General features: G+C 42.4%; 2 protein-coding genes across 4 annotated transcripts; one reads left to right on the top strand and one right to left on the bottom strand.

Annotated features, from left to right (window-relative positions):
* Positions 1-40,150: 40,150 nt before the first annotated feature.
* On the bottom strand, positions 40,151-48,675 carry wtap (WT1 associated protein). 3 transcript variants are annotated; one of them, XM_076272986.1, is made up of 8 exons: positions 48,613-48,675; positions 47,114-47,151; positions 46,962-47,017; positions 46,809-46,867; positions 46,502-46,629; positions 44,702-44,880; positions 41,813-41,967; positions 40,151-41,432 (listed from the first exon to the last, which is right to left on the bottom strand). In XM_076272986.1, exons 2-8 carry the CDS (start codon positions 47,141-47,143, stop codon positions 40,693-40,695), a joined length of 1,347 nt encoding a protein of 448 aa, XP_076129101.1. In that variant the 5' UTR covers positions 47,144-47,151; positions 48,613-48,675; the 3' UTR covers positions 40,151-40,692. The 3 variants fall into 3 exon arrangements, with proteins under 3 accessions (XP_076129101.1, XP_076129099.1, XP_076129100.1); XM_076272984.1 differs by lacking the exon at positions 48,613-48,675 and adding an exon at positions 48,200-48,367; XM_076272985.1 differs by lacking the exon at positions 48,613-48,675 and adding an exon at positions 48,024-48,150.
* Positions 48,676-48,991: 316 nt separating this feature from the next.
* On the top strand, positions 48,992-54,352 carry sod2 (superoxide dismutase 2, mitochondrial). The gene is made up of 5 exons (XM_076272987.1): positions 48,992-49,135; positions 50,464-50,666; positions 51,103-51,219; positions 51,584-51,763; positions 53,915-54,352. The coding sequence occupies exons 1-5, from the start codon at positions 49,101-49,103 to the stop codon at positions 54,058-54,060; spliced, it is 681 nt and encodes a 226-aa protein (XP_076129102.1). The 5' UTR covers positions 48,992-49,100; the 3' UTR covers positions 54,061-54,352.
* Positions 54,353-72,089: the final 17,737 nt, after the last annotated feature.

Genomic DNA, 72,089 nt, shown 5'->3' with positions numbered 1-72,089 from the left:
TATTCATAGCCTACATTCATATCCACAGTACATGGCTATGCCATACTACATTACATATAAGATGTACATTAGCCTACTGTTTCATGGAATTTTATGGAAAAAAGTGCAGCATTGAGATGTTCAGAATTATATCAATTTGTTTCACTTACCTTCATCTTTGATTAAACTAGTTTTTGACTTCTGTTTAAAGTGCCACGGTTGCCAGAAAGCTGCTCAGAGATATATTTAAACCATTCTCAGGCTTTTGTTACCTTTGTTAAAGACACAATTTCAGTGCATTTTTTTTACACCCAGTAACTATGCATGTGACAAACTTTCCTAGTATCCTTAACAAGTAAAACTGACAAAGAATTGGCATAAACTCTGTTGGTTTATTCAACAACCCAACCCATACTCTACCATATCTCGGTATTGCACATAACATTCTACTATATAAAACAGAAGCAACAAATACTAAACCATTTGGGTCCTTTGATAACCAATCTGCATAACATTCCTTGGCAAGCCAAACATCTTGGAATTTACATTTTCCGGGCATGACATTACGCGACGACTTGCAACTCTCCTCTGACTCAACGTGAATGTAGCCTATTGGACGCACGTAGGCCTAAACCGTAGCCTACCAACGAACGAAGAAGAGCGAACGTACTTTTGCAAATTAAAAGTCTGCGGAATCAACATAATTTTAAAAGATTGTGTGGTAGTAAAATAATGACACATGAGTCGTCATCCGTGTGAAATTTCAACCCCACAAAAAAATTCAAGGACTTTCAAGGACAAGGTGTTTTTTTGGCTGTTTTCAAGAACTTTCAAGGGCCTTGAATTTATTTTTTCAGATTCACAAACTTTCAAGGATTTCAAGGACCCGTGGGAACCCTGGCCAAAATACCGATGCATTTATTTGACATATCGCGCTTTGCGCCGTTAAAGGGAATAACAGATGTCATTCTCATTGGTTTAAATGATGTTACGCCCCAAACACACCCATATGACTGATTAAAAAACCTAGGAACACCATGTTGCGCCATGCGCTCTACGTTTGATAACGAAACCCCTCTCAATGTGGACTGGACATCCTACTAAATTTGAATAAGCTTTTGACGAGTGACAATGCGCTTTGGAAATGTCATGATAGGGCCCTAAGAGTGAGTCTTCGTTGCTATGGATGACGTCATTACTCATGCACAAGCTTGACTGAAGTGACCACCTTGATTGGCTAATGATTGTAACGCGGGAATGATTGCAAACACCTCCCTTACGATGATGAGTGACAGGTCTGAGAATGTGTGTGCTACACAAGGACGGAAGAGGATGATATATAGATAGATAGATAGATAGATAGATATACTTTATTGATCCCCAAGGGGAAATTCAAGGGTCTCAGTAGCATACGGACATCACACACAACATGCACTTACAGCAGAAATGGTAAACATAAGTATAAGTATAAACATATAACTAAAATCCACTGTACAATAAAGACAGTAGAAGATAAGACAGATAAGAAAACTAACAAAACTAAATACTAAATATACTATATAAATTCAATTTAAAAAGTCCAATGTGCTTGAGGGTGATCAAGCATAAGACGCTTGTAGTGACAGGGCCGGCACTGGTAAGGTGCTCAAGGGAGTGAGTGTCATGGTGAAGGTGCAAAAAGTAGTCCAACCATAGTCCTTTAGTTATGTGTGCATGGCAAGGTGCTCAAGAGAGTGAGTGTCATGGTGAAGGTGCAAAAAGTAGTCCAACATTAGTCCAACAGTGCAACAGTGCAGGAATAAGGTCTAGAGACCAGCATAAATAATATGGACAAAAAGGAGAGTAAAGTATAATGTAGACAAGGTAATATAAAAAAACTATGTCAGTGCAAGAACAGGTTGAGGTAATAGGGTTATAGCCATTCATTCATTCAGTATTGTAGCAGAAGCCAAACCGCAGCCATTGATCATGTGTGCTTATATAGCATGAAAAACAGTGTAGCAGTAAAACAGTAGTGAAAACATTAGGCTGTGGACATTAGTAAAACAGTAGTAAAACAGTAGTAAAGCAGTAGTGGGCAGTCAGTACTCAAACATGGAGAGGGTGGAGAGGAAGACAGACTAAGCAGAGAAGTCTATCTCTCCTCTTCCCTTTAGTGAGGCATTGAACAGTTCAATGGCCCTGGGGACAAATGACTTCCTCAGCCTTTCAGTTGTGCATGGCAGTGAGCGAAGTCTCCAGCTGATCAAGCTCTTTTGCTTTTTAATAGTGCTGTAGAGTGGATGAAATTCATTGTCCAAGATGTTGATCAGTTTGTTCAGGGTCCTTTTGTCAGATATTGAAGTGATGCACTCCAGTTCAGCTCCCACTGCAGAACCAGCTTTCCTTACCAGCCTGTCAATTCGCCCCGCATCCTTCTTCTTTGTGCTTCCTCCCCAGCATACCACTGCATAGAGGAGGACGCTGGCAACAACAGACTGGTAGAACATCCTGAGGAGCTTGCTGCACACATTGAAGGACCGCAGCCTCCTCAGGAAATACAGCCTGCTCTGTCCTTTCTTGTAGAGTGCATCAGTGTTGGCTGACCAGTCCAGTTTATATTCCAGGTGGAGACCCAGATACTTGTAGGTGCTTACCACCTCCACATTGACCCCATCAATGGAGACTGCAGAGCGGGCTTAGACCTGCGGAAATCCACCACCATCTCCTTGGTCTTTGAAGTGTTGAGTTGAAGGTGATTGAGTTTGCACCAATGCACAAAGTCCTCCACCAGGCTCCTGTACTCCTCCTCTTGCTCGTCCCTGATACACCCCACAATTGCAGTATCATCAGAAAACTTTTGCATGTGGCATGACTCGGTGTTGTAGCAGAAGTCAGATGTGTACAGGGTGAACAGGACTGGAGAGAGCACAGTTCCCTGTGGCGCTCCGGTGCTGCTGATCACAGTGTCAGAGAGACAGTTCTTCAGTCTGAGGTTACCAGGTGAGCGCCACACGAAAATTGTTTCCTCGCGATTGGAAGCTCCTAGCCGCATAGGATTTCAAAACATCGCGATGTGAAATGTGAATAGGTCTTAGTGAGTTAGGAGTCCTCTCGACTTCTTTTAAGCTGTCCCAGACTTAGGTGCTACTTTTAGGTCTAAAATGCTTCGTGGAATACTTTTAGTGAAAAAAAATAGTCCTAAAGTTAGGAGTGACACGCCCATTATTTTTAGGAGTTGCTCCTAAATTCGCCAGTTAGGAGCTACTTTTAGCCTTAAAATTCTTTGTCAATACGGCCCCTGACCAGGTGTACAATAGCGATTTTTAGACAATGCGCCAGGCTGCATTGTTTAAACACTCAAACTTTTCAGGTAGCTGACAGGCTGACCTTTAGCATTTCCGACATTGCATGTCATTATGCTGCTAACATTAGCCTACATGCTGCAACACAGGTATGAAATAATATTATGTTTTAGTGACCTTGTTGTTTCTATGAACATGAATTGTTGTTTATAGGCAACATCAACTTAGTCGAGGCATAAAGAGCCCTATATCCTCATTAAGTACTTATACTTTTGAACTAGCTGATAGCTCGTTGCCACCACCGCCTAGACACTGCAGTGAAATGGTTAGCGGTTTGGCCGTCCACGCCCCCGTGGCAATATTTTGCTGTTTCAAGGACGAGAACAAGTGTCCAAAGGGGTGAAAACCACTTTAAATCGGGTCACATTATTGACTGTTGTGTGTCCAAGAGTCAGCTTGTGGGTTTTGTATAGAGCCAGCATGAGGGACAATACCTACAAAGTTGTGGTGAGTTTTGCAGGGAGGTTGGTAATGCTAGTTAACATTAGCTAGGCTACTGTAGCCTTCATACTATGAGTCATACCAATCATTAACTCATTGAGTGCCAAAAACGTAATATTACGTTTTTCCTTCCCATGCGTTGAGTGCCAAAAACGTAATATTCTATATATCACTAGGTGGCAGTCTCGCCAGGTCTCGCTGATGACTTCTCCGGAAAGAGCCCGACCGATAAAGGATTTTGAAGGCCGATACCGATACAAATATTTGTTGATTTAAAAATCCGATATTCCGATATATCGGCCGATATATATATATTTTTTCAGAAACGCGCAACAAAACATTAACAGATTTCCCTAACATTAGTTATTTGTAGTTATTTATGAGTATTGACTAAAATAATATGATAATGCATTTCAAAAACAAACTTGTTTATTTTTAAATAATATTGTCACAGTGGAACATCGAAATATATTAAGGTTCTGATAAATAAAATGTATAAAAATAGAAACTTAAGATATGAAACTTAGTCTTTTGAACAAAAACATAATAACAACAACAACCAAATCAAAGTTACCCGTATTCAAAGACTTAGTAAGCTTCATAAATATAACTTTGAACTAAGACTTAATAATTACAAAAAATAATGATGACATTATTACTATCATCATCATTTGTATTATCATTAAACAAGATAAAGGTCACTCTTAAATGTTTATGTGTGAGTGTGTAATAATTAGTCCCTATTGCCTTATAATTACAATGTCAGCTTGCTTATCCCTTTACCTGCACTTTAAAAAAAAATTCCATCAATCTACATCAAACCATTTTCAATCATCTGTCACGCTATTAAAGAAATACATCTTCAGTCACATTGTCAAAAGTTAAAAGGACAGACAGTCAACACTGTAACAACGTAACGTAATTAGGCCTACTAGCTAATTCCGCTTCACTCTCGGCTTATTTAACAGCAGCAAAACTGGACATTGTTTTCACGAATTTTGTCATGCTTATTTGAGTTAAGAGAACTGATGGGGATGTTCTTTTAATTGTTATTTCAAGCAATGTATGTCTCGTGACCAAATCACCATGAACACACTTCACTGATGATCTCGCAGATAACTGGTTCTCTCTGCCCGACTCTGGCTGGATCAGCAGGTTGCAGGATGTGTGGCGCGTTATACACGAGTGTTGCCAGTAGGGACGGTGTAGAGTTCCCTCTGGTGGACAAACTATACAACGCCAACACTCATGACATTTATCGGCCATTATAAATGCCGATACCGATAGTTTGGAAAATGCCTAATATCGGCCGATAATATCGGCCCGCCGATAAATCGGTCGGGCTCTAGTTTACAGGCAACACTTCATATTTCATGAAAGACGTTATATCTCCAGTTCTAGAAAAAAACAGCGAAAACTAGCCACTGTTTAGCTTGGGATCTCTCAGGAACAGAGGCGTGTAGAAATACACGGTTTGCACCCACTGAGAGCTTAAAGTCTCACCTTTTAAACGAGCCATTGTATGTGTTCATAGCTATAACACAGAATATGCTGTGGCTGTACAAATATCATCAACAATGGTCTAGATTGCTGGCACTCTAGGACAAAGCTTCCGAAAACAGCTTGGCATTCAATGAGTTAACCTAGGAATACTTCTTTGTGCATTTAATGAACATTTTGTGTAATAAATCACGGCAAGTTAATAAACTGAATATGGTGGTCCAAGAGCAGACCATGCACCGATCCATGCATCAGCCCGACTGAGCGGTGATGGCAGTTAGGTACCAAGCACTGCACCATGTTGCTAATATTAACGTTAACTGCTTTCACACACACACACACACAAACAATATAAAATACACAATGATAAATCTAAAATTCAATACCAAAACACTATTATTTACATGATTAGTCCTGAAATAACTGCTATTAACTGCACATTCACTATATAAAAATTACTGTTTGGAGGAAAAGGTTTGTGTGCTGTCCTCAGTTGGAAGTTGTTCAAATGGCTTTAGCGGTTTTACCTTTATATTATTATATTATGGGATGAGTAGTTCCTTCACTCGGAAATGAAAATATGTACACAGTCATGTACACACAGTACATGTACCTTTTGGGATTTTTTCTTTGTTTTTTCCACTCAAAATGATATGTTGTATGCATATGAGTTACGCCGTAGCTGGTTAGCCTAAGACATGCTTTAAAACTCTTCTATACAGATTTTTCCAAAATGTTAATGGGAGAAATCAATGGGAAACTTACTTCCAGAAACTAAGCTCTCTTGGAGGAGGGGCGGGACTGTGAAGCTCTATTCCCTTGAGTAGCCTAAAGTGTTCACATATGCCGACTTGGGAAAAGAACTCAGAAAGGTTCATCTCTGATGAATATTCTAATTTGAATAGACCTTGGCTAGACCTATTTGATTTGATGGACCTACTTCATGGAGACCTACTTGATGGAGATCATAGCCTACTGTTTCTGGGTCTATCTTCTGTAACATTGGCTCTTTGTCCTGCTTATTTGAATCCAACTGATCTCCTAATAAAGCACAGGTACACTGACCTGAATGCAGTCTCATAGAAACATGATGTTGCTGTCAATATCCAGTCTTCATAAATGATGGCTCCTGAGCAGTGTTGCTTAAATGAATCCAAGCCATTGTGGCTGTATTGTAAAGAAACAATCCATGGCCAAATACTGATGTTTACAGGATAACCAAATAAAGGCATGTAATGCAATGGTGGCAGCATTTCCTTGTTTTCTGGTCTGTTGCCACAATCAGCTGCAGAAAGGATGGAAAACAGACACAACAACGATGAAACTTTACCCAAATCAAACTGAAGGTTAAGTTTAGTCGACGTTAGCTAGGCTATATGTATAACGTTAACCTTAGCATGTCTGCATGTTAACAAACATTAGTAGCCCAACTTTGTGCAAATTATGCTATAGTCACTCACTTAATATTAATTTCTATACAAACCAAGACGGCGGATTTTGAAAGAAACGCAAGCACACAAGATATGATCGACGGAAGCGTATTGCTGCCACACTAAAATAAATAAAAAGGCTCAGTATTATTTAATTACGTGAAAAGTTTCTTGTTATAACAATATCTTTTTCACGTTTTAACAAGATATGCATCACGTTATTATATGACAGGGCTCCAGAGTGCGACCAATTTGGTCGCATATGCGACCTAATTTTTCAAAAGTGCGACTAAAAAAAATCGGAGGTCGCACCGGTGCGACCAGCTATTCGAGAGAGGAAAAAGTGTCCGCATTGAAACTCTACCTTTGGTTCAATAACAAGACACATATTTGGCCAATATCGTGGTTTAAACAAATCACAGATAGTGAAGGGCGGGACCTCCCCTCTGATTGGCCATGGCCCAGTGCCTGTGTGTAAATTTGAAAATGCGTGTGGTGCAGAGAGAGAAAGAGAGAAAGAGAGAGAGAGAGAGAGGTCAGAGACCCGTTAGATAAACAGAGTGGATGTAGTTGCATCACAGTGTGGTCACATAGGCCGAGGTAAATGTACCCTCTCCCCACTGCCTTTCGGCGGCTGGCAGCAGCAAACCGATCAGACAAGCCCGAGATGATGATCAAGTTTATCGTTGCCTACGATAGGCCTAGTGAAACTTCCCTTCACCAAGTTCAGTCCGAAATAATTATTCACCAGAAAAATAGTTTGAACGTAAACCCGACGTACAGGAATGCCTTCGCGAATGACAGAGATACAGATATCGCCGAAAAGGAGTGCGTCATTGGCCACAGTTACATGCAGGGAGTAACCCGGTTTTCAACAGCAATATTCGTTTTACGCGCGAGTTGTGTAAACTCATTCTGATGGCATCAATCAATTTAATCCGGTATTTGGCGCAAACCGAATATCGCTGCTACATTTAAAGGAACCATATGTAAGATTGTGGCCAAAAATGGTACTGCAATCACTTTCAAATTACTGTAGAGCGGTGTATCCCCTCCCCCTCCCCCCTGACTCGAGGTTGCCAACCCGGATGGCGAAACACTACTGACTTTGTGATTAGTAGATAGGTGGAGGGTGGCGCATCAGGCCAAAACACAACATGACATGACAAAACACAACATCAACATCAGTTGAGGGCTGCAACTTCACTTTTTAAATGACAATATCCTGGCCGGACTACTGTTGTCAGTCATATAAATATTTGAAATGAACATGATTTCTTAATGTCTAGTGACATATCAGGGCCATTTTATGATTAATTGAAATACATTTCTTACATACGGTTCCTTTAAAGCCCAAATATTCCCTGCATGTATAACTGTGGTCATTGTGTACGGTGAATTGAATGGACACATTTAGATCGAGCATGGCAAGTCATTGCAATAGCCTATAATAATAGGCCTACCATTTCGTTACTGCATTAACCATAGTGATGTTCTTATTATAAATTTAAAAATACTAAAATTAAAAAGTAAATTGCATTGTGGGACTGTCAAATGATTATTGCAATCATCATTGCAAAATCACATAAAAATCCCCCAGGCTACTTGGAACATCTCTTTAAATTCTCAAAATTGCTCAAATACATTTCTATGGAAGATGCTAGCATGGCAAGCTGGTTTAGCCAAGGCCTAAAGATCATGAAGGATAGTATGTAAGACATTGAGCCATGAGATGTGCAGTTTGAAGCCCTTAAAAGACGTGCACTGTTAATTTACTCACTGTTATTTTTATTTAATTCATCTTGAGATGTTTTAAGTTTAAATTTCAGCTCAGTGAAGCACTTAAAGCACCAATACTTCATTAAGTTACTTTTCTTGTAGAATTGTAAATCACAAGTCATAGGACAACCTATATAGGACAGTAATTAAGGAAGAAAAGCGAACCTGCTGCGGTGTTAAATGCGATGTGGTTGAAAATTTGGGGAAAAAAGTTAGGCGCACCAGTACAAAAAGTTACTCTGGAGCCCTGACATGAAATTATCACGTTATGTCATGATAATGATAAATATCATGTTATTTCAAGATATGATTTTTCACGTTTTTACAAGATATTTATCATGTTTTTACATGAAATTATCATGTTATTTCAAGATAACGAAACTAAATGAAACGAGGCCACGAGAGCTCATGGCTGGCATAAATGATAACTAGTCGTGTCTATGAACTTGCACCCTGACTGCTATTACACAGTGCTGCTTGATGAGTGTTTGTTTTTGTGCATGTGTGTGTAGGCTACGTGTGTGTAGTCAATTCCCAGCTGACTGAGGAGCAGCGAAGAGGGATGTGTGTGTAGGTAGAGAGGTTCTGTGCAGGATAGCCTGCTCACACAGCCTGATAGTTCTGCTTCATCTTCTTATCAACACAATAAATAAAACTTTCGCTAACTTGATGCGCTTTTTGAGATCACACTACAGTAATCAGCCCACCGGGAATCCTCCCGACTCTCCTGATTGCCACTCCGCTAGGCTGGCCTACTGCACACAGGTGCAGAATATTCTGGACAATAGGCTACTTGGGTGTTCGCATAGGCTAGGCCTATAACAATATCATCCCCGTGTTCAATAATGAGAATGTCTTAAACCGAGCTTAAAATAGAATTTGATTGAGTCATGTAAACGAGCATAGCCTATAAAAGCCTATAAAATATCATATCTTGAAATATCAGTATCATGAAATAACGTGATAATTTCATGTAATAACGTGATACATATCTTGTTAAAACGTGAAAAAGATATTGTTATAACAAGAAACTTTTCACTTAATTACATAATACTGAGCCTTTTTATTTATTTTAGTGTGGCAGCAATACGTTTCCGTATGTATCTAAATTAGCTATGTACCAAAAATAACATTTTACCGTGACTCGAAGAGCTGTAAACAGTGTTGTAATAGTCCAGCAGCCAAATGCCATACTTTAGGTGAACCTTGTTTTGTGGGTTAAAGTTTTTTTTTTTTTTGCTGTTTCTTGTTGCCAAGGGGTAACTTAATAAGATTAGAGAGGGTGCCCGGTGATATCCCTTGAGCAATTCTCGATATCAAGCCTTTCTTGTTCAATGTGTTGAATATAAGGCGAGGCACTACAGGTGAATAGGGTAAAAAAAAAAATATAGCAGATATCACTATGAAACTTCCCCAGTTGATTACTTTAATATGGGGGAAAAATGTATTACAAGTTTTCTGTAATTTAATGTTTAAATATACAAATTAGGCATGATCTAATTAAATATGTGCTGATTTGCATAAACTTTAAAAAAGCTAAATCTGAACATTGGATAAAGCCAGGTTCAAAATTACTTTTTCATTGTGTTGACATATTAGATGAAAAGTCTTTGACACAGGGAATTATGGATATCTCTTTTAGTTATTCAGTAAATCAGAAAATACTGCCAATAGCCTTAAAAACTATTTTTGCCATGTTCTTAGGAATAAAATGTCATAAATCTGGCTAGGAATAATATATCAACAAACCCCTCAGTAAAAGCCATCTATATAGTTAGGTATAAGACTGGAAAGTTTGGTGTATGTAAGTGCTTCTGAAGTGCAGATTTCATTCTCAGAGTGGGACAGGAAACTCATCCAGGTGCTAGAATCTCTCACTAGCACGTCTCTTGTTGGGAGGGAGGTTTACTTACTGCACAGCTATGTAATAACAGTGCATGAAAATGCACTGTGCTGTTCTTCCTAGGCTTTTTATAGTGCATGAAAATGCACTGTACTGTTCTTCCTAGGCTTCTTCTTATTCTTCTTCTAATGCAGTTAATGCAGCTTCAACCGTTTAACATAGAAACTTCATTTAAACTATGTTACGTAGGTCTTACTTAGGACATCTGGGCTTTGTATTTTTCATCTTTGTAACTTTTATACTTTTTAAACTATTAAGTAAAAACTACTCAAAATTTCCTCTGTCCACAACATAATTTAACCATTTAAACTATCCACCTATTTAACTGTTCAGTCATTCCAACTATATTAAACCTCATCTACCTAGTTCAGTCATTCCAACTATATTAAACCTCATCTACCTAGCAAATAATTTAACCATTTAAACTATCCACCTATTTAACGGTTCAGTCATTCCAACTATATTAAACCTTATCTACCTAGCAAATAATTTAACCTTTTAAACTATCCACGTATTTAACTGTTCAGTCATTCCAACTATATTAAACCTCATCTACCTAGTTCAGTCATTCCAACTATATTAAACCTCATCTACCTAGCAAATAATTTAACCATTTAAACTATCCACCTATTTAACTGTTCAGTCATTCCAACTATATTAAACCTCATCTACCAAGCAAACAAATTAACCATTTAAACTATCCACCTATTTAACTGTTCAGTCATTCCAACTATATTAAACCTCATCTACCTAGTTCAGTCATTCCAACTATATTAAACCTCATCTACCTAGCAAATAATTTAACCATTTAAACTATCCACCTATTTAACTGTTCAGTCATTCCAACTATATTAAACCTTATCTACCTAGCAAATAATTTAACCTTTTAAACTATCCACGTATTTAACTGTTCAGTCATTCCAACTATATTAAACCTCATCTACCTAGTTCAGTCATTCCAACTATATTAAACCTCATCTACCTAGCAAATAATTTAACCATTTAAACTAGCCACCTATTTAACTGTTCAGTCATTCCAACTATATCAAACCCCATCTACCAAGCAAATAAGTTAACCATTTAAACTATCCACCTATTTAACAGTCATTCCAAGTCATTCAACCCCAATGACATGCCGCATACTATATACTGCTGTTGGATGGGCCATTTGTATTGTGTTTGTGACCATTTGTTGGCGGATTTGTGGGTAGTGTGCTTTTTAAAGTTAAACTTGAGCAGGGGCTTCTGAATGTGTTTTTACCTTGGATTTTGGCACAAGGGATTTTAACATCTAATCCTGTGTATTAATGTAATATTAAACCTCATCTACCTCGCAAATAATTTAACCATTTAAACTATCCACCTATTTAACTGTTCAGTCATTCCAACTATATTAAACCTCATCTACCTAGCAACCAATATAGCAACCATGTCAAATACCCTACCAACAACCTAGCAACCACTTCCACCGTTACAATCTAGCAACCAATATAGCAAACAATGAGTTTAATCTAGCAACCAGCATAGCAACCACCACAACTAACCTAGCAACAGCCTAGCTACAACCTCAAGTAACCTAGCAACAGCCTAGCAATCACTTACACAGTTACAACCTAGCAACCTACATAACCAATGAGTTTAACCTAGCAACCAGCATAGCAACCACCACAACTAACCTAGGAACAGCCTAGCAACCACCTCAAGTACCCTAGCACCTACATAGCAACCATGTCAAATACCCTAGCAACAGCCTAGCAACCACGTCAAATACCCAGGCCTAGCAACCTGCCTAGCAACCACTTACACAGTTACAACCTAGCAACCCATATAGCAACCAATAAGTTTAACCGAGCAACCAGCATAGCAACCACCACAACTAACCTAGCAACAGCCTAGCAACCACCTCAAGTACCCTAGCAACAGCCTAGCAACCATTTCAAACACCCTAGCAACAGCCTAGCAACCACTTCCACAGTTACAACCTAGCAACCAACATAGCAACCAATGAGTTTAACCTAGCAACCACCACAACTAACCTAGCAACAGCCTAGAAACCACCTCAAGTACCATAGCAACTGCCTAGCAACAGCCTAGCAACCACCTCAAGTACCTTAGCAACAGCCTAGTAACCACTTCCACAGTTACAACATAGCAACCAACATAGCAACCAATGAGTTTAACCTGGCAACCAGCATAGCAACTACCACAACTAACCTAGCAACCACCTCACATACCCTAGCAACAGCATAGCAACCACCATAACTACCATAGCAACAGCCTAGCAACCACCTCAAGTACCCTAGCAACAGCCTAGCCACCATGTCAAATACCCTACAGAGCTGTACGTTAACTTTTTTTGCAAGTAGCACTGGTGCTACAGAGGTTAAAAGTTGTGTAGCACCAGCCACAAATTCTGTAGCATCGATATAAAACCTCTATAATCTCTAAAAACATTCACAAGTAGGGCAGTTCATCAATTGTGGTTGGGATCTAGGCCTACTGCAACTGGATTGATAAAAGGTCATGCAGTTGCAAACATCTCACCTGGTTACATTGTGTTTGAGATTAACAAAAGCTATCAGCATGATGTGTTATTTGGTTGTTGTGATTTTGTAAAAACAAAAAAAAACAATCCCTGACAGTTCCATGCAGTTCGACTTTTCAACAGGTAGGCCTATCAGGAAAACAGGTCATGCCATGGATTTTTTGTTATTTTTTTATACATATGCATTGGAAGTCAGTTCATTTATTTTTAAATACTGTAAGTAGAAGATATGCTGAAGATTTTATTCCACTAAGATTTAATTCACGTTTAGTTCATATGTCTAAGTTTTTAGATTAGAGTAGGCCTACATTCAACCTTATTGTCATTGCACGAGTGAAATATCGTTTTACATCTAACCAGTGGTGCAAATGAGTAGGCTAACTGACATGTCAAACAGTGCACCCATGAAATGCATCCCTAGACTGTTCCATACACATAGGCTACAGTAGCCTACTGAATATAGCTGAAGGTCTGTGGCTAACGCAGTCGTAATTAAAGTGTCGTGAAGGTTTTTTTCCGAACCGATCATGTTCTTGTGTTATTAAGCACTACTAAGCGAGACTATGTTACGCATAAAGCATGAAGTGGGCTCATATTGACAGATATAAGCGAACATCCCGGTGGACTTTTTTCTTCGAAGTTTTAGATCTGAATGGTGTTGTTTGGATACTAAGTTGTTCGTTTTAAACTGAAATAAAAGTGCAAAGCAACAAGGCGATTGCCACAAACTTCTATCTGCTTGCCTAATCTGAATTTACCTCAGCCCGGTCGGAAGATACTTTCGCTCTAGGCTTCTCCGATTCGCGAGGACAATTTGCAAGGTATTGTTTGATTTGGAGTTGGATTGTTTGGATACTAGGCCTACAAACAAGTAGACATGCTTTTTAATCGCGTAGACTGCAACTACCAAGTTGAAATCAAAGTAGCCTACTGTACATCGATTCCCCTCTCACAGAAGCAGCCTATACATACGCACTTCAAACAAACGAACAAGTGTTTCACATGGATCCTACACCGGGCGCGTAGCCTAACTGAAGCGCTCCGTTCGCAACGCGCAAAAACAGAAGACGGGTCTTTTTTTTTTTACGTAGCCTATGCGCCGCTATCACATCTGGTGTAGCCAGCTGCACTGATCACAGTAGAAGGTAATTGCTATAGTTATATAGTATATAATTTTTTTGTAGCATGTGCGACATATATGTCGCACTGTACAGCCCTGCCCTAGCAACAGCCTAGCAACCACATCCAAAGTTACAACCTAGCAACCAACATAGCAACCACTTAATTTAGCATAACAACCAACATATGTACCCTAGCAACACTATTGCAACTATATCTGCATTATTTGTTTTTACTCTATATGATATTTTACATCATATTTTTTGCATTTTCATGCACTGTATTTCCTTCAGGAAATGCTTTTCTAGTTACAGTGCATGAAAAGCGTCAACATTATGGCTTAGCGGGGGGCTAGTGCATTGTCACGTAACTTTAGCTAGCTGTATAATTCTGAACTGCTTGCAATATTCTCGTTTACTTTTGATGTCAGTTATTTTCATTTGACAGTTTCATTTAAAAACCTGTAACCTGTAGGTAAGTTTGTTTTCTAGTACCAATTTGCTTGTTAGGTAAGCATTATATTGGCAAGACAGTATAGCAAAAAAGTCCGCACACTAGAGCTCCATTAATTTTTTTCTTTTTATTCACCACATCATTTTATCGTCATTTTATTGTCGCTTTTTGAATCCAGCACCTACTTTTCAACATTCAGATGTGCGCACCCTCTTCTATATTATAAGACAGTATAGCAAACCAAAGCTGAATAAATCAATGGGCACCGCATTTCAAGTTGCGTTACGTTCTGACATGAAATAAGTTTAGCAATATTTTTACTCCTCTCAATATGTAGTTGTAGAAAATCACATATTCACAGTCAGAAATATGTGGACATTGGACTTTCTGACCATATCACTGTTATGCTAATGCCCGCATACAGACAAAGAGTAAAAGCAAACAAACTGGTTCGTAAGCAGGTAAAAGTGTGGCCTGAGGGAGCCTCCGATGCTCTTCAAGACTGCTTTGACACAACAAACTGGGAAATGTTTAGCAGACAGCCACTTACAACAACCAGACAGACATTAAGGAGTATACAGACACTGTAACCTCTTACATCACCAAGTGCATTGATGATGTGACCCACACAAAAGACATCATCACTCGGGCTAACTGGAAGCCATGGCTGACAGGGGATGTCCTCAGGCTGCTGAGGGCCAGAGACAAAGCCTACAGAGCTGGGGATGAAGCTGGTATGAGAACAGCGAGAGCCAACCTTTCCCGTGGCATCAAGGAAGCAAAAAAGGAATACACTCACAAGATAACCACCCACTTCAAAGACAGCAGGAACGCACAAAGCCTATGGCAGGGCATTCAGGCCCTCACGGACTACAAGCTCGCGCCACAGAGCTGTGAGAGCAACATCCCTCTGCTCAACAATCTGAACCGCTTCTTTGCTCGCTTTGAAGCACAAAACAGCACTTGCCCACAGAAGACCCCTCCCCCTCTACACGAGCAGCCCCTGTGCCTCTCTGCTGACAGCATGAAGAGGACACTTGCTGCTATCAACACCCGTAAGGCAACAGGCCCAGACAACATCCCAGGTCGTGCACTGAAGGACTGCGCAGAGGAGCTTAAAGATGTCTTCACAGACATCTTTAACACTTCCCTGAAGCAAGCCATCGTCCCATCATGTTTCAAAGCTGCCACCATCATACCTGTGCCGAAGAAAACTGCTCCATCCTGCTTCAATGACTACCGCCCTGTGGCACTGACACCCATCATCATGAAGTGCTTTGAGCGGCTTGTCATGTCACACATCAAATCCATTCTCCCCCCCACCAGGGCGACGAGACTCAATACAGGTTGGAGGTCGACCTTCTGACCACATGGTGCAGGGACAACAACCTCCTGCTGAACGTCAGCAAGACCAAGGAGATTGTTGTTGACTTCCGGAGAGGTCACACCCAACACCTGCCACTGACCATCGACGGTGCTGTGGTGGAGAGAGTGAGCAGCACCAAATTCCTGGGGGTGCACATCAGTGAAGACCTCTCCTGGACCACCAACACTGCATCACTGGCGAAGAATGCTCAGCGCCGCCTCTACTTCCTGCGGAAACTCAGGCGAGCAAGTGCTCCACCAGCCATCATGACCACATTCTACCGAGGCACCATTGAGAGCATCCTCTCCAGCTGTATCGCTGTGTGGGGCGGAAGCTGCACTGAATACAACAGGAAAGCCCTGCAGTGCATAGTGAACACAGCTGGAAGGATTATTGGTGCTTCACTCCCCTCATTGAAGAACATTTACACCACCCACCTCACCCGCAAGGCGACCAAAATTGTGAGTGACGCAAGTCACCCCGCTCACAATTTGTTTGATCTACTGCCCTCTGGGAAGAGGTACAGAAGCCTGCGCTCCCGCACCACCAGACTCACCAACAGCTTCATACACCAGGCTGTTAGGATGTTGAACTCTCTCCCCCCTCCACCCTCAGCTACATAACATCCTGGACTTTGGACCCACAATGGCTGCCTTGCACTACTCCACTTGCACTACTCCACTTGTGCACTTGCACACTTTGCAACTTGTTGTTGTTGTCCTGTTGTCCTGAAAACACAACACTTCTGCTGCTCTTACATAACTTGCACCACTATGCCACTTGCTTACTTAGGTCAAACAGAACTAACTCAGCCATTTATTGTCCTGACTTTGCACTATTATATTGACTGTCTATGCACAATTTCAACCCATTTTTGCTGCTCTTATTTCTTCATTGTATGCAAGGGCGTAGGTTTGGTCTGAGCTTTGGTTGGGACACTACCCACTAACACCCCCCCCCCGGAAAAAAAAAACAAAAAAACTCAACTCTTTCACCAGCCTAGCCTAGAAATCTAGACGCGCCCCTAGCGGCAGCAAATTACATTCTGCCAGGGCTAGTCTAGCAACTCTCCGTTGGCTTGTGAGCTCCAGAAATCGAAACTAAATCAGGCCAATGAAATCGTGTATAGAGTCGTTAGGTGGGCTTAACATAATGATTGATGTCAGAGTTGCAACGGTTTGGCTTGAATTCACTGCTACTTGAAAACAAATAAGATGGATGTTGCTGTTGGCGAACAGTGTGACACGAGTTAAGCTTTTATTAAGTTGGCAAACGTTTGAACTAGCCAACTAGCTCCGCTGGTGGGAAACGCATGGGACTCATAGCGCTGCCGCTGTCCTATTGCGTGCAGAGGGAATTTGAAAGACAACTGATTATCCCGCCCCTCGGACTGAGCACTGCGAACGGTGAGTGTCCAGACCCTACATTTTAATGTGGGTCTGGCTCGTCAGGCTATCACCAGCCACTATAGATATATAAAATTATTAAATGTGCTACTGTCCAACTACTATCCATGATTAAAATGTGCTACTGTCCAACTTGATCTAACTACACTGTGTAGCCTACCTAATCTGATTTTAATATGTAGGCTACAGATATGTAGGCTATATTTAACATTTATTTTCTATTTGGTCTGTTATGAAATCATGCCCATTTAAGCACAGCTCAGTTTTAAGACACTTAAATACATGCATGCTTAGCATTTTGTGAAAAGAAATCATCATTAAGGCTACATTGACAAACTCTTAACCGTGAGCTGCCTGTATATTCTTCTAATATTTACAGATATCTAGGCGATGTAAGCACAGCTCAGTTTTAAGAAATGCAGCCGAAAGACCATGTTGAATTTTGCTATAATTTATTTCAAAACCGGATTACTCTGGAACAGCTAACGATACACGGGAATGCATTACACCTTTGTGTTCGGTAAGGTATGCTGTTTATATGATATATGGTTGATATATGGTTTGTCATGTGTTGCGTGAAGAGTGTGTAGGCCTACGATATTCCACCGAGACGAATGGATGTGGAGATGGGCGCAGAGAATAATTATTAAATCTCTTGAAGTTATTTTTCTCGCAAACTGTTTATCACAGCAAACAGTGGCTAGCTAGCACCGTTTAAAAGCTGAGAAAAGGCTCTTTCATGTGACACATGTCTGATGAGTAGCGTACTTCTCGAGGAGTTCAACAGAGAGGAATGGGTGAATTTGGACGCACTTCATGCTTGTAGTGAAGTAAAGCTGAAGCGCTGCATGCTGCGCAGGAGACTGCGGCACTAGTTATAGGTAACTTCAAATCAGCGCGATTTACCCTTATAGGCTACTGCACATTACAAGATCTGTACGAGATAATCCGCAGCACTGAAGTGAGAAATGATTTAGCGCATGTGAGCGCTTTTTTCCCCATTTCAACCTGAATATTGGTCGGGACATTTCAGTCGTAATTTGACATTGGTGTGGACACGTCCTTCGGTCCCCACACAAATCTACGCCCCTGATTGTATGTGCCTTCTTATTTACTCATTTATTGTTTACTTGAATGTTATGTTTGTCTGTGGACTTAATTGGTCAAATATGTCTTGTCTTCACCGTGGGATAGTGAGAAACGTAATTTCGATCTCTTTGTATGTCTGGGCATATGAAGAAATTGACAATAAAGCAGACTTTGACTTTGAGAAATGTAATTAACTTATTGCCTTTCCTCGGGTTGTTACCTGTAGTGCAGTCTGTAGTGTGAACTATTTTAGCTTGCTAACTTCTAAATGACAAACATCAGACGTGCTTGTCTCAACATTTTCTAAGATGGCATGACTTGAAATAGATGAAGCACAACTCCTCTCAATATGTAGTTATAGAAAACATGATGTGAAATCACATATTCTGTCAGAAATATCATTATTGCATTTCAGCAGTTTGTTACCAGGTAAAATGTAATCTGTCTTTATCTTGATGCCAGCCAGGCAATCAGATTTAGGGTAGCTAAACCCATGTGTAATAAAATTACTTTTCATGCTTAGAAATATTTTGAGTATATTCTGAGGATACTTCAATAGTTTAGGCTACCTCTTCTTTTGTGTGCATACATGCACATATCTGTAGTTTTGTGATTTTATTTTTTACATTAATAAAGGTATTTGTATGATTTCGCTGTTGTTTCAGATAGAAGATGACAAGACCTACACAGACCTACTCGCAAGTCTGAAGAGGTAGCTGACTGCTCATGAGCTTGCGCTCACAATGCTGAAGACAATGAGGGGATGGAGGAAGAAGGTATAGATTTATGTGCCGTGTGTAGGATGGTGCAGACTTCCACTAAAACACTGTGTGAAATAGACTTGTTATGTTCTTTTTTATTCACATTGTTGTCCCAGGCATATGTGGTTTTACCAACCGGAAGGAATGGGAGCTTGTGCTTAGTAGGCCTTCTTATGCAAACAGTGCAGGGGCATGGGACAAAGACCTCAGAAGAGTTTCACAGGTTTCTGGGATTGATCATTTACATGGGGTTCACTTCCCTCCCTAATATCTATTGCTACTGGGGAACCAAGTCTTGGCAGGGATCAGGGGACGTTGACCAAATGATAAATACATATCGTGTATTCCAAAAAACGCAGAATACCAGAAAGCACTTCTTCTCCATTGACATTGCCGTTGTCAGTTACTTCTTGTTATTTCAAGTTTGACAATGCAAATGCAGAATCTGGTGTTGAACTTAGGTTTGGTAGCTATAGCCCAAGACTTTGGAGGAAATCTATCAACAGGCATTTCCGTTGAAATTTCAGCCTCACCTTCAGCTGCTCCAACTACTACTCTGTCGTCTTTCCATCAAGTACATATTCCTGTACAGCAGGAGCTTGTTATAAAAAACGTACATAATAAAACTAAAGTAGCTTGTATGGCCCTGGAGTGTAACGGTAGGCGAATTTGTTTTATTGATAAACAAATTGCTGTCAGATTTGGCATTCTGCAAAAGGGGATGCGTTTAGTAATGAGTCATAGCTCTTCTGTGTTCAACCTTCAGGTTCCCCACCCCACCTTTCCCTATCCTCCTCTGTAAGTGTGTCTGTGTGGGTATGAGTTTGTGTGTATATGTGTGTATGTGTTTATTCTCCACAGGCTTGTTCTAAGTATGTAATCCACTTTCAAATGTTTAGAACACATTGACTTTTGAGTGATGTTGATTGTATTCCTAGCTTTTGATAAATAATAATACATTTTATATATGTATATAATTTTCATATTATACTGATTTATATAAGGAAGTTGTATTTGTTGAATCAAATGTATTTTATGTCTCTTTTCCGAAATACAGTACACTTACAGTATACTTACTTCCTGTATTACTGGTAAGGTACAGTATGTTTTTTTTTATGTCATTCTTATTGACTGTAGCATTTCCTTATACAAATGAATGGTTTATTCTTATAGACCAAATAAATCTAAACCATTGTTTCTGACTTGATTATTAGTTTTTATGCATATTTTTATGTTGTTTAAAGTGAATGTAAATTCTGTCAACATTCTAAATCCCGTTTCCTGCATTTTTTTACACTGATCACTAAATTTGTCATAACTTTTGAAAGGTTAATGATATTCCAATACAGTCTTTTTTTGTTAAATAGCCCACAATTCGCTGAACATTTCATACACTCTATATTATCTTGTAGAGAAATATGATGAAAATTAATTTTTATGTGAATGAAATTCAATTTTGACAAATTCCGGGTATACATTTGGAGAGGAGGGTTAACGTAGAAACTTCATTCAAACTATGTTACGTACATCTTTGTAACTTTTATACTTTTTAAACTATTAATTCAAAACTACTCAAAATTTCCCCATAGACTTAACATTGGGCTGATGACATCACAATAGAGCCGTTAAGCAATTAGAATCCTATGCCAGGTGGTCAGGCCATCTGGATCAACTGCCAGTCTCAGGCTTTAAACATACAAACTGGCTGCTATTAAAGGAATTATCCAGAGTAAAATGCACTTAAGCCAAGTGTGGAGTAACAACAGCAACGCCTCACGAGACATCACGTCACGTGACATTTCAAAATTCCAACCTGTTAGTAAGCTAGGGTTTGCTGTTGCATACAACTTCATTTCAATTTCGAAAGAAATACTGGACTATGTTTAAAAAAAAAAAAAAAAAATTGTGAATTTCCAGAGCGTGTTACTCCACACTCGGCAATCGACTCCTACGGACCTTCCCCTAAAGATGGCAGCTGCAGCAGCAACATTTCCGGAAAGGTACTGGCTTGATGAAATTCATTCTGGACTTTCTATCCGACCACATAAAGACCTTGGGATACTTCGGTTTGGCTTTAAGGACCCTCTACTCACTACCACGTATGTGTAATGTTGTTTGGAACTAGGGATGTTAACCGGTAGCCGTTTAACCGGTGGTTGACCGAATCAACGTTGACCGGTTACATTTTTCTGCCGCCGGTTAAAAAAAACAAACAAAAAAAACACTATTTTTAAAGCTCCTGAATGCCAGCCAGCGTCTGTTATTACACTGCGCACACACGTGTTATTGGTGTTGTATTGTATGGGGCGATATGAAAATCTTGAATCTTGAATATCTTGAAAATAAAAATAAATGTAAAAATGTAGAAATGGTTCTGATCGTTATTACACCATTCTCACCCATTCTCACAATCATTTTGACGGGAGAAGTTAAGTGTTGCGTGTAGCCTATTGCAATCCTGACTGCAATATTGTGACAAACTTCACTGCTTGTTAGTGGCTGCATGTTGACTATGGCATGATGATAATTGTAACAATGTAATGGCAAAAGAAGACACGAAAGACTAACTTAGCATATGCCTACTTGTTGTGTTTTATTATTTATCTGTACTTAAATGGCATGACGACAGGAACTTATTGCAAAGGATTTTGTGCAGCACGCTACAGAGGCTGTTGGCAATCGGTAAGTTTTATTCCTTATTCCTCCACAAATAGTGGACAATGATTGGGGAAAATGTATAATACAAAGGGCACAAACTAACATTGTGTGACGGGAGCCTAACCATTCTAAAATGGGGGGATAACTTGTTTCACGGGCAGAGAAAGACGCGCGACAGGACACGGGTATCCAATTGGTATAAATGGCAGTTATAGAATTTTCGGTGACCGACTTTAACCGGTTAATGAGGCTCAGTGGCCGGTTAAGATTTTTTTTTTTATTTCGCCATCCCTATTTGGAACTGTAGAAGAAGTATAAAAATAGCGTTTTGTAGCGGCGAAATGACATGCCCGGGTCACTTCCAGGCTAACGAGTTTTGACTAAAAACGGTAAAATCGAACTTTCTCAAACCCTAACCCTAACCCAACTCAACGTATGTACTCCCAATCATCCGTAAATTATCTACCTACCTGTAAAAATCATCTACCTATACACAGCCATTAAAGTTTTTTAATAGCAAAATTCATTAAACTTTCAGTCTGTCAACAACTTTTAAACTCTTTACATTCAACTTTTTAACGGTCTACTTTTAAACTATCATTAAACTATCTATCTATTAAACTAGCCGTCTATCAACAACTTTTAAACTATCTACATTCAACTTTCAAACAGTCTACATGTAAACTATCTATCTATTAAACTAGCTGTCTATCAACAACTTTTAAACTATACATTTAACTTTTAAACTTTTAAAAATCAACTTTTATTAAGCTATGCAACCAGCATATCTATCCTAGCATCACCGTAGTAACCATCTCTGTATTATCTATTTGAACTATACATGATATTTTACGTCACAACTTTTGCATTTTCATGCACTGGTAATTCCTTGGAATTGCATTTCTAGTTCCTATTTTTCTTCTTCTAACGCAGCTAATGCAGCTTCAACAATTTAACATAGAAATTCATTCAAACTATGTTACGTAGGTCTTAATTAGGACATGTGGGTTTTGTATTTTTTAATCTTTGTAACTTTTATACTTTTTAAACTATTAATTAAAAACTATAAAAATGTCCCCATTGACTTAACATTGTGATTATGACATCACAATTCGGCCATTAAGCTTTTTCATTTTTGGAATTACATGGATTTTCAATAAACCTGAAATTCAAGTAGTTTCACTGGAAAATAACATGTCGATAACGACTTTTGCAACTAGGGTGCGGCCATATTTTAAAAATGAAGGCGCTTCGTCATCAGAATGGTTAGCGTTTGTTTGTGGATGTTTTAGCCATTAGCGGATGTTCACTTTATTTCAATATGCCTACGCAAATTCTGTTGATGTTTGTTTTTGTGTTTGTACAAGAACAAGGGCCGCTGTAATGTAGCCTGTAGGCCTATCAGAGACAGTACTTGATTAGATTTAACTTCAGTCGCAATAATGTGTTTGGATGTTCTCGCACAACTTGTGGATTACGGCGACCTGAAAATGCACACACACACACACTCAAGCCTCCCAGGACACACTCCCAGGAAAATGCATCCCACACACACAGCTTGAATGAATTGGTGAATAAACTCGGGGGAGCGAACTTCTAATGTGTGACTAAGAGGTTTCTTTTTGTGATTGAGTAGTATCGATGACTGCATTTGTTTCGCTCAAGAGGTAGTGGAAACTATTTGCATAGACTTGCCAACCTGGGGCCTATTGCACAAAACTAGGAGAAGGGATTAAGCCGGGATATCTTGGTTATCCTGGCTCAATTTATCCGTGATCCAGTTGCACAAAAGCAGGATAGGGGGCAGCAGCAGGCCCGGAGCGAGTAATCGGGAGAATTCCCGGTGGGCCGCTTCACTTTTGGGCCGGTCGAGGGAAAAATATTGGCATTTGTCACGTTAATCTATCTTCTCTTAAAGTTGGCTACACACGTTCGCATTCTATGCCTAACACCACAGCCTCTGCATGGGTTGTTCTCCCCTCCCAAGAAGAGTTAATTGGTTGTGTCCATATAGCCCGTCTTTCCTAAAAAGTTTTCTCAGATACCAGCCGGGCCGGCCCTACCGTAGTGATAAGCGTCAGGGAGGATGGATGGTAGAAAGATGCCATGAGGGACTGAAAAGGCCAGGTAAAAAAGACGAAAAGTATTGGAGGGAAATGCTGCCAAATGTGCCATGCTTCCAATTTTTTTTGAAGAGGAAAGACATAAGTGGCAACTGGTAAAGAGAGATAGCCATGATTATAACAGCGTAATTGGGCTAATAACCTACTGGACGTTGTAGCGTTGTCAACCTATTCGCAAGTAACATATTAAATGAATTAAAATATTAGCATTTTGGTATCATCCAATATGGCTATTCATAGACTTTGCAAATATTATGCAAATATTGATAACAAAACTCAAGCTTGATCTGTGTATAGTAGTGTTGCACGGTGTATCGATACTAAAAAGGTATCACGATGCCTTCACGCAAAAAACGATACGATTTCAGACGTTTTTAGAATCGATACTTTATTAAAATAATAAAGTTCTGTGTCTGTGTGAACTGCAGCTCTCACTGCTCCTTGCACGTATCTAGGCAAGTGGGTGTGTCAAGCAGGCAGCTCTGAGTGAATGAGTGCGCAGCCAACGTCAAAATAGTTCTTTGCCGACAGTTCTAGGCCTTGTGGATAAAACAAAAGGTGCAGTGAAATTTGCAACTATTTCGGATACATCGCAAATAGTGAAGGCAAGCCATCAGGTACACAGAGGCCCGTTTGTAAAATATGTTTCAAAGTCATTTAAAAGCAGTAGGCTACGCATGGAACTTGGCTAAACACCTCGCAGACATATCCCAACATTTTCAAAGAGTTCAAAGTACGACAGGTTAACGAATATGCTATAGAAAACACGACTACATGGTTAGTGCCAAGTTCTTCTCTTATGTTTTAGTCTAACCTAAGTGAAATGAGTATGGTTCTGTGATGAAGCGAACCTTCCTTCATCAATGAATTTTGAGACATAACGAGCTGTAATCATTTTGACGAGACATAACAAGCTGTAATCATAGGGTGCTAACGTGATGAAAGCGCAATGTTCACACCAGAATAACATTACCATAACTTGTAAACAATCTATTTCATGTTCGGTCAGTACTACTGGTAGTATTTGTCATTGCATGTAGACCGCTAATTAAAGCCCACAGCATACCACCAAAGTGTGTTGAGTCCTAATAATAATAGCGGCTTATTGTTAACAGTACGTGGTAGCAAATCATGTTATCAAAGAAATAGACGTAATGTAGGAATGCACACAGATATATTGCAACAGGTAATGGTGTAGGCCTATCTGACGAAGACCTGGTTGGAATGTCGTACTTGTACACTGGGCGCAAAGAAGACTATCCTCACATTTTCCCCTTTGCAACTGTCAAAGAAATCCCATGAACACGGGAAGGCCTAGGGTAGCCTATACTGTACATCAGATGGCCTAAAGATAAGGCCTCTCTGCATAGCATTCAGTGATTTGCAGGCAGTAATTTTAACACTGACCTTGATCTAGCCTAGTTTGGCTATTTAAAGCTACTTTATTGCCAAAACACAACACAATGTAAATGAACTATAACAAACAATAAAGGACTTAATCACACAAAGTAGGCCTACTATTTTACTGACTATAAAAAAATAATAATTATGTAGGAAGTTTAGAAACCAGAATTGACCTGCACACTACAAAAGTGCACCGAATTCAACACAAATGACTCCATACACTTGGAGGAGGTATGAGTCCTTTCTTCTCCAGATATCTTAGGATTTTGCCGTAGTATCGTTTTAGTATCGAGCATCGTGATATTTATGGCAGGTATCGTATCAAAGTCATAATTTTGGTATCGTGACAACACTAGTGTATAGGCCTAAAAACAAAAGTAGCCTGAGCAGCAGATCAGCCAGTCCCCCGCTGAAAATGATGAGCCCGAAATTAACTATGACTATAGGGACAAGTAGAAAGGATAATAGAGTTAACCATATGAATTAAAGTTATTTTATGGAAGAAAGAACAGTAGGCTATGACAGCAGTAGGCTACATGATCAACCTATATGGCTTGTTTGCTCAGAAGTGGATGTAGTAAAGGAGCAAATCACCAAACAACAACATGATAGCTGACCCATGCAGAAAAAAACATGTAAACAATATAGGAGTTCAATATGCCTCTTAGTGAAATTGTGGGATACATTTCAAATGCTTTATTTCTTCCTTCCTGTTTTTGTTAACTTATCAACCTATCCTTGTGGAATAGTGGAATATTAGCCTATAATAAAAACTACAGGATAGTAAGAGCTGAAATGTTGCCTTATTTATCCAATTTCCACCACCACTAAAAAAGTGGGCCGGTCTTGGGCCTGAAACTCCCGGGCTGAAATGTGGCCCCACTCCGGCCCTGGGCAGCAGGATATGTTATGGTATAAGTTACCATGGCGATTTATTCTGTGGAGCTAGCCTGCTCCAGACCAAGCTAAGTTCCAGGATCTATTTAATCTCATCCCTTATCTCAGTCAGCAGTCACCACAAACGGAAACCAATAGTTATTCCACTGCCCACTACACATTGTCATCACATATACCTAGACCCACGGTCATTATTTAAATGTTTGTGATCATTAATTAACTTTGACATACCGACCTGTCATGCGACAATGTGACGTCACGGGAGTGCCTAACCATTTCGCCTGAGGTGGTCACGGAACTAGTTGCAATATTCTCCTAAACAGAGGTGTTGCTGTTTGTTGCTGTTGTGAAAAGACTATCGCTACCTACTTCAAACCGTAGAAGAAGCAATGAAGCCGCTCTAGTTGCCATGGTGAATCAGTGAATCTGTGATCGGTGGCGGGGTCTATTTGAGGGAGCCGTCAGCGCGCACTTATCCAGGATAGATTTCACCTGGCTTGATGAATCCACGTCTGCTCATCCTGGCTTGCTCGTTGTGCAACCAATTAAGCCTTTACGCTCTTGTTTTGGATTCATTGAGCGCAGCTCAGTAACTTATACCGGATGTCTTATTTCTGCTTTTGTGCAATAGGCCCCTGGTGAGAACCTGTTGTGGGTACGCTAGCCTACGTCTGACTTGTGTAGGCTACTCTGTAGTAGCCTAGGTCTGTGATTGTCCGTCTACGTCCTTATTAGACATTCTCTGGATTGTGACAGGCATGGTTTTGTGGGTAGACGTTTATGGACTGTAGGCTAGGCGTCTGAGTTTTGATTTGTTTATGTAAGCTGACATTAAAATATTGCTGCAAGCAGCAATGTGGGGGCCTAGCAGAGCGCTAGCAGGAATGGCGTTGAGCAAGCACTCACAGCAAGTTTGATGGCAATTTGATAAAGAATGGTTGAGAAATAAGCTCATTTACTTTGTTACAGCGCCCCTAGAGGCCAAATTACACCAATGTCCTTGTGCGTTCTCACAATCAGCTACCATGTCCCTCTACCAAGTTTGGACTTAATACACCAGGGCTCTTGAACTGGCGGCCCACGGACCGGAGGTCATTTGTATTGGCCCTTTAAAAAAATGTAATCTCTAGCAAGCGCCTGAGCTGTTCTCCACTCTTGCATCTCTCGCTCACTTTAGTCCTGCAGCCACTGCAGCTCAGCCCATGGCACAAGTTAGACTACATTACAATTCATTACATTTGTAAGTAAGTTCCATCTTAGTTTAGTTTCAACCTAAATTAGAGTTCATGAACTACTAATATTTAACAGGTTGCACCACACAAATAGTTTCTGTCAACAATATCGCAAAAAACCACAGGCACAATTTCTGCAAAACTTGGTAAAAAGGTGGAGCAGATCCGACTCAAAGGGAATTTCAAAGTATTTCTATAGCCTGGCTATTTTTTTCGCAACAATAGCGAAAGAAAAACTTGGAGTCTCTGTGTCTATTTAGTGAATGATGAATTTGTGCGAAGGCTATTGCCGATGTCCTTAATTTCTTCACGTCTTACAACATAAACAAATGCAATAATCGTCTAGTGAAGTCAGAAATTAGCCTGTCTAAAAGCCTCTTGGAAATCATGTGGCATGTTACATTAAATGCGCACTCAATGCGATTCGAAGCAAAAAGTATCACTGATAGCCTAACGAAGGTAAATTGCATATTTGTAAAAACATCCACCAACAAACGCTAACCATTCTGATGACGTAGCGCCTGCATTTTTAAAACATGGCCGCGCCCTAGTGGCGAAAGTCGTTATCGGCATGTCATTTTCCAGTGAAACTACTTTCAACTTTTAAACTTAATTTCAGGTTTAATGAAAATCCATGTATCTTCAAAAATGAAAAAGCAACCAAAAACTGGTCACAGTTCTCACTGCTTCATTTCCACTTTAAGGTACTGTAGGATGTTCAAGAACAAATGAGTCAGAACTGATCAAAACCAATAGAGGAAACGTGTATATTGAGAATTATTACAGGAGATATCTGAAATTATGAATTCATTATTTGACATAGAAAATGGTTAAATTTTCCCAATTTGAATGCAATGAAGTATTGTCTGAAAACTATCACATGGCAAACTGTTTAGTACATTCTATTTGAGTTGATTTGTTTTTGCTATGTGTGCTAACCTTGAAATTAGATGTATTTCCTATTTTTTTTTTTTTTCATAATTTTGGCACATTGGGCTTTTTTCACATTTCAACATTACATTTTCAGAAAACTTTTTTTTTTCATATTAATATAAGTTGTCAACTGGGGAAGTGTCATAGTGATATCTGCTAGTTAATTTTTTTACCCTATTCACCTGAAGAATCTCGTCTTATATTCAGCACATTGAACAAGAAAGGGATAATATAGTTATTAATATATTGAATTGCTCAAGGGATATCTACGGCGCCCCTAAGGGGACATGAGCAAAACAAAATCTAAAGTTTAGTTTCATGTGCTCACGTAAAACTTTCATGTGCGCACATGAAAGTTTCAGGTGAGCACATGAAAGTTTTACCTGCTGCCGACTATTAGGTTGTGTAGCCTACACGTACAAATCCGTTTGGAGCTGGTATGGAGTGGCATTTTGATTTCGCGAGCCTAACCGTTGCTGAGCCGTGTGAAATAGCTAGGGCACCCACCAGCCCAGCACCAAACCCAGAGCACGGTAAACAAAATCGTATTTTTAAGGCAGTAAATGCTCCCGTTAAGAACCAAACCAGATTTTGTCCAAATCTACACACCTATGGCTACTGAAAAGTGTTATTTTGAAGTATTAAAAACATCTTTGTTTTAGAATTTTCGAACGAAAGGGGCGGTAATTGGTGCTTTTACGATAATTGGTCACATGTTCTGGTTAATTTCTTGCAAAATTAGGCTACTCGACTAGCCAACGTCAACACTATTTGTCAACCGAGTTAATGCCTAGGACCTAACTCACGTTACATTAAACATTGCTTTGTTTGTGCTTTAGCCTAACAGTTAGCCTACGTTGACAGTAGGCTAACGTTAACGTTAAACTTAGGTCAGATGTAGGCCTAACGTTAGCCTATAGCACTGATAATACATAAATACAATACAAAAATATTAACTCACACTCCAAGTAGAAACCACTTTGTTCTACAACGCCAAAGTATAAAATCAGACAAATTGAACCGACGCCTATTAAGCATGAAAACTTCCCGCAGAGGTTCATGATTCCGGACTGTCTCACACCCACGCAGACTGTAAACGGCGCTACGCTCTAGAGTCGTTGGTAAAATCAGAGAACCGCTGTCACTCCCCGATGTGAGTCTCTACCGAATGTGAGTCGCGCATGCTCGGATTTTAACGGTTTACTGCATGGGTTCCCAAACTCCATCAATGTGGGCCTCCCCTCCGATATAAATCGGTGCTATACTATGCTATGCAACGCAATGAGTTTTCATCATATTTACGTTTGGCTTTGTTGCCCATATCAGGCTCGGTCCATGCAGCGATAAAATGTGACAAATCTGTCCATTTTAAGTTAGCTATCGAAACGTCACATATTACCGTCCATAGACTGTATAATATAGTTCTATATATACAGTCTATGTTACCGTCACGTATGTCCAGCCTATCTGTCACTTAATATTCATTTCTATACAAACCAAGGCGGCAGATTCCTAAGGAACGCAAGCACCCACACCATAAGTTTATCTAAATTAGCTATGTACCAAAAAATACATTTTACCGTGACTCGAGGAGCTGTAAACAGTGTTGTAAGGCTGCGTACAAATCCGCTTGGAGCTCAAGCTCCAAGCTGCAAGTTACCGTTCACTGGTATCTTTTGCAGCTAGCTCGGCTGGCGCCACTGTTGCTAAATTACGTTATGAAGTTTAGCACAATACATTCTCACTCAAGATAGGGATCAATAATACTTTCCACTATCCCAAAGATTTAGTATACATCTATTCTATGATTTATTTTGATTTTATAATGTTGACAATTACATAATCATTGAAAAAAAAAAACATAGATAGTTCTAACATGAAATAAACGTTTTTCCTTCTTTTTTGAATCAACCTTCCGCGCCTCCCCTCAAATTATTTGGCGCCCCCCAGGGGAGGCGCGCCTCACAGTTTGGGACATAGACACACGCATTTCAATGACTTCACACGCTCACACGCCACACATGGCATATCTCAAAAATTATTAACTTGCCCGCACAGAAATTTCTAAGGGCTATATTTTACAAACGTGTCACACAACGTTGCTGTCTGTGCGCTCATTCAGTTCAGAGAGCTGCTGTTCAATTACTAACCTATCGGCCAATCAGAAAATAGGATTTCTCAACCAATCAGGAAATAGTTTTGTTTTAATGTGGGTCCGCAACGTGGAGACTGCTGGTCCGCGGAGTCGTGGAGTGAAATTAGGCCCGGTGCTTCGTCTGATAATTTGCTGCGCAGTTGATCAAGATACTGCAGACCGACAAAAAAAGAAAACAAACGTTTCTGCCATCGATGTCATTAAACATGGAGCCATATAAAAAAGTGGTGGTAGGCTATGAGTTCATTTAATGCAGGCGTCTGCGCGAGAGAAACTGAAACTAATCGATAACGTTGGTATCAAAGCTCTGCTTCAACCTGTTGATAATTGTTTAACGACACTTAATAGAACAACGTTGATTTTTGGCAGTGATGTACTCAAGTCTGGTCTCGGACTCGAGTCCGGTCTCGAGATTCTGCTTTCTCGGACTCGACTCGGACTTGTTCCTTCAAAGACTCGGTCTTGACTCGGTCTCGGACCACAGTGGGAGGAGAAGGACTCGTAATTTCAGACCGAGTCCTCGAGACCAACGCATTTTTTTATGTTCATATAAAAAAAAAAATCTAAATGAAATTTCACGGCGGCCACGTCTTTGCCCCTTGTTGGCCTTGGTGCCCCCTTCTTTCAATATTCTGCTTTGCGTCAGTTTAATAGCGATTTTTATTTAGCCTATAGCCTGTCAAAATAATCTTAGCATCACAGCGCAAACTAATTCAGTCTTACACAGTGGAGAAAATGACAGTGCATGGCAAGACAGACAGTGCGTCCAAATTCACCCATTCTTCTCAGTTGAAATACTCGCAATCGCTAAGCCTACTCATCACACAGGCACATGTATCACATCACATGAAAGAGCTTTTTCTCAGCTTTTAAACAATGTTAGCCGCTAATTGCTGTGGTGAACGGTTCGCGAGAAAAGTAAATAATATAATTACATTTAATCATAAATTGTTCAATACATGATTCCATAACAGGCCAAATATAAAATAAATATAAATATTAAATATAGCCTAGACATCTAAATATTAGATGATCAGATGATTTACAGTTCTATGTAATATGTCATGTTTCTGTAATGTTTCATACAGTGATTCAGGTCTACTGCTGTGAATAGGCTATACAACTTTGATTATTTTTATACTGTATAGTTAACTTTGGCCTTGGTGCCCTGACATGTGGCCTTTGTGCCCCCCACCAAATATGCCCAACTGAAGGCCAAGTGGCCTTGCCCCTAAAATGGTGAAATTCCAAGCCTGGGCCTAACTGTTGATTATTAATTGGGGTGATATTAAATCATGAATATGAAAACTGACATGTTTTTATGGTCTTGGTCTCGACTCGGTCTCGACTCCTAAAGGACTCGGTCTCGACTCGGACTTGCTTCCTCAAAGACTCGGTCTTGACTCGGACTCGACTGTATTTGAAAACCAACGGACTCGGTCTCGACTCGGTCTCGACCCTGCAAAGACTCGGTCTTGTCTCGGACTCGGCATAGGCGGTCTCGTCCCCATCACTAATTTTTGGAACTTCCATAGAAACAGAGCAGAGACTGTATAATACACTGTATAGCACTGAGTATTGTATAGTCAAATTTGAATATAACGTGGCCAAAAGCTAGCCTTCTTTCTATCTGTTAAAGATTAACAGATCAGTGATTTACGCCTATCTGCTCGCCAAAAAAGCTGGTATTGTGTTTCCTGAATCCTTACATTCAGGCATTCAAATTAAACTTCATTAAAAAACATGTATTTTTTTTCTCCATTTCCTACCAATGTATGATGCTTGCATGAGGGAAACATCCCAAAACAATAGCACCCATATAATTCTTGCTGTTTTGAGAAGTATTTATTTTCTTATGCAAGCATCATGCAACCATGCAAAAGCAATGAAACTAATTATATCTTACATTAGTAAAGCAGTCCTCTGATGTGCATGTCACAAAACATTTAAGTGAAAGTGCATGTATAACAATATAATAATGATTGTGATAATGATAATGACAATTTGATTTGGAGGGAGTGGGGTTGGGTATGTGTAGATGAGCCCTATGACCCCAAAGTCTGCCATGACAGGGCCTCAGGTCAAAGAAGTTTGAGAAAGGCTGGTCTATAACCTGCATCAGATTGAGGTTTGCAGTGATGCGCCTGAAGGCACGGGTTGAGGACACAGTCAGTTACGTCACAATATGCACATTTGTTTAAATTCATACCTACATGTACGTAATCACCATGACCAAAATTGTACTTTTTTTTTTTTACTTTGAATCTTGAAAAAAAAATATTGACCTACCTACCGACCCATTTTTTTTTTTTTTTTGGCTGTTACATTTTTAAGGATGGCCTTATGACTGTGAAAATGGCTGACATTGAACCACAATGCTTTAAATGGGAGCCCCCAGTATCAGTCATCAAGGCATCAAAATCTGCCACAAACACTTACAACACACAACATCAGTCATAAACACACACACACACACACGGACAGAACCACCACTGTTCAAGACACCATTTTGGGGCTAAATGTGCTTTTTCTCATTTGGTTGTTTTCTGTTTGTTTATAGAGCAGAATGAGCCATTGCTGTTCAAAGGGCCTATTTGGGTGAAATTATTATTATAATTTATGTTATTATTATTTATTATTATTTACTATAGGGTTCTAGAATAAATAAAACAGTGTATTTGAAATAATGGAATTTGTGCTCTCTCATGAAGCTGGGTCTATGGGACATGGGGAGGGTGGGTCTCTGTTGATCGGGGGGAGGGGGCGTGGCGCCACGAGTAGTTCAAGCAGACGTAGGACTTTCATGTACTTCGATCAGGGAGGAGGGGGCGTAGCACTGTACCAATGCCACGCCCCCTCCCCCTGAGAAACAGTCTCACTCCTTGCAAACTTCAAAACTTGAGAGCCCTGATATACTCTATATACAGTCTATGGTTTGGGAACTTCTGGTTTACGGCATGGCATCTAATGTCAATGGATCCGACAAGTCAGATTTTTTTATTTATTTTTGACAACAAGCAAGGTTCGTTTGTTTCATACTGACATTTGTAAATGTAAAATAATAAACTTTTCTTTTTCAAAAATGTTTTATAGCCACCTGTGATTATTTGATTGCTAAAGTTAGTTCAAAACGCCATTTAAGTGACAGTCTTTGTTGTGATAGATTGCTAATAGAGGGAGAGCAGATAGTTAACAAACGTTCAGAAAAAGTCCTGTTGGCAAATTTGAGGAAAAGTCGGTAAAGGGGCTATTTCACACAATTTGAGGGTGCTGAATTCAAATATTTTGTTTACCAAGCTCAATTTTGAGTTTTAAGCTTGCTAATTAGCATAATTCACATACTTTTTGGTTTTGCCATCAGATATCATAGGAATTGCAAAAAAAATAAGGCATACTCTTTATGTATCAGATATGTTGTAGGACAGGACAGGAATTACCCCAAAGACCCTCAAGAAGCAAATGAAAATAAGCTAAACTAAAATATAAATTGAAATAATAGCTAAAAGGCAGTATGACGTTTAGGAACAAAATAGATTCCTTGATAATACATTGATAGAATAGTAGGTAGAATAGTTTCTGTAGAAAGTACTTTGTCACTAACTATTATGAACAGTTGTCAGTCTTTACAGGGGATTTACACTGTATTTTGTTTTACTGTAAAGGCGACTGTGCTTGCCTAGTTAAAACATCTCACTTGTGCTCTTTCCTATCATTCAAATTCCAGCCATGCAGAAAAATGGAAGAGTGTGCATGTTTGAGGAGTGCTGAAGAGTGCTATGGAGATTGCATTATTTGCAAAAAATGTATGGTTATGGTTATGGTTATGGGATTTTGCAGACGCCTTTGTCCAAAGCGACACAAATACAAAAACATAATATTTAAAATATAACAGGGAACAGATTAGAATGTTGGTCAAACTATAATAAGGAGGATAGCAATAATAAACAACAATGTCAATTCAATCAATAGCCTAATAAAATAAGCATTGAAAATGAGGGAAAAAGCAATAATAAACAATAATGTCCATTTAATCAATAATATAAAAAACAATGACATGGTAAGACTATATTAAGAAGAATATCAATAATAAACAATAATGTCAAATTAATCAACAGCCTAATGGAAATAATACAATATTATACAAACCATAACGCATAAGAAGCACTTAAAGAACTAAGTGCATGTTGAACAGGAATGTCTTTAGACCCCTCTTAAACAACCCAAAACTACCACAGGAACGGAGACCACTGGGCAACTCATTCCACCAACATGGAACCACTGAGGAAAAGAGTCTTGAATTAGACCTACAGTAGTGTTTATGACTGGTCGACATAACAGACGCTCATCAGAAGACCGCAGTGGGCGGTTGGGGATGTATGCCTTAGTGCCTGTAGTGTCCTTTAGGGCAAAGTGAGAGATTTAAATTAAATTCTGGCTAATAGGGAGCCAATGGAGAGTAACTAGGAGAGGAGTTACATGTGTCCTCTTTGGCTGATTGTTCTACCAGTCTGTTGTGGCCAGCGTCCTCTTCTATGCAGTGGTATGCTGGGGAGGAAGCACAAAGAAGAAGGATGCTGGGCGACTTGCCAGTAAGGAAGGCTGGCTCTGTACTGGGAGCTGAACTGGAGTGCATCACTTCAATATCTGACAAAAGGACCCTGAACAAACTGATCAACATTTTGGACAATGAATGTCATCCACTCTACAGCACTATTAAAAAGCAAAAGAGCTTGATCAGCTGGAGACTCACTGCCATGCACAGCTGAAAGGCTGAGGAAGTCATTTGTCCCCAGGGCCATTGAACTGTTCAATGCCTCACTAAAGGGAAGAGGAGCGATAGACTTCTCTGCATAGTCTGTCTGTCTCTCCACCCTCTCCATGTTCGAGTACTGACTGCCCACTACTGCTTTACTACTGTTTTACTAATGTCTACAGCCTAATGTTTTACTACTGTTTTACTGCTACACTTTTTTTCATGCTATATTAGCACACATGATCAATGGCTGCGGTCCGGCTTCTGCTACAATACTGAATGAATGAATGGCTATAACCCTATTACCTCAACCTGTTCTTGCACTGACATAGTTTTTTTATATTACCTTGTCTACATTATACTTTACTCTCCTATTTGTCCATATTATTTATGCTGGTCTCTAGACCTTATTCTTGCACTGTTGCATTGTTGGACTAATGTTGGACTACTTTTTGCACCTTCACCATGAAACTTACTCTCTTGAGCACCTTGCCATGCACACATAACTAAAGGACTATGGTTGGACTACTTTTTGCACCTTCACCATGACACTCACTCCCTTGAGCACCTTGTCCCGGCCCTGTCACTACAAGCGTCTTATCACCCTCAAGCACATTGGACTTTTAAAATTTAATTTATATAGTGTATTTAGTATTTAGTTTTCTTATCTTCTACTGTCTTATTGTATAGTGGAGGTTAGTTATATGTTTATACTTATACTTATGTTTACCATTTCTGCTGTAAGTGCATGTTGTGTGTGATGTCTGTATGCTACTGAGACCCTTGAATTTGCCCTTGGGGATTAATAAAGTATCTATCTATCTATCTATCTATCCATTTGTCCCCAGGGCCATTGAACTGTTCAATGCTTCACTTAAGGGAAGAGGAGAGATAGACTTCTCTGCATAGTCTGTCTGCCTCTTCACCCCCTCCATGTTTGGATACTGTCTGTGTTTTTCTGCTGTTAGTGATTGTGTGTGTGTTGTCTGTATGCTACTGAGACCTTGAATTTCCCCTGGGGATCAATAAGGTATCTATCTGTCTATATCTATCTATCTATCTATCTATCTATCTATCGAAACAGTTGATTGCTTATTGAGTTACAAGTGTGTTATTGAAACAGTGGGTGTCTTATCTTGCAGTATTGATCAAACTTTTCACATTTAAGTTATTGATTCTTATTTAGCCTATGTGTTTTGACATGTTTATGGCTTAGTCTTAAAATGTTACCAAGGCTTGTGTGGTGGCCACCTTTATGCTATTTCTCCAAAGGAACTGAACAGATTTAATGCATTGATCAAACTTTAAAAATTTAAGATGTTAGGCTACTGATTGCTATTCAAATATTTATATATTTGATAGACGTTTATTGCTAATCTTACAATGATCAAGTTGTGTGGTAGATTGGGGGGTGGGGGGGGGGCACTTTTATCTTCATCTCACCAAACAAACTGAAAAGGACACTGGATCTAATAACCACACACAAAAAGGATACAAAATGCATAGCCTACGTTTTGACAATGTATGTGAAGTATATGTAGCGTGATACAGGCATGTAATCCAATACAGCTTAATGTCCAGCAAGGAATAAACATTCAATAGAACTGCCAAAGAACATATTTTAGATCGATGTTGCAGACCAATTATACTCGCAATATGTAATTGACACTATTAGGGGTTTGCACGGACGTCACGTTCTGGCCGGTAACCATGGTAACCCAGCATGCGCGGCCATATTGGCGATACTCAGTGAATGAAGTACAATGGAGTATTATGCACTTTGGATATCTTACGTGATTGTAGCTGTGTCTAAACAACAGAAAAGCTCATCAAAATGCGTCTAAGATGCAAAGGCATATAGGGCAGGACTTGGACCACAAGAAAATGCGCGATATTTCGAGAAATTACGGTTTATTGGCAGTGCAGATCCATATGAGTTGGGTGAGGGAGACGAAGTACCAAGTTCAACCACAAGCGCCCCCCTTCCTCTGATAACTTCTGACATTATTCTCCTTTCTCCCTGGTTTTTTAATAACTTTTGGAAGTCGATACCTACACCAGATGTTTTTCTCAGTCGGACCTATTGGTACAACCTAAAACACGGCAATAATTAACCATTTTCCTTGACGATGTTTGGGATTTACTTCAGTGCCTAATGCTTTCTAATGAGGCGAGTATCTCCAATATGGCGTCCAGATCTGATGACACGCCGTGCAAACCCCTAATAATATAAGCATGCTAACACGTAATAACACTCGTTTTTGGTTTGTTGTAATGTTTCTCGTTCAATAACGCACTCGCTGCTGTCTATCCCATTGAAATAACACGACACGCAAAGAGCTGTTTGGAACTGTTGAAGGGTACGTGAACCACGTGACCGCGACTTCAAAGAGTGTCGCAACTCTCTTTTTCAATAAAGTGGCGAAGTCCCGCCCCTTCTACTTCCGGTCCATGGGACCTATCTTTCAAAAAATTATGAACGGGAGTTAATGGAGAGATAACAATTATTTTTTGGTCCAGTTTGAATTGTGCCACGAATTTCACATATGATGTGTGTGAATTTAAAAGATAATTTTTCACGTCAAGAAAGTACTGTTGTTCGATAGACTTCAAAAGTTATGTTGGTTTTGTGCGAATCCACTCAGTGGACTACATCTCTCGTCTCGAAGAGCTGTTATGCTAGTTAACGGTTGCATCTTGCTGCCTGCTATGTCACTTAACATGTATGTAATGTACAGTCTATGGACGAATACAACTTACCTGATGTGTTTAATCCTCTGACTCATGGTATTTTCTTCGGCAAGGAAAGCCCAATTAAGACCTGTTGCTGGTATGCTTGTACAATCTAGTGTGGCTGTGAATGAGCTAATGTCACTAGCGCGACTGATGGGTTTGTAGTCGTTGGAATTATCTTTCACAATGTTGTAATTCAATAGTTACGAAACAAACTGCAAATGTCTTTACATGAAAAATTGTCTTTAAAATTGACAAACATCATATGGGTAATTCAAGGCACAAGTCAACCGGGACCAGAAAATAATTTCTTTTTCGCCATAGACTGCCATTCAAATTTATTTGAAAGATAGGTCCCATGGAGGCAAACGGAAGGGGCGGGACTTCGCCGCTCTGGCAAAATCTAGCCCCAGTTTCCGACCTCTGAACCGCCTCTGACTCACACATTATGTGACGTGAATGATGCGGAATGATGATGTTTTCACTGGGAAAAAGTTTTTTCCGAAGCCCATGAACGCTAGGTAAGTCCAGGGAAAACAGTTGCGTGAGTCAAAGAGGAGAATGCACAAGTGTGGATCTGGAATCTGGAGATTTTGTGAAGACGAATGGTCTTAAATCCCTTGGTTTGTATTCTCGAAAATTAATGGGGTGTCATATTACGAGCTGTTTTATAAGGGAGGCTTAAAAAGGTATTACAGGCAGGGGTGCCAATAATTGTGGGTGACGTGTTTTTGTCAACAATAGGCCTACTTATTTCTCTTTTGCATCCCTTCAAGGTTGTATTTTTCCTCATTGTTTTCATTGTGAGATTTTTATACCTGTTTTTAGTCAACATGCCCTGAGGACTATGCTGCAGTAGTAACATGCGTTAAGCCCTATGTAATTTACTTGTGTGCGGAGGTGTAAAAGTCCTGCTTCAGGAAGTATAGGCCTAACTCATTGCCACATTTTTGTTCCAACCATTCAGTTAATCAGCGGATACTAATTTGCACAATTTCAAGTCAGCTAGATAAGATAATTACTGAAATCACATGTGTTAAGCACACAGGTGGAACCAATGGCAGGACTTCTATATCTCTGCTTGGTTTTTCACCACATCCCTATTCACAGAGCTTTGTCAGCAAGTTGTCATGTGGAAAGGTAAAGTATAGTTCATATACTCTTGATCCGTGAGGGAAATTTGGTCTCTGCATTTATCCCAATCCGTGTATTATTGAAACACACTCAACACACATTGAGGTGAAGCACACAATCACGACACAGTGAGCTGCCTGCTACAGCGGCGCTCGGGGAGCAGTGAGGGGTTGACTTGCTCAAGGGCACTTTAGCCGTTCCTACTGGTCAGGGTTTGTCCGAAGCGCTAACCAGTAGGTCACGGCTTCCCCCGTGGCCTACAGGTTAGGTCTCTATTCTTCAGTCTCAAAGAGCTAATATGTCCCCTCAAATGTAGAGCAAAATGTTGAAAGGTAACCTACACCTAATCTAGAACCTCACACATAAAACAGCTCAGGAAAAGTCCACAACAGCACAACCTAATGGTAAGGATGAGAACTAGTCTTGAACTTGAACTAGAACTTGAATTTCCCCTGGGGATCAATAAAGTATCTATCCATCTCTATCTATCTAGTCCAAATGCACCTGTCCTGCATATGCCAGACAAATTCCAATATCCATACGTTACTTGGATAATCAAGGACCTTAAAATAAATTTCCATGGATAATCACGGTCTGTAAGTGCAAAATTGCTTCTTTACACCACAAGTTGGGGCAAATTATGAAATGTGACAAACTACAAAAGGAAGCCATCAAATTCTGTGACATGATGTATGCCATCTACCAAACTGACTAAATTCCATCATTTCTCCAGACCTGGAAAATGGTATTTTATAATGCATAACTTTTCATGACGTTTCCTATGATTGTGAGGACCCGGTGTACAAAGCAGCCTCATCCTTTCCCTTACTGTACTTCATCCTTACATGATTGTAGCTCCTTAATATGCACCTAGGAGGTGCTGCAATGAAGGAGTTTGTAACCCTCAGGCTTCACTTTCCCATACATTAGTGAGATTGTTAATTCAGGAGTCGTCGCAATGTGTTTTTAAACTAGGCTTGATGTGAACCAACATAGAAAATACAAATCTGCCATTCTATTAAAATTATTTATTGATATTTGGTCAGTACATGAAAAGGGTTGAAATCAGAATAAACGTGAATTTAGAGCACTTGAAAACATCAAAAAAAAAAAAAAAAACTACACACGTCAAACAAAAATGCCAAAGGCAGGAAGGGGAACGTCATAAAGAAGAGTTAAGAGTCAACTCCTTAAAACTGAGACACATTCAGAACAGGGCTACGGCAGACCAGACCACCATGGTCTCATGACTTTATTGAACTTTACAGTGAAATAATGCAGAGTGAGAAAGCTTCTTCGTGAGCCAATGAGGTGAATAAAACCAGTGATCAAATATCCTTTTGAGACAACAGAAAAAAAAAGTTTAAAATCAAAAGCACTTAGCTTCACAAACAGAATTATCCTTCCACAACTGAAGAACAGAAGAAAAAGAAAAAAAAGATTGAGGGGGAAAAAAGCACAAGGTTGGACAACATCTCAGCCACTGGCGCTATCATGTGTTGATTTTAATCTGTCTTAAGTATAAAAAAAGAACATCAATGACAACTGAAGAACGTTACAAAACAGACCCTGTGGAGGAGTTAGTGGTCACCGCGGCGCTGGCGGTTGCCGTGGTAGCGGCGGCTGCCGTGGAGTCCAGGCCGTTCTGTGCGGTATGCCGTGACACAGCAGTCCTGTTGCCCTTGGCGGCGGCGACGACGGCAGCAGCGGCAGCCTCGTGCGAGTCAGCGTTGGAGTCTGTGTCGATGGAGTGCTGGGTGGCAGAGGCCTCGCTACCCGTCGGGGAGTCCACACTCTCGTAACCCACGCTCAGCTGCCGCTCAAACCTGTCCCCATCCCCTTGGCTCACCGCCTCCTCCGAGTGGTTGGACAGCTTCGAGCCTTCCCCTTGTGCGGGGCTGGACGCGGATGGCGAAGGGGGGAAGTCTCTCTCCACGCTGCTGCCTTCCCGGTACAGCCCTGACGCCCCGGCACCGCATCTCTGGGCTCCGCTGCTCCCATTGGTGGGCCCGTTGGCGACTCGGCCGCTGCCGCAGTCCTTCCCTGCAGCGCTGACTCCGAATGTTGGGCCGGGCTCAGACTGGGCACCGGGCTCGGAGCAGGTGGAGGGGGAGGAGGGGGCAGTCCTGCTGGAGCCGGCGGTGGTGAGGACGGGCCCTGTGGTGGCAGTGTTCGGAGGCGGGGTCTGCTGTGAGAGCTGCTGCCGCGTGTCCTTCAGCTGCTGCTGCAGCGTCAGGATGGTGCTCTGCATTCCCTCCACCTCCTCATCCAGCTGGATGATGAAGTCGTTCAGCTCTGAGAAAAGATAGTGAGAGAGAGCGAGAGCGAAAGACAGACAAGGGTCAGACAGCAACTAAGAAAAGCCTCCTCTTTACTGGCATGGCCTCTGCAATCTGATGCTTCTATGGTGACAGCACACCAGTACAGACCTTCGATGATAAAGCTTTTAGTTACCAACTTTTGTACAAGTTCACATGCACCTGTTCCATAGGCACCCAAGGACACACTTTATGGGGTGGAGTGGAGGTGAGTAATGGGACAACAAAAGCAATGACTGATGCAGTGAAGGCAGCAAGAAAACATCTTATAACAGCTCATAAAGACAACCACGACTCGAATGGTTTAGCATCCCAGGTAACACAGCGGAGGAAGAGGAAATGGGAGAGGCTCCTCACCGTCCTGGCTGCTCTTGAGCTCCTCGCTGTACTTCTTCTGCAGGGCGAGCTCGGCCTCCAGCTGGGCGATGCGACCCTGGGACAGCTGCCTGCCCAGCTCCTGGTTCTCCTGAATCAGCATGCGACACTTGCCCATCAGCTTCTTACCCGTCTGGCTGCAAAGGAGAGAGGCCTGACATCACGAGGTGAACACAGGTAGGGACACAGGTAGGTAGGCGGTGTCGCGCGTGGACTGGACACACAGCACCCACCCAGTCAGGCCTGTGGAAATCCACCTACGGAACCCGTCCTGTTAGCGCAGAACCAGAACCCACCACTGGAACAGACTCCATGACAACCACACACAAGGGAGTCCTCCAAGGTCACCCAATTGTCCTATGCATTATCATTCCTGTGCAGTTAGTTACTACACCAAAGATGTATATGGTCTTGAGGTCCATTAAAATCCCTTCAAGGCTATATGGCCTGATCTACTTCTCCAAATATTTTGGACTAGGAGAATCACAGGATTACTATAAATGCAACAAAACAGCACCAAACTGAGAGGCATGACAAACATATCAAATTCTCATCATACTGACTAAGCAGAGATTTCTTCCTATCGAGCTATGAAAAGCAAAAATCACTGCCATTTCAACTCATAGGTTACCTTTCATGAAGTCTCCGCTGTTGTTTTTGTAAACTTTTGTCTAAATTCAACTGGAAAGACCAGTCTGCATTACTGTACTACACTACGAATCACACCACTTGAACACCAAGCTGTGAAAACATCTAGTGTACATCATCCATTGCAGTTGATGTGAAGTCCAAACATCTAGTAAACATCCAGTGCAGTTGAGTACCAACTAAACCACATGCTTGGAAGAACCCCCAGGCCCGTAGCTGAACACACCAATAGTTCCATTACATCGCATCATTCCCTCAGACCTATCCTCCACCAGCAAACGGACAACACTGGCTCAGCTCAAACAAACAGGCCATGAGTGAGATTACATCAGGGCAACTCACATCTGTATCGCATTATGCAAGAAAATCAAATCATTGGTAAATAGGTAAATGAAAACAATTATGTGCCTACACAATAACTTTGCTCTGAATAACAGAGTACATGAGCACAGTAAAACTTTAAGAAACACCAATCAAACCAAGTCAGATTATTGTTTTTCCTTTTTTCCCCCCAAAGATATAAATTTGCAGCCCCAGACTACATCAGACCCCCTAATAACTAGGAAGTTATGGTTGAGAAATACTGAAGTAACCTCTGGCTGTGCCGTTCAACAGAAAGTGTTAGGCAATTCAACCTGAAACCATACTTCTCCATATGCTGCCATTATCCCCCCCCCCTTTTTTTTTTTAAATAAATAAAAATAGGACAAACTCAGTACTTATCTTTCTTTCATTTCACATTACTTTGACCACATTACTCTATATGATCCCTTACATCAAAACACACTTTCTGTTGGTGTGTGATCACATTTAGTCAGATGACCCATGTCAACACATCTTCTTCCCCAAACAGTACATTTCACGTGAGAATGAAAACACTCAATACAGAAAATATCAACCAGACCTTTACCTGCATTTTACCTGGAAATAAAATATATTGTATTAGACATGAACAGATTGAATTTCGAAACGGCACCCAAGGCTGACTAAGAGGATGGCAGAAAATATGAAGTTATCAAACTTGTTGTCAACGTTGGATTAGTTAAGATTACAGCAGTAATATAATCAATACAATTCAAAAACAGTAAACATTTCTTCAAGTTCATACATTTGCATTCAATAATGAGAAACATATCTTTGCACATACAGCAGTGTAGAAGTTACTCAAAATTTGAGCTGGTCCAAAAATTATGCAGAGTATTAAACATGATAAATAATTTTAAAAGCCACCGCTGTACGTGAAAAGCACCCTTAAAACTCCAACAAAAACAACAAAAGAATAAATTCAACAGAAACAGAAACAAAAAGATAAAAAGTAAGAGTTTGAAAAACACTACCGTTATGTTGCGTTATTCAAAGTCTTTGGCGAGTGAAGGGTCTGGCTCCTCCCCCAAGAGTCTTACATCATTGTCTTTGGCTCCTCCCCAAATGCTTACATCACTCTTAGCTCCACCCCCCAGCACCCACAGTCTTGAATCACTGCATGAGCACCTCCCCTCTGTCTTACATCACTCTAGCGGAGAGTTACGTGGAAACGCTAGTGTCTTTCCCCGATGCTTAAAAGTCTCGTGACATTTGGGGGGGGGTTGAAGAGGAACAGAGAGGGGCATATGCATTCCACTGTCAACCATTTTAACAGGGATGTCTCTTTCTAAAAGAAAAAATGTTCAATTGGTGGATTTTAAAGACTAAAGTTCTCGCACTGCAGCCTGGCCCATGTCTCGCCATGTCAAGGCCACCACCTTGAGAGCTCTCGGTTTGTTTGTTTGTTTGTTTGTTTACAATACCAGCAAACTGTCTAGCATGGAGCAGTGGGTGTGTGAGGGGGCGGGTGTGGGGCCACGTTCCCAAGGCGACCACCTCTTCAGGAAGTGTCCCGATTTTCCTCCTGGCCCCTGCACCAGCAGGGGCGAGAGGGGGCAGCTGAAACAGAAGTCACCTGACCAAAGCTTTGCTTTTTCAGTGTAGTGTTCATGCTTACATTACAGTAGTAAATGTTCTAGCAGGACAAGTACAAGAGAGAATGTCTTTTGAGTCTGGTTTTTTTTTAAATGTCTGAGTCTCACTGGTGAAATATAGCATTGTCACAGCCACCTCCCCCACCATAAGTCTGCACTCCTGCAGAAGAGCGGGTGGGGGGCAAGTCTGGAAAAGTCTTGACTGTTTTTTGTCTGTTTGTTTGCGCTTTTTTTTGGAGGGGGGAGTTATTTTGGTTGTGTTTACCTATCAGGTGTAAATTTCCAGGCACTCAGTTCATTTTGGGCTTGCTCCAGTTTGTCTTTAGTCTGTTCCAGTTCAGCCTTCATTTTGAGGAAAATTAAGTTGATGGCTGGGTCGACCATGGTGGACCGGAGTTGGGCTGCGCTGGGTTGCTGCACTTGCTTCAGGTACTGGATCTGAGTCTGTGGGCCAAGGAGGGAAGAGTTACTACATGAATAACACTTTCATAATAATAATAACTTAACGCTGAACAGCACTACATAAACAAACAAACACTACCACGATATAAAGAAAGTGTCAGTTTTATATTAGCATTTCATACATAACACTAGCAAAGTAGTATAATAACAGCACCTTATATGAATGAGCAACAACATTGCAAGCTATATGGTGAATAACTAAATTAGTATTCATACCAAATACATGAATGTTTACATTACTGACTCACTACAACTCTATAGTTAAAGTGAGAGCTACCCACATGCATTTGGACATCCCCACCACATTAATTTTAATGTGCTAAAAGTAGTATCATTATGCAGAAGGACTCTGCACAGATGACGCAATATTTAAGACTTCACACGTTGAAAGAGCAACCATTTTACACCTGCAACTAACAGTCCTTCATGATAATAGACTGCCACCATGCCACCTTACATGATTATGGTCTTTAGCCCTAACTAGCAAATAATACTCCATCATGTACACAATGCCAGTTTATTACTTCTTGCTGCACTGCTCTACACAAAGTTTGATCGCAACTCATATGTTCTGAGAGAGGGTAAGGTCGCTGGTGTGAAGGGATATTAGCACAAAAGCTTTACATTGTCCACTACTGTGCAGTGTTACAGAACTATAAAGTCTTCAACCTATTGCAGACTTAAATGATCAAATCCAAAAAACTCGAAAAAAAACTGTTACCAGGCAGACTTCTGCTTCCTTTCACCCTTAAACATTTGCTGCATTATGCTTTTTCTATCAGATTCTTGGGTCATCATGGCCCCTTCTCCTACTTTTTTCCTCCATGATATCAACTAGCCAAGTGGAATCACCCCATACACAGACCCAGAGGACCTGTTTGCTCTCAAGTCTTGGCCGTGAGAGTGGCAGGAGTCAATGCTGGGGTGGGGTGGGGAGTCGACTCGGCCTGCGTCCAATCCATGACTTGAGACAAACCAGACTGGCTTACTCCCTGCTTGTGCCACAGATGCAGTCAGACCTGATGTGTTTATATGTCAAAACTGTAACAGGACACAATCCAGGAAGACACACTAGGGATGGGACTGTGTCTACAAGGAGCTAGTCGAGGACTGGACAGACTCTCCCAGGCAGTGAATTGTCCTTATAATTTTAGTTTAGGTATTTAGCAGATTTTAACCGAAGGTGAGCAGCTGACTATTTGATCAAATAAGAGTAATAATAACATTTACATGGGAAATAGGATTGTTTTACTGAACTGATTTTGATTTTATGAGATATCAATGGTGGTGTCAACTAGCTGAGCATTAAGCAAAAATGCATGTGATAGTTCATTACATTCTCAGCTTTTCCCTCCTTTTATGGCCTGGTCAAATCTCTTCAGGTTATGATGATGCTAAGTGTTTGTTTACATGGAACTGTAATCATTTTCAGATAAACTGACCACTTATAGCTTCCATATAATACAATGGTACAAAGGCTTGGCAATACATTCCTGACCCTATGTCCCGTCTCCACATCTGTTAATTATTTGGGCTAGTAGTAAGTGTCCCTTCACGCTTATAGCTGCGTTTCATTGAAATTGCATCCTGATCTCATACTTACGGTGCACTCTTGCATCTCCTGCTCCTTGGTGGCCAGCCTCATTACTAGAATGTTCTCCCTGCGCGCAGACTCCTGCTGCTGCTGCTTTAGCTTCTCCTCAGACACCTTCAGCCCTGTCACATCGTTCGCTGCAACAGTGTAAAATGTGCAGGGCCCATTAATCCAATTAAGCAGACAGGACAATACACATAAACACCAAGACCTTATCCTGCACACAACAGGTGCATTGCGTAGTAAACATGCAAAATAAGATGACATTTTATTGCAACATGACAATAGTTTGCAGTACGCTGTGGAGCAGACTTACAGTTTAAATCAGCATATTTTGCTTCGAGGACCTGGACATAAGCTTCATGTTGTTTCCACCTATGAGCAAAAATATGCATACATTTAGTCTGTGACCAAGTGGTATACAACTTGACTGATAAGGGTAGAATAAACTTAGGGTTCACAAGCTTACCTTGCACACAATTCTTCTCTGGTCAGGGTCTTCAAATCAGATTCACTAAGGCGAACCTAAATGGTACACACAACCACAACATTTCAGTGAACAAAATGGAATTAGGATTTGGACTATGGCGACATCAGTTAACACGGCAGAAACATCTGTACCTTCTTCGGGAGAGGTTCTTCATTAGTCATTCTGACGCCTAGAAAGAGAAAAGGGGATATGTGTGAATTCAAATGCATTATTAAATTTTCGCCATGCACACCATCTCTCCTACGAGAGACTACACTCGTTTTCGCGGTTTCCGACTGTGTCCGGCCTTCAGGCACGTGGTGGCGACAATCATTCTATTGCTAATACTTGCATACAAATTGGCCTTTCATCACGCAACATGTTTCTTGGAGTGCATTTCACATCCTGGAAAACAACCAACGAATTTGAATAATTGTGACCCAGAGCGGCTTTTAGGACAGGTTGACAAAAGCCAAGTTGGCTAACACTTGCTAGCTTTCTTCCACCCCTTCAAAAACAACGTTAAAAAAGCAACCCGGTTAACTAAGGTTAACGTTATGTCTAGGTAACATTACGGCAATATTGGTCTTCTGCACCTACACATCGCCTAATGTAACATGAAAATACAACGCTTACGTTAGACAACATGACGCTAAATATTCGCAAAATGCAGTTGATGTAACTTAACTGTAACGTAAACGTTACCTACTTGTCCATCGTTAGGACTATACCATTAGTTATACTATCGCTGACGTAAACTTAACAAATTCGACATGCCTCCTTCGTCTGTTGGATTAGCAATGCAACAATATGCTTGGCTTAATAAGGAACACTACCGTATACTGATTCAATAATTTCTCGCAGCGAAACAAACCCAGCCCAAAGTTAGCGTTAACTCGCTAACATTAGCCATTATGAGTCGGAACTGTCGCCGTGCATTGCTCCGCAAGAGCTCCACAACCACAGTTGCAGAGCAACATAACAAGTGCCTAATGCAAACCGCAAACAAAAATATGCTGCAATGTTGGTGCACCAAAATCAAGTATCCTCAAATACGGTTACCGTTCCAATTCTACGCACTGGATTGCTACCAACCGGTTGCCCCGTTATCAGTTTCTTGCCGTCACAAAATGGCGGAGAAGGGAAAGACTTGGTTCAACAAGAAACCCTCCTCTCTAGCTTGCTAGCTAACGTGCCCGAATCCCTGTAAATGGAATCGCAACGACGAATAAACTTACCAGACCCGTTTCTGATGTGCACAGAAAAAAATATGTTTAGTAAACGATTAAAGACGAATTAAATGAAGGTAAAAATGTATCGACGTTGCCAGGCTATATAGATTATAATTAACACGGTTTCAGTCTCGCCGCCATCATCCGCGAGGAGGGCAGAATCAACCGCAAAGCATCATCGCGGCTCATCCAGCCAGTGCCAAAGGGGCGGGGCCCATACAGTTGATATACTAAACGTTGTTATCATTTCTTACTTTACATTTATTTTTTTCCCTTGTAGTGACTGTTTTTGTCCTTGTTAGAAGTAATTTACTGATAAAACCAATAAATCCAACACATGTACCTGCACGCGAGTTAGCTATAAAGTTGAGCTAGCCAACAATTTAGGGGTTAATGATGGACAATGAACTCGTAATCACCTCGAATTCCCTTCTCATCGATAGTCTTGCGCAATTTTAAATACAGCTCTGGTACAAAATAAACACAACATTAGACATTCTCTGACAACATCCAATTTTCGTCACCTAGAAAATGTATGAAGCCAGTTGTTGACAGAGATGTTATTTAGCATGACAGCTAACAGGAACGGTAAAGCCCATTTTTGTGAGGGGTGCGATAGTGTTAACGTTACATATCGTTTTTTAAGCGACATGTGGTCATATATTATGTACTTATGCATAAGTAGCGTCGTATATGTTTATGTTAGGATATTTATTACTAAAGCAGTTTGTTAAAACAATGTGAAACAATTAGCAAAACGAATACCCCAATACTGTCTTCAATGGTACATGCCATACAAGTTGAAGTTGAAATTTCAAGGGCAGGTTCATCCAAAGTGCTAGCAAGCTAGCCTATCAACCTTGCTATCCTGTGTGTACATGTGTCGCCACTGCCTGGACTAACTAGCATGACCATGCTATGCAAAGCCAGTTTTGTTCGCAGGTAAGTTATTGTTAACTTTTTTCAGCAAACACGTCTTTGGTTAGATTAAGGACGTTTACAGTCGCCTTAAATATGCACTGCGAACGACTAACATTGCATTGCTTTGACACATTTTAGCCTGCTAAGTTTGACGTCCACTGTTAACTGTAACGTTAACGTTAATGTTTTTTTTTCTCTCCTCAGATGTCAGCAAATATTAAGTATTACTGCTAAATCTAAATAAATCGGTAATTCTTTGTAGGCAAGTTGATAGATGAAAAGCAAAGTAAACAGCTTTGCACTAAGTTAACGTTATCACTATCAGTAAAAGCTTGCAAGGTGTAAGTTAACGTTAAGTTATAACGTTACCATTCAACTTGGTAACGTTAGTCAGGTTGGTAGCCATCTAACGTAAGATCTACTAGAAGCATTGTTTTAAATTGGAGTAGCAGTGCTAAAAGATTATTTCATACACCCCCAACATAATACAGCAAGATTAGTCAAACCATAACTAAACATTTTACAAATGCTTAGTTATTGGTAACGTTATTTATTCTGCAACGTCAACTTTAGCATTTTCTTTCGGGGATAAAATCCAATCACATGTTGCGTCTCGTCATCCTTGACCTCAAATGAACTTGCCATTAATCCGCCTTTAAATCTTCATGGCGTTGATGATGTGCCAATTTTGCCTGGCACATCTAGAAAAAGTACACTGAAACTGTAGAGTCAAAGTTCCAGTTCACATCAATTTATATAATTCGTGATCACATTGATCCAGAGCCCCTAAAGGGACGTGTGCAAAAAGAACATCAGAAATCTAAAAATGTGCCCATGACCTCTTGGGGTCTTTGAGTTTCTGGTGAGAATGTGAACGTTCTATGCACGCTAGTTTCTGGTGCACAAAAATAGTATTTGCACATATATGATAGATACTAGATCTCCTTATATGGGGAAAGATGGTAGCTTTTTTGTAGGCGAACTTCAGAGGCCTATATTGAGGTTGGGAGTAATTCGGAGTTTGTTTGTGTGTGTTGAGGTGGCTGTTGGGATGAGGAGATTGTTTGTGTGTGTTGAGGTGGCTGTTGGGATGAGGAGATTGTTTGTGTGTGTTGAGGTGGCTGTTGGGATGAGGAGATTGTTTGTGTGTGTTGAGGTGGCTGTTGGGATGAGGAGATTGGTTGTGTGTGTTGAGGTGGCTGTTGGGATGAGGAGATTGGTTGTGTGTGTTGAGGTGGCTGTTGGGATGAGGAGATTGTTTGTGTGTGTTGAGGTGGCTGTTGGGATGAGGAGATTGGTTTTACCTTGCCTTTCCCTCCTAACACTCAGTCTCTTGTTCACCTGACAAGGTGCGCCAACACCTTGAGCCCGGCTCTGGGTGCTCTGGCCTCGCGGCAGAAGCACACGCTCCCGGACCTGACTTATGACTACGGAGCGCTCGAGCCTCACATCTGTGCTGAAATCATGCAGCTCCATCACAGCAAGCACCACGCCACCTACGTCAACAACCTCAACGTCACAGAGGAGAAGTATCAGGAGGCCTTGGCCAAAGGTGAGCTATGGCACCACACAGATAGAATCTACCTCCAGTCAAATCTGAGACTCCGCACATGCCTAGAGTTGATCATTGTATGGGCTCCCCCTGATCAAACAGATCGTGTCCCCTGTAAGCATTTCATCTTCATCCCTGAAGGCAACATATAGGCAAGCACAGGATCAAGATGCAATAGAGATCTCGTACAATTAGACTTCCTGATGATTGGTTTTGGAGATTGCATGTTTTCCCCCCATGGTGTTCAAGGAGTGGGCTGTTCCTTTGTAGTACCTCTAGCTGCTTTCGATGAAAGCTTCTGAGGGGACAACAGTGAGTGTGTGAAATGTGTGTAGAGTCTGTGGGCGCTCTCCAGACCGTTCCGTTCCTCTCTGATGCCCAAAAATGTATGCAGGGCTGTGTTCGTTCAGTGGTGCTGTGTTGTTTGATGTTCCAGGTGATGTAACTACCCAGGTGGCACTGCAAGCTGCCCTGAAGTTCAACGGAGGCGGCCACATCAACCACACCATCTTCTGGACAAACCTGTCCCCGAACGGAGGAGGAGAGCCACAGGGTAAGCTTGTGTGTGTGTGTGTTGAGCTATGATATGTCATGTAAATTACATGGGGAATGTATATGAGAATATAGCCTTAGGGGAATACTTAAAATTAAACCAATCTGTTGCATGCTCATGAAGCAACATGATTGGTTTGAATTCTTTATAGCTTGGATGGAGCCACATGTTTTTGGCTCCAACCAACAGACATTGGCCATTTACAGAGCCAGGACTAAATTATTTCTTCTTCTTTTTTTGAATGGACAACAAAGAGCAATATACTGGATTTTACCAAAGTGTGTTGGAACAGAATCATTGTCTGTGTCTTTATAAATCATTTTTTTCTCTCTCACTCTCTCTCGCTCTGTGGTGTTCTGCTCAGGCGATCTGATGGAGGCCATCAAGCGTGACTTTGGCTCCTTCCAGAAGATGAAGGAGAGGATGTCTGCTGCCACTGTGGCCGTGCAGGGCTCTGGCTGGGGATGGCTGGGCTTCGACAAAGAGAGTGGACGCTTGAGGATCGCCGCCTGCAGCAACCAGGATCCCCTACAGGGCACCACAGGTGTGTGTGTGTGTGTGTGTGTGTGTGTGTGTGTGTGTGTGTGTGTGTGCTGTACAACATGCTTGTATACTGTCTACAGTAAATTACCATGCATTATCTTGGCAAGGGAAGTTTATTTATAGTACATTTCATACACAGAGGCAATTTAATGTGCTTTACATGAACAAAAGCAGAGAATATTAAGTTAAAGCGTAAAAATATTCTTAAAATACATAAATTAGAATAATCAACATCCGAGAGAGTGCATTTGATTAAAATGAAGTGCCTTCGATCAGTTAGTTGAAGGAAGGACTGTTTAGTCTTTTGTGCAGTTAACTGATTAGAGTTGAGAACTTTGTAAATATTTATTGGGTTGAGACTTGAGGGGAAACACATATTAAAGCCTGGACACATGCTATATGTAAGGGATAATGGCAGCCAAGATGTCCTGTTACACGGAATTAATGGACGAGGGCGAGGACAAGGACACCTTGAAGGCCGTTATCCCGCTTATCACCCGGTTGCCACTATACGCAATAGTCATGTCTTTATATCACAAAGGAAACAAGCAGTTCCGTTTAAAAAGAAGCCGACTTGTTCAGTTTGTTGTACAACTTTCTAAAGGGACACCAGGCAACGTTTTCGTATTAATTAATCATCTTCGTAAGTCGGTATATGGTTAAATGACTCATTACGGGGCGAATGAAGGCTCTCTCGCCCGCCCCTACTGCCTGTAGGAAGAATATCCCACTTGCAAGTTCGGTGTATTCTACCCGCCGACCGAAGCAGGATCAGTTTACAGCACAGAGGCAGGCTAACGAAACGCTAGATTGTTGCAAACGTGTGTATAATGGCAGAGCCGGCGAAGAAGCAGCGAAAACCCTTGACTGAAGACGCAAAGAAAAGGAAAAGAGCTTCAGACCGAGCGAGGGGGAGTTTCGTAGAGAAAAAGCATCAGGCTTGCCTGGTGTCCCTTTAAGCCCTAACAGCGATAGCATGGACAGTTAACTTGTTTACAGTTGATTCCATTGTTGCGAGGCCTGCTTCCAGGCTCAACCGTTGTCCTACTATGGTTGTTATAGTTTCCATTCATAAGCATTGATATGGAACGATGATTAAACCTTTTTTTTACCAGATCTACTTCATAGGTGTCCCGTTATTTAGTCTATCCCAGGCACGGAAAGTCAGGGAATTATATCATTTTTGGGGCAAAGTCATGGAATATCAGGGAATTTTGTTGTAGCAGTCTAAAATTTACTTTCCAAAAAAAATGCATTAATACAAATAATATTTCCAAGCAGAATTGGTGTATATCTGGTTATTAGCTTTACTGCTTGTTTGAGCTTGTTTATTCAATGCTCATTTATTCTTCTCCCACTCTAAACAAGTAAAAGATACTTGAAAGCTATGCGGCTGCTCTGAAATCATTGGTCGGTATATTGTTTATTATATAGTAAGTCATGGAAATTCACGTTTTTGTCAGGGAAAAGTCATGAAATTTTGACTTTATACAGTCATGGTGAATACTTTTAGATCGACACACTGGTGTTTATATCTCTGTAGTCTATAAATGCTCACTTCAGCTTCATCACTAGCTTCATCATTAGTCTATAAATATTTAGAAGTTCCTATTTGCACACATAGAGACACAGACAGACACAGACACACTGAGGGTTATCAACATCCATAGGTATACATAGCCTACATTATAGCCAGTGCAGTACAGTGCTTTGGGGATCCAGATATGTTGTGCATATTTAGTCCTTGCTGGACTCGTTGACTGTGGACAGAGGCATGTTGCTTCTTGACCCGGAGTAGACCTATATTCACACATTGAAGGAATCCAGTAGTCCAGGTGCTTATGACATGTATAGGACAGGAAGATACACGATACACATAAATAAAAAATAGAAGAATTATAACTGTGGAGTGATGGTCTATCCACCAGAATTTCTACAGAGATCTGTGGCGATAACGTGTCTCGTTCCTTTCTTCCCTCCTGTTTCTTCTCTCCCCCTCTTTCTTCCTCTTCCCTTCCCTCTTCTCCTCTTTCCCTCTCCTCTCCTCTCCTCTCCCCTCCCCTTATCTCCTGTCCTCATCCCTCTCCTCTTCTCTCATCTCTTGTCCTTCTCTCTTATCTCTCCTTTCCCCTCCTTCCTCTTCCTCCTCCAGGTCTTATTCCTCTCCTGGGTATCGATGTGTGGGAGCACGCTTACTATCTTCAGTACAAGAACGTGCGGCCGGACTATGTGAAGGCCATTTGGAATGTAGTGAACTGGGAGAACGTCACTGACCGATTTACAGTTGCCAAGAAGTAGACGTCACGTGAGGTCTTCACACGTGTGTCCACACTCACACTTACACCCCAGTCCAATTATTAATGCTTCAAAACGCACAAATACCCCACCCAATCCCCACGTCATCCAGAGGGGGAGATGGGCCTATGATTGATGGGGAGAAGGTGGGGGGTCGCCCACTATTTGGAAGCAAGAGTTGGAAGTAGTTTGGTGTAATCTGTCGTCACAACATAACGCTCAGCCAGATTGATGTTGATGTGAATGAATGATTGATTAAGTTTCAGTGTATTTAATAAAACATTTATTTCAACTACATGTGCCTGCTGTATGTGTTCCTGTTCCCAAAGAGCTAGAAGTTTTGGGTCAAAGTTGATTGGTTGTTTTGTTAGATACATGAGTAGTGTGAGATTTAGAGGAATTGGTTGTTAGTAATTTGGTGACACATTAATGAATGCTATTTGAAACTCTATTTTGATTTGAGACATTTTACCGTCTGCTATTGCTAACTGTACTGTGTTGTGTGTTGTACTGTGTGTAAAACGTTCTTGCTTGGTACTTGTGACACAAGCAGCAGCAGCGGCAGCATCCATACCACATTTTATGTGCCCATGGAAACATGGGTTCGATTCCAACTCATGCTTATTTCTCCGTCCTATTGCCATCTCTCTCCAACAGATTTGCTCTCAGTGTGTACAATCCTATCTCAATTACAGGCTAAAGCCCCCCAAATAAACTGAAAAGTCCCTGCTTACACATCAGGCATACATTAGAGAGGACACAGGTGCAGTTGAATGTAGGCTATATTTGTTTGGTTTGTTACAAAGAGTATTTTCATTGAGTGAAGGGTTGTGTCTTCATTCCAGTTAAACAGTGATTTCAGCATCATCTCACTCATAGGGAAGAATAATGAAATTCATATATATTTTTAATTCTCTAAAATATAAATACTAATGTGATTCGTGCATGGGCTACAGAGTCGTGTTATGTGTTGACGCTTTTCAGTCGTTTCAGTCGTCTGACAGCAGAGGGCGCTATATACTAAGTGTTTTACTTATGACTTGAAACTTCTGGCATTGTAACAGACTGGACATTCAACATCACTGAACCTTCTGATTATGGGTGAGACTGACAAGACTGAACACAATAGGACTCTTACAACAAATCCAGACACTGTCAATGTAGCAATTACAACCAAATTATCAACCTGTTGTAATTGCAGCCATTTTATTTTACACTAAACAACTTATGGGAGAACATTCTCTAACCAGTTGACTTGATGTTGTATTTGATGTGAGTAAGTGCAGATCCAGATAATAATCTGCCCTCTGCCCTACAAATGCACTCAGATCAGCAACAATGTGAGAACATCGAGAGAACACTGAGATCAGGAATCTTTTGTCCCAGGGTCTTGAGTGATCAGAACCTATATGAGTGCCTCAGTTGAACACTGAGATCAGGAACCTTTTATATGAGTGCTTCAAAGCGGAGCGGAGCAAGCCCTGCCGGCTTCCACATTCCCATAGTGAGTTAAATGCACTGGGCCAATCTGCCAAACACATTGTTGGAATCCAGCTGAAAACTGAGTTTGGTATCGATACATAAATTACCCTGTGTTGCTGTCTCAGGAATGCGGTGGGCTCAGTTGGGCTTCTCACAGACTGACTGAACCCCATCGCAGCGCACCCCTCCGGTGAGAACCACTGCCCGGGGAACCACTGAGGTATTCGATCACAGTGCTGTTCTCCACATTTGGGGTGAGTGGGACCCTTTGATCTCTTTGGGGCTCCCCTCCTCGTTTTTCTTCCATCTTAAAGTGTGCCTGAGAGGACCGAACCCACCCCCTTACACACACACACACACACTCGCTCAAGGGCAACTATAAAACCGCTGAACAGATCATCTCTCAGCTGCTTCCAGCTCTGCGTCGAGCCAAACCCACCCTCTGCCGGCCAGTGCAGCCAGCACAGTGGCCAGGTACTGCAGCAGCCGTCTATACAATACTGGCTCTTCTGTTACAATCTGGAGCACTGAGATGAGAGCTGGCTCTGGATTGCTCTGTTTTTAGCCAATCGTGTGTTGGTGTAGTCTCAGTAGAATGCTGAGAATGTGGTCAAGGGAGCCACAAGCTGATTAAATTAAGAAAAAAGGAGCACATTAAGTAAAGCGCATTGAATATAAGATTATTCGGTTTGAAATGAACACTTGTCAATGTATGTTAACTATCATTTAGTGCATTTGTATGTATGCAATGTATGTTAACTGTCAAGTGGTGCATTTTTAATTGATTTGCTATTTGTTTAGTATCACCCTACCCCTCTTATATTGCCATATTGAGTATTCATTCTCTCTGAACTCTGAAGAAACCATATTCAATAGACCATTATTCTGCTGTATTTGCTCAGAGTCATTTTCTAGAAACTCCTAGAAACCACATCATTTCACCACAGAGAATGTAGTCTTCTCCCCTCCTCACCACTGGCTCTCAAACACACACACACACACACACACAATTTATGTAGTACTGGCACACACTCACACCATAGACACTATTTTAAATAGCACACACAACTACACCCACCATAAACAATAATTGATATAGCTAGCCCGTGTGGGCGCATGCACACACACACACACACACACACGTGCAAACGCAACCCAAACACACAGAGCAACAGAAGCGCATATTTTGTATGTTCCCGCTGTGGGTTTGGGAGGACACTAAGGAACTAAGATTCAGCTCATTCCCAGAATAACACCAGCCTCCTTAAAGAGTCACATCACTCTCAGATTAAACTGCCTCCTGAATATATCTATGATGAATCATTCATCAAGATCAAATCAGTCACAGACAAACAGCGCCTAAATAAGGACAGCACATAGCGTTAGAGTAGAATGGACATCTCGATCCCCAGCAAGGCTACCTTGGGTGAAACACATTCACTGATGGGGGAGTTGATGTATTTTGCATAATATTTGATCATTCTTGAATCAGTGATGGGTGTAAGATGCATTGGTGTGCTTACTTGTCTCTAGAGCAACAAACTGTTAACAGTGCATGAAAGAGCATCCACTTAACACACTCTAGTCCTGTGGCTGAAAGCAACATCTTCCAGATGCTTCTGCAAATGCGTAACATCTCTGGAGTGAACTTAAGCTATGTGACCTCCATTCCCTAACCCTAACCTTACCATAAACCAAACTTCTCTGGGTGGGATTCTGACGAGCTCCAAGCACCACTGCTTCCGAGCTCGGAGCCCAACCCACCACACTCCATAGCTGCTTTCAGACCTACATGTAAGTCTGCATGTTCTGCGGATGTCAAGCATTTGGGCCATATATAACATAACCGGCCATTTGGAATTCCGAACTTGGCCGGCACTACTCCCCTCCTAGTATTTCCGACGACATTATGTAAATGAGCTAATGTCTGAATGAAGCGAAGAACAAGAAGAGATTCTGTTCATGTGCGTGTTCAACCAACCGCATAATGTCAGCATGTTAGCATCATATCTGAATCACCCAAAGGGTCGGACCTCCGTTTGACAAAGCTCCTCATATACTGCGGAGGACATGTCTAAAAGCAGCTTGTGTCAGTGTGTAGCTCAGTGTGTGACTGGACCCTCCCTCCCCGCATCCCCAGACACGTTAAACTCCTCTGGCTGTAAGTCCCCCCCACACACACACATGCACACACCAACTCTCTGCCCTGACTGTGTGTAGTTCTGCCTCTAGCTCCATACAAAGAGGCCCTCACCTCACTCCCTGCCTGCCACCATTCTAAGCCCTCAGAGGTGCCACCCTGCTAGACTAGGGACCAATTAGGCACGGGAGCCCACCGAGGTGCCATCCTGGACTAGGGACCTTGAGACACTGGGGACGTCGCTCAGGCCAAGGGGCCCTCTTTGGATGCATGGGACTCCGTGGGCATCAACACAGACACATACACACAAGCAAAATGTCAAGTGGAACGTTTTTCCATTTTTTCCCCCAACAGTGCCCTCCTTTTTGGTTTCCACACAAAGCTTGGAAATGAAAAAGTAAAAACCCCTCAACAGTAGTGTTTTTTTCCCTCCAGTCTAGAAATGATGGCACGTCTGTGAGTGGCCTACTTTACTCCTGTTTTACAGCAGTGCCAGGAATGGTTTCCTACCAACGCAGCTCATAAAGCAAGCAGGAAGCCACAGGGAAAAAGAGACAGGAAAGGAGGAGAGAGAGAGAGAGAGAGGAGGGAGGGAGAGAGAGAGGAGGGGAGAGTCAGGGGGAGAGGATGGGGTGAGAGAGGAGAGGGTGTGGAGAGAAAAGGAGATAAAGAGAGGGGAATGGGAAAGGAAGCCACACCACTGCTTCCACTTTTGCCACTGCTGTTGCTGCTGCAGACATCTGGAGGGAGTTCAGAAACCAAGGACTCAAACGACCCTGTTTCCCTCTCTCTGTCTAGGAGAAGAGGAGAGGACCCTGTTTCCCTCTCTCTGTCTAGGAGAACAGGAGAGGAGAGGACCCTGTTTCCCTCTCTCTGTCTAGGAGAACAGGAGAGGAGAGGACCCTGTTTCCCTCTCTCTGTCTAGGAGAAGAGGAGATGACCCTGTTTCCCTCTCTCTGTCTAGGAGAACAGGAGAGGAGAGGACCCTGTTTCCCTCTCTCTGTCTAGGAGAACAGGAGAGGAGAGGACCCTGTTTCCCTCTCTCTGTCTAGGAGAACAGGAGAGGACCCTGTTTCCCTCTCTCTGTCTAGGAGAACAGGAGAGGAGAGAGGACCCTGTTTCCCTCTCTCTGTCTAGGAGAACAGGAGAGGAGAGAAGAGGACCCTGTTTCCCTCTCTCTGTCTAGGAGAAGAGGAGAGGAGAGGACCCTGTTTCCCTCTCTCTGTCTAGGAGAACAGGAGAGGACCCTGTTTCCCTCTCTCTGTCTAGGAGAACAGGAGAGGAGAGAGGACCCTGTTTCCCTCTCTCTGTCTAGGAGAACAGGAGAGGAGAGGACCCTGTTTCCCTCTCTCTGTCTAGGAGAACAGGAGAGGAGAGGAGAGAGGACCCTGTTTCCCTCTCTCTGTCTAGGAGAACAGGAGAGGAGAGGACCCTGTTTCCCTCTCTCTGTCTAGGAGAACAGGAGAGGACCCTGTTTCCCTCTCTCTGTCTAGGAGAACAGGAGAGGAGAGGACCCTGTTTCCCTCTCTCTGTCTAGGAGAACAGGAGAGGACCCTGTTTCCCTCTGTCTAGGAGAAGAGGAGAGGAGAGGACCCTGTTTCCCTCTCTCTGTCTAGGAGAACAGGAGAGGACCCTGTTTCCCTCTCTCTGTCTAGGAGAAGAGGAGAGGAGAGGAGAGAGGACCCTGTTTCCCTCTCTCTGTCTAGGAGAACAGGAGAGGACCCTGTTTCCCTCTCTCTGTCTAGGAGAACAGGAGAGGAGAGGAGAGAGGACCCTGTTTCCCTCTCTCTGTCTAGGACAGGGGTGTCAAACTCATATCAAGCAGTGTGCCGGACTTTTTGGAATGAGACCTCACGGGGGCCGTCATTGTCGTGGTCATTATCATTCTTCTGCATGGGTATAGGAGTGTTGATAGATGATATACTGTACTTCTTTACTATACCCACTTAAGAGCAAACTAGTACAAGTCATGTAATGCTGTCATATACCGCTCTTTTCCTCTTAAAATACCCTACTTCCATGTCAGTTTTTTCAGCTACTTCTTGAGGATGGTTTAATCAATTTATCATATCATAGAGGTATTGCTTATTATGCAACTGGATGTGAATATCTTTTTTTTCTCTGGGGGCCGCATAAATCCCACTGACGGGCCTGATCTGGCCCCCGGGCCTTATGTTTGACACCCCTGCTCTAGGAGAGCAGGAGAGGACCCTGTTTCTCTCTCTCTATCTAGGAGGAGAGGAGAGGACCATGTTTCTCCCTCTGTCTAGGAGAAGAGAACAGGAGAGGACCCTGTTTCTCCCTCTCTGTCTGTGTCTGTCTCTCTGTCACTCTCAATCTGTCCCTTTGTCTCACATTCTCTTTTGGTCTGCTCCATTTTACTATGGCTTTTCTCCTCCCTGATTTCTGACATGCTCTCTCCATCTCTCTCTCTCCATTCATACACATGACCATAACATTATGTAGACTCACTATAGACTAGGCAAAATGTGCTTATTTAAAGTCCCGAAGGCAAATCATGTTAATTTTTGGCATACAACATTTTTAGGGGTTTTGAAGGGTGCTGAATTCAAATCTTCTGTATGCCAGGCTCAAAAATTTCCCATAATGCCTCAAAATGGAGAAATCCAATATGGCCGCCGCCGCCAGGTCAAAATCTAATTAATCACTTATCTTTTAGACTGTACAGGGTAAAAACCTGAATGTAATGTGCTTTTATAGGTTTTCACATATAGGGAATTCAATGTCATGCTCAGATTTAAGATCAAGACTAGAGAAAATGCTTGAAATTAATGTACATGGTTAAAATTGTTGTCTCGGATAATGAATAATTCATGAAAAAAGGACCATGAAACAGGTTGATGGCTTTCTGAAGAATTTACTTGAAACATGTTTAGAAGCAAGGTTGATTACCATATTTCAATTATATATTTATATTATTTATCTGTATTTATCTATTTATCTGTATTTTAACTATTTATTTAATAATGCATATTTACCTATTTATTTAGTAATTAATCCATTCTGTTCTAATCAATTCTTTAAACTTCTTGGTATGAAGAGGTAGGCTACACACTTAGGTTATCCTAATCATCCTCATCCTCCTCCTCTCCAGCAGTGTTCTGACAGGTGCTGCTGCAGCTGCATGACTCCATGCATAACATGCAACTTTTCCTGCAACTGTAGCGCTGGCTTAGACATCGCTTGACGCAACCACAGGAGGTGATCTCCTTACAAGCTTTTGGAATTGGTGAGAGGTAGTAGCTGTGGCACTAACTGATCATGCACATTTGGATGGCCTGATAAGTGTGTGTTGTGTTTGGGCCACCAACATGCTTTCTTGGCGCCCCCCCCCCCAGTCGTGCATGAATTGTTTAATTATGCCTACGCACACAAGGGAAGCCCGTTGTCGTTTTTTCTCTGGTAAACGTGCGGGTTCTCCTGTTTCCGATGTTCCGTCAAGGAAGATGGCAAGAAAAGCCAGGGCGCTTGGGGAGTCCTCAGCAGCCTTACAAGCCTCACTTTTTTCTCTTAGCACAAGGCCTGCAGTTCCCCAACCTGCTCCTTCTACCAGTCCGCATGAGCTGGAGGAGGAAGATGAGGAGGCCATTGTGGACGTTGAGACGGTTCTTGCGTCTGAGGGAGAGGAGCTACCTTGTGCACTGCCCTGTGTAGCCAGCCCCGTGGGAGGCGAGCTGGCCCGTCTGTTTGAGGAGGTCCTTGGCAGGGCATCCAGGGCTCTTGATATTCCCCTTCCAGAAAAGCCCCTTGCCTCTGCGTCTAGGTTCCACACAGACATGACTGAGCGCCCAGTGGCGGCGCTTATTCCCCTCCTACCAGACTTTAGTGACTTGGTCTGTCACCAGTTTTCCTCCCCAACTACTTTTCATAGGTGGTCTGGCCAGGCTAAGGTGCTTTCCAACATGCACGGTGAAGGGCTGATAGGTTGTGGCTCGCTCCCCCCAGTGGATCAAGCTTTGGAGCCCCTCTTCAACTCCCCCAACTCCCTCTTTGGTGGTCCCTCCTGCCTCAGTGCCAATGGCAGGACTATGGAGGCTCTGCTGGGTAAGCTGCATAGGCCCATAGTGATGCAAGGCCGCCTGGCTAACAGAGCGGCCATTCTGTCCCTGTATGTTCGACACCTCTCTGGTCTCTTGCAAAGCAGTGCCGGTGATCCCACTCTTTTGATAGAGCTCCAGTCAGCCTCTGTGTACCTCACTGCAGTGTCTAAGGACCAGGCAGTGTCATCGGGCCGCTCCTTGCCTCAGTTCTAAGTAGCTAGACGCCATCTCTGGCTGTCTTAATCTCAGCTCCAGCAGGCAGACAGAGAACGTCTTTTGAGAGTGCCGGTGGAGCCTGGGTCCATGTTCGGCCCACAGCAGGTGCGTGACAGCTGGCCCTGTGCAGAAGAGGTGAGAGGGTCTCTTGGCAGGCGTACCAGGGGCGCTAGGCGCCCTAGAGCATTCACGCCTCAGCCAACACCTACCTTGCGGCATCCGTCTTGGGGGCCGACTGATCTCAGGCAGCGGCTTCAGGCATCCCAGGGGCGGGGTGGCCGCCCACAAGCTGGCCAGGGGGCCAGCGTGCTACTAGCCGTGGCCTCTCCAGGTGCTCTCGTCATTCCTGACAATCTCCGGGCCAGCCAGCCTCACCTCTCAGCTCGATGCATTAAGGCTTGGCTGGAGCAGATCCATGGGTGCTCTCCACCATGACCCACGCTCAGACCTTATGTGCAGAGCTGTCCACCCTCCTGGACAAAAGGGCGATAAGGGAAGTGAGGAGTTCAGACCCCCAAGCGGGGTTCTTCTCCCGTTATTTTCCTGTACCCAAGCACACAGAGGACCTTCGTCCTATTTTAGACCTCAGGGCTCTCAACGTACACCGGTCTCTGAGGTGCAGGTTCATCACAGTTCCGAGGGTGCGGCAGGCCATCAATGCAGGGGACTGGTTTGCTGCCATCGACCTACAGGATGCTTATTTTCAGATACCCATGGCCAGGGCATTGGCAGTTCCTGAGGTTTGCGTTCGAGGGTCAGGTCTTCGAGTTCCAAGTCCCCCCATTTGGAATCTCTCTGGCCCCCCGAACCTTTACCAGGTGCATGGAAGCAGAGGGGGCTGAGGATATTAAACTATCTAGACGACTGGCTCATCTGTGCAACCTCAGAAGTGCAATGCCGCCTACACGTGGCCTTGCTGTTGAAGCACATTCAGGACTTTGGCTTGCGCCCCAATCCCAAGTAAAGCAGGCTCCAGCCTTCCCAGGTCACCACCTTCCTGGGCATGGTCCTGGACTCCAGGAGGGCAACCGTCTCAATGTCTCAGTTGCTTCACGTTGGAGTGGAAACTCTGCCTTCGCCTCTTGGGCCTTATGGCCCTTCACATGCGCCCAGTCCAGAGGTGCCTGTTGAGCCTTGGTCTGTGCCCCCAAGGGCCCTCCCAGGCCAAGGTGACTGTGTCCCGCAGGCTTCACAGGGCCCTATACTGGTGGAGAGATCCCGCCAACACCGAGAAGGAGAGTGCCATGGAACCAGAGATTCGTGACTGGGTCGTATTTACAGACGCATCCCCAGTAGGCTGGGGCGCCGTTCTCGATGGTCAGGGCATCAATGGTCTCTGGACGGACCCTTGGCTATCCCAGCACATCAATGTCCTGGAGCTGAGGGCTGCTCTCCTCGCCCTCCGACACTATCTACCGTGGCTAAGATGTGATGGTGAGGACCGACAGCACGGTGACTGCGGCCTACATCAACAGACAGGGGGGCTTGGGGTCTCCAGGTCTTTGCAGCCTGTCGACAGACCTGTGGCTCTGGGCTCATCCCCTGTTCAGCTCTCTCAGAGCAGTTCATGTGCCGGGGGCCTTGTATGCTGCGGCCAACATCTTGTCAAGAGGGGGCCCACATCCCGGAGAGTCGAGGCTCTAGTTAGCTTCTTCCTATTCACAAAGGCTAACTAGCTAACGTTTTTTTAGTTTCTTACGATATATTAATTATTCAGTTAGCCTATACATAATCCTCACATAACAATATTCACATGCTATTATAGATGTATTACATGGTCCTAAACAAATTGTTGTGATATTATGTTATAGTTTACCTGTTACTGCTGAGCATCATGTGAGAGGAGCAACATAATTGCTAAAAAGTGCCTCCTCAGTGTATAGGTAGAGGGTGTGGCCTCATTCAGGGTTACATATGGGTATTTGTGTGTGTGTAGGGGTACAGGTAGGGGTGGGATGGGCAAACATGTCATCATAGCACACTGACATCAAAACAATAAGCTCAGGTACAATATTTCAATAGTAGGCAAATCTAGTAGTAATAGCTTAAGAGTTTCAAGCATTTTCTTCAAATACTAAATAAATAGTTAAAATACAGATAAATAATATAAATAGATAGTTAAAATATAAAAATAAAAAACATGTTTCAAGTAAATTCTTCAGAAAGCTATCAACCTGTTTCATGGTCCTCTTTTTTCATGAATTATTCGTTATCCGAGACAACAATTTTAACCATGTACATTCATTTCAAGCATTTTCTCTAGTCTTGATCTTAAATCTGAGCATGGCATTGAATTCCCTATATGTGAAAACCTATAAAAGCACATTACATTCAGGTTTTTACCTTGTACAGTCCTAAAGATAAGTGATTAATTAGATTTTGACCTGGCGGTGGCGGCCATATTGGATTTCTCCGTTTTGAGGCATTATGGGAAATTTTTGAGCCTGGCATACAGAAGATTTGAATTCAGCACCCTTCAAAACCCCTAAAAGTGTTGTATGCCAAAAATTAACATGATTTGCCTTCAGGGTTAATTTATTTTCAAAATTGACCTAGACTACTAGTTGAATGTAAAACAAATCACCTGTCTCCTTCTCAATATGTCTGTGACCTTCTATTTGTTGAGAAAAAGCATCTGTTATGGATTTTATCTCCTGTGCAGTTAGTTCCCTATCCCCCTGACAGAAAGAAACAAATGCATGTATCACTCTCTCTCTCTCTCACACACACACAAAGTCTCAGACATACACATACAAAGCCTTTCTCCAATTCTCTTTTACACACAGACATTCACATATCTGCTTCCAATAATGACGGGTTTTCCACAAAGAAGTACACATTCTCCTCTGATTCTGTAATTAATTCTGCTTGTCTTAATTCTCTTCACACTGAAGCTAATGAATTCTTTTCCAGCTCAGATATTAGCATGTAGGGGATGTGTGAACGGAAACTGTGCCGTTTATCTACACACTACACAGACAAAAACTCTTCTGTCTCCATCCTATTTTCCTTGGAAATATTTCTGTAGACCACCCCCCACCCCCCCCAAACACACACACACACACAGAGAAACACACACGGATGCAGTAAATGTCTCAGCACTGGATATAAGTGAGCACATGAAAGTTTTACTGATGCATGAAGTATGGACTGAAGCCTGCTGAGGGGCCTGGCCGTGCCACTTGAGGCAGCTTCATCGTCTGGAGACGGACTACTCTTACACACTCACTGCGGTTTCTCTCATTTCACCTGATTTTGCAGCTGGTCCTAACCTGGCCCTGATCCGGCCCTGATCTGGCTGATTTGCTTCTATTGATGCTTGTCTGACAGCTGCTCTAATGGATGGCCCTGGTTTCAGGAGGGGCTATGTTTTCATTGCATTACATAAAGTGGGGGGTGGTGATCGGTGGATGACTGCCAGGGTATTGCATCTTTTATGACATGGGAACCAGAGGCCTTGGCTGCACAGAGACCAGATCTCTGTCCATGCAAGTAAATGTCAAAAGAGTTCTGATGACAGAGACTCGGCTCCCTGAGTACTACTACTCTCTGTCTGATACCCCCACCCCTCAACCCCCCAGGATGTCTAAAGGCAGGCTAGCCCTCAGACTGTGGAATATCTACTGCAGTTCTTTTGCCGAAGCGACCCAAGTCACAGTATGGGGTGAGGGAGTGAACAGACCGTTTTGTGGTGTTGTGAGAATGCTGTTGCCTATGGTGACAGACCAGACCTAATTCCATCATCATTCTCAGAGCAATGGAACTGCCACTGTTGGCATTCCACGTTCCATCTGATGCATTCCCAGGCACACCCCTTTGTAATGGACTAGAAATCTCTATTGCTCTGGACTAATCTGGATCAAGATCCAGAAATGAAACTCAACACAAACTTCCTTTAAGACACCTAATGATATGGACACTGTATGTAATTAGAATTCATCTGGCTTTATTCTCTCTGGTGGGATTAGTCGGAACCCTGTGGCTACATATGCCCTAATTGAATTTAAATTGTGGAATCTGGACACTCCAGCTGGCAGGGCTGCTGTTCTATGTTGAGATATCCACCTCTGTGTAGCTCGGACAAACCGAGTGGAAGTGAAAAGCCGTGCAGGGATAATGTAATTACGTCATTTCATTTGAGCCTTGCAGGGTCAGGGGCCTATTAAAACCCCAGCCATCATGGCCGTTCCCAAGAGGAGCAGCACAGACCGCTGGAGCGAGGATTGGTTCCTCAGATGGGGTCGGGTCGTGCTGGTCCGGTTCTGTGGAGTTTGGCGGGCCTGGAGGCTCACGTGGCAGACTCAGCCCCTTGGGAAACCAGCTGAGCACCAGCAGCCACAGAGGAGCTTTTGTCTCTCTTTCTCTTTCCCACTCTCTTTTTCTCTATCTTTCCCTTTGCCCCCTCTCTCTCTCTTTCTCTCGCCATCTGCCTCCCTCCTTTTCTTTTCCTCTCCCTCTGGCTCTTTCTCTCACTCTCTCTCCTTCTGGCTCTTCTCTATTCCTCTCCCTATCTCTTTGTCCCTCACTCTCTCTCCCCTGGCTCTTCCTCTCTCTCCTTCTTTCTCTCTCACCTCTCTCTTTAAGTGCTCTCTCTTTCTCTCTCTCTCTCTCTCTCTCTCTCTCTCTCTCTCTCCAGTCCAGTCCAGTCCTGGCGATCAAGTACGGGTGTGCAGATCTTGAGAAATGAATTCCTGGAGGAATCAATCAGGACAAGACTCTCCCTCTTTTTTCCCCCTCTATTCTCTCTTCGTCTTTTTCCAGACAGGATTTGGCTGTGTCCCCGGGTGTTGGAGCTTGAGTCAGCACAGTGGTTTGCAGGACGTCAAAAAGGACGCGGGGACAAATGGAAAAGAAAAAAGATGGAGGCTATTCAGACCCAAGACTTTTATTTGCCACCACCACAGCCACTGGATGTAACGGTGAGGCTGTACATCACTCCAGTTCCTCCTTGTCTGATTCCTGTTAGTATCCTATAGAGATTGAAGGATCTGAAGTAGACTTCATGCAGACACTTGGCACAATGTCTATACGTACAGAGGCAGTCCAGAACCCAATACAGAATGCTCTCTCTTCATCTCACTATATTGGCCGTCCATGTACAACCTGCATTTCAGGTTGGACCACACTCCCCAAGTACCTATTTATTTTTTCCACAACTATTTATTTATTTAGCATTGAGAAGCTCAGCATTTAACCCAGAAGAAGTAGTAAATCTCCTAATAGAAAGGCCTTTTGGCTTTGTTTAGTTTGCATATTAAAGCCCCTGGGCTATTTTGTTATCAAGTTTACAACTTCCTCTGGGTTATCTTATCTAGGTCTGCCTCTAAACCACCTTGTTGGAATCATGGCCAGGTTACTGACTGAGGCCTGTTGTAAATTAATGGCATTATTTGAGATGATTATACCTCCCCATCACAACACAAACACATGCTTCAGAGACCTCCCCATCACAACACAAACACATGCATCAGAGACCTCCCCATCACAACACAAACACAAGCTATAAAAAGACCTCCCTATCACAACACAAACACATACTTCAAAGAACTCCCCATCAGAACACAAAAACATGCTTCAGAGACCTCCCCACCACAACACTACACATTATTCCAAGACCTCCCCATCACAACACAAACACATGCTTCAGAGACCTCCCCATCACAACACAAACACAAGCTATAAAATGACCTTCCTATCAAAACACAAACACATGTTTCAAAGACATCCCCAATCACAACACAAACACATGCTTTCAAGACCTCCCCATCACTAAACAAACACATTCTTCCAAGACCTCCCCATCACAATACAGACGAAAGCTATACAAATGACCTCCCTATTACAACACAAACACAAGCTTCAAAGACCTCCCCATCAAAACACAAACACATGCTTCCAAGACCTCCCCATCACAACATAAACACATACTTCAAAGACTTCTTCATCTCAACACAAACACATACTCCGAAGACCTCTTCCTCTCAACACACAGACATGCCCCAAAGACCTCTTCATCTCAAAATACACACGTTCCAATATTGCTCACCGACCACAAGAAAGAATGAGACACACAACCGGGAATAAACTCAGAGAGAGGGGGGTGGGGTAGAGGGATGATGAGGGTGAAACACCTGTTCCACACATCAAAGTGCGAGATTGGATCTCCATTTCAAGGTTTGGAAAGGCACCCAATCTCTGTGTGAAGTCAACGATCAATTAGTGGAAAAATCTCTGCATCCCTCTTTGAGGAGCACTCCAGCGTTGTTTGGGCAGAGTTTGTAGAGGTCAGGGTTATTTTTGCTTAGCCACAGCTGTTTCTGGGTACTCCTATGGCCAGAGGCCCACGGAGAGCAAATGCTTTGGCATACAGACAGCACTCACAAAAAACAAACCTGGACAGACAGTTCTCCGAGATGCATATTACTGCACATGTTTTTGGAGTGTTTCGGCCCAGCCTCAGTGATGGAAGAGAAGAGGGAGGGAGAGAGGGAGAGAGAGAGAGAGAGAGATAGAGAGAGAGGGAGCTTGGGAGGGAGAAGATGGAGAAAGATAGATGGAGAGAGGGAAAGAGATGGAGAGAGTCAGATGTAGAGAGAGCAATGAAAGAGAAAAAGAGCAGAGAGAAAGAGAGAGAGACTGAGAGAGAGACTGAGGCTAATTTGTTGCCTTGTTTGTCTCAACCTCGTTGACCTCTGTGCAGAAGGGGTTTTTGCAGGCCGTCCATCACACATGGAGGCCTTCCCAAACACAACCAGCTGTGAATGGTCCCTTGCCATGACCAGTGGCAACAGCCAACCACTGAAAAGAGTGATGAGCCACGACCTGATATGAACCAATCACAGCCAAGCCTGTTAGCACAGTGGCAGAACACGTGCAGAGAGGCGTCCAATCACGTGCTCCCAGCTGCCATCAGAGATGAGAAAAAAACGCCCGAGGCTGAGGCTGTGCGGTGCCAGGCTCTGAGCTCATATCTTCCACAGGTCGGCTGCCTTGAGGCACCGCACCGCGCAGCGCAGCGCTGAAGAAGGTGAGAAAAACAACCATCTCTACGCGGGCCAGGACCACGTGGCCACGCTGACAGAGCCAGACACAAACCAGGGCAAGCACTGCTGGCCTCCACCAAAATATTATGGAAAAAAATAAAATGTCAAACTTCACAACAGGGAGCAGGCTGCCAAAAGTCTTAATGTGACAATATATCTTTTTTCCTCTACCTACATGGAAAGCTGGCTGGGTGCAGGCTGAGTGAGAATGTGTTTTTCTCCTGCTTTGATGGAGGAAGAATCTCCACATCCTGTTAAATCACAGAGGCATAAAACAGACAGATGACCTCTCTGGCTCACAGCCAAATGAAGAAGAAGAAGAAGAAGGAGGAGGAGGAGAAGAAGAAGAAGAAGCAGAAGAAGGTTATAGTTGTGAAGATGATGAACTGAAGAATAGGCAATAGGGGCATATTGATGATGATAATGATATGAATGAAGATTAAGAAAGAAAGAAAGAAAGAAAGAACACACATGAAAGATGACAGAACTTAAGCAGTGTGGGCCACGTTGATATCCCAGGCCTCGTCTCCAGCGGTGCGGTGGTCTTCCAACATGTGAGGCCGTTAAAAGCACATCCATCTGTCTGTTCACAGCACCACTCAATGGCTGACGCAACGCTCATCATTAATGACTGATGGCACAACATTCCTATCAGGATAAACTGATGACAGCATGTCGCTCTCTCTGTCTCTCTTTCTGTCGGTCTGTCTGTCTGTCTGTCTGTCTTGCAATCATGAACAGCTATAAATACAGCAAGACAAACAAGACAGAGAGGGAGAAGAAAAGAGTGGGAAAGAGTATAAGCAAGAAGTAGGTTGATAAATAGAGCAATAGAGACAGATTGATAGATGTCTCCCTCTCTCTCTCTTCTCCCTCTCTCTCCTCTCCTGTTCATCCCTCTACCTCTCCTTCTCTTTCTCCTGACCTGCTCTCTATTCTCTCCTTTCTCTGAGGTGGGAGGAAACACTCTCTCTTTCTTTCCATCTCTCTGTTCTCCTCTTTCACTACGCTGGAGTGGTGGAAGGAGGAAACAGGAGTGAATGAATGGAGATGTATGAGAGGAAGAGAGGAAACAGGAGTGAATGAATGGAGATGTATGAGAGGAAGAGAGGAAACTTCACAGAGTACACACATCGTCCAAATACACACACACAGGCACATTGCACACACATATGGGCGCACGTGCACACACACACACACACACACAAACATATACATACACACCACACACACACAAACATATACATACACACCACACACACTATACACACTATACACACACACCACACACACATTACACACACACACATATGCAAGCACACACACATACACATTTGCACACACGCACAGAATACACACATCGTCCAAATACACACACACACACATACGCAGAGACATTACAAACACATATGGGCGCGCGTGCATGCACACACACACGCACGCACACACAAACATATACATACACACCACACACAAATTACACACACACACACACACACACACCACACACACATTACACACACACACAGCACACACACATTACACACACACACATACGCGAGCGCACACATGTGCACACACACTCAGAGTACACACATCGTCCAAATACACACACACACACACACAGACATTACAAACACATATGGCGCACTTGCACACACACACACACAAATACACACACACACACACACACATGCGAGCGCAGGAGCACGCACGCACACACACACACACACACACACACACACACACACAAACATACATACATACCAACCACACACACATAACACACACACATTACGCACACACATATGCGAGCATACACACACACACACACACACGCATACACACACAAACACAGGAGCCAGAGCCATAATCATCAGGGCCAAATGAGAAGCAGGCTCTTTAAGGTGAAGACTTACACATGGAGAAACCAGGGGCCAGCAGCTTAGACAGTAAAGCAGTGTGTGTCAAGAGAAGAAATAACAAGAGAGAGAGAGGGAGAAAAAAGGAGTGGCTGACAGAAAAATAACGAAAGCAAAAGACAGAAAAACAGAAGGAAGACAAATACGAGCACAGAGAGACAGACAGAGGCAGACAGGAGAGGGCTGTAGAGGCAGACAGGAGAGGGCTGTAGAGGGCTGTAGAGGCAGACAGGAGAGGGCTGTAGAGGGCTGTAGAGGCAGACAGGAGAGGGCTGTAGAGGCAGACAGGAGAGGGCTGTAGAGGGCTGTAGAGGCAGACAGGAGAGGGCTGTAGAGGCAGACAGGAGAGGGCTGTAGAGGGCTGTAGAGGCAGACAGGAGAGGGCTGTAGAGGCAGACAGGAGAGGGGTGTAGAGGGCTGTAGAGGCAGACAGGAGAGGGCTGTAGAGGCAGACAGGAGAGGGCTGTAGAGGGCTGTAGAGGCAGACAGGAGAGGGGTGTAGAGGCAGACAGGAGAGGGGTGTAGAGGCAGACAGGAGAGGGCTGTAGAGGGCTGTAGAGGCAGACAGGAGAGGGCTGTAGAGGCAGACAGGAGAGGGCTGTAGAGGGCTGTAGAGGCAGACAGGAGAGGGCTGTAGAGGGCTGTAGAGGCAGACAGGAGAGGGCTGTAGAGGCAGACAGGAGAGGGCTGTAGAGGCAGACAGGAGAGGGGTGTAGAGGGGTGTAGAGGATCTCGCTTGTGAACTCAGACTGGGTCTCCGCACACCAGAGAGCACACAATTATGTTCAATTGTGTGTGTGTGTGTGTGCGTGTGCGTGCCTGCGTGTGAGTGTATGTGCGTGTGTGTGTGTGTGTGTGTGTGTGTGTGTGTGTTAGTTAGTGATTGTGCATGACTGAGTATGTATGCTTGTGTTTATGTACACGTGTGCATATGAGTGAGAGTGAGCATTTGTGTGTGTGTGTGTGTGTGTGTGTGTGTGTGTGTGTGTGTGTGTGTCTGTTTGTACATGCATACGTGTGAGAGTGTATCTGGGTGTATCGGTGTGGGTGAATCTGTTTATATGCATTCACTGTATGAGTATGTGTGATAATGTGTGTGAGTGTGGTTATGTGAGGATATGTTTGTGTGTGTGTGCGCGCGAAGTGGATTGAGTGTTTGCACGTCACA

Source organism: Alosa pseudoharengus, unplaced genomic scaffold (genome assembly GCF_046254945.1).
Source record: "Alosa pseudoharengus isolate Yale_2024_CS ecotype anadromous, Long Island Sound unplaced genomic scaffold, YU_APseudo_1.1 YU_APseudo_1.1_scf_7, whole genome shotgun sequence".
Lineage (NCBI taxonomy): Eukaryota > Metazoa > Chordata > Actinopteri > Clupeiformes > Clupeidae > Alosa > Alosa pseudoharengus.
Note: the sequence above shows the minus strand (reverse complement) of the source record. Positions and strands in the feature narration are given on the sequence as shown.

Coding starts and splice junctions, on each gene's coding strand:
- wtap (XM_076272986.1), bottom strand. CDS start 47,143: ATGACTAATGAAGAACCTCTCCCGAAGAAG. Junction 46,868..46,961: donor AGAGAAGAATTGTGTGCAAG/GTAAGCTTGTGA, acceptor TTTTGCTCATAG/GTGGAAACAACATGAAGCTT. Junction 46,630..46,808: donor AAAATATGCTGATTTAAACT/GTAAGTCTGCTC, acceptor ACACTGTTGCAG/CGAACGATGTGACAGGGCTG.
- sod2 (XM_076272987.1), top strand. CDS start 49,101: ATGACCATGCTATGCAAAGCCAGTTTTGTTCGCAG. Junction 49,136..50,463: donor AAAGCCAGTTTTGTTCGCAG/GTAAGTTATTGT, acceptor TCACCTGACAAG/GTGCGCCAACACCTTGAGCC. Junction 51,764..53,914: donor TCCCCTACAGGGCACCACAG/GTGTGTGTGTGT, acceptor TTCCTCCTCCAG/GTCTTATTCCTCTCCTGGGT.